The sequence below is a fragment of the Gossypium arboreum genome, chromosome 5 (assembly GCF_025698485.1).
Source record: "Gossypium arboreum isolate Shixiya-1 chromosome 5, ASM2569848v2, whole genome shotgun sequence".
Lineage (NCBI taxonomy): Eukaryota > Viridiplantae > Streptophyta > Magnoliopsida > Malvales > Malvaceae > Gossypium > Gossypium arboreum.
The window spans coordinates 17,902,900-17,974,988 of NC_069074.1; the positions used below are offsets into that span (position 1 = coordinate 17,902,900).

General features: G+C 32.8%; 6 protein-coding genes and 1 long non-coding RNA gene across 8 annotated transcripts in view; 3 read left to right on the forward strand and 4 right to left on the reverse strand.

Annotated features, from left to right (window-relative positions):
- The first annotated feature begins 249 nt into the window (after positions 1-249).
- Positions 250-5,093, forward strand: LOC108450102 (nucleobase-ascorbate transporter 3-like). The gene is made up of 14 exons (XM_017747565.2): positions 250-1,109; positions 1,561-1,658; positions 1,753-1,929; positions 2,280-2,380; positions 2,544-2,619; positions 2,708-2,767; positions 2,848-3,032; positions 3,110-3,206; positions 3,319-3,405; positions 3,551-3,609; positions 3,739-3,830; positions 3,926-4,003; positions 4,097-4,257; positions 4,593-5,093. Exons 1-14 carry the CDS (start codon positions 950-952, stop codon positions 4,806-4,808), a joined length of 1,647 nt encoding a protein of 548 aa, XP_017603054.1. The 5' UTR covers positions 250-949; the 3' UTR covers positions 4,809-5,093.
- Positions 5,094-5,952: 859 nt separating this feature from the next.
- On the reverse strand, positions 5,953-10,142 carry LOC108489977 (probable disease resistance protein At4g33300). The gene is made up of 5 exons (XM_017794753.2): positions 8,367-10,142; positions 7,853-8,256; positions 7,404-7,759; positions 7,091-7,296; positions 5,953-6,960 (listed from the first exon to the last, which is right to left on the reverse strand). The coding sequence occupies exons 1-5, from the start codon at positions 9,034-9,036 to the stop codon at positions 6,122-6,124; spliced, it is 2,475 nt and encodes an 824-aa protein (XP_017650242.1). The 5' UTR covers positions 9,037-10,142; the 3' UTR covers positions 5,953-6,121.
- Positions 10,143-13,277: 3,135 nt separating this feature from the next.
- On the reverse strand, positions 13,278-15,250 carry LOC108451954 (protein OSB1, mitochondrial). Its single transcript, XM_017749672.2, has 4 exons — positions 14,719-15,250; positions 14,502-14,640; positions 14,183-14,267; positions 13,278-13,910 (listed from the first exon to the last, which is right to left on the reverse strand). The coding sequence occupies exons 1-4, from the start codon at positions 15,048-15,050 to the stop codon at positions 13,630-13,632; spliced, it is 837 nt and encodes a 278-aa protein (XP_017605161.1). The 5' UTR covers positions 15,051-15,250; the 3' UTR covers positions 13,278-13,629.
- Positions 15,251-19,699: 4,449 nt separating this feature from the next.
- LOC108450735 (mitogen-activated protein kinase kinase kinase 5-like) lies at positions 19,700-24,938 on the forward strand. 2 transcript variants are annotated; one of them, XM_017748486.2, is made up of 11 exons: positions 19,726-20,503; positions 20,851-21,588; positions 21,676-21,763; positions 22,099-22,161; positions 22,248-22,411; positions 22,714-22,789; positions 23,360-23,419; positions 23,517-23,642; positions 23,907-24,116; positions 24,236-24,318; positions 24,450-24,938. In XM_017748486.2, exons 1-11 carry the CDS (start codon positions 20,097-20,099, stop codon positions 24,679-24,681), a joined length of 2,247 nt encoding a protein of 748 aa, XP_017603975.1. In that variant the 5' UTR covers positions 19,726-20,096; the 3' UTR covers positions 24,682-24,938. The 2 variants fall into 2 exon arrangements, with proteins under 2 accessions (XP_052884522.1, XP_017603975.1); XM_053028562.1 differs by lacking the exon at positions 24,236-24,318 and having other exon boundaries at positions 19,700-20,503.
- A 2,725-nt stretch (positions 24,939-27,663) lies between these two features.
- Positions 27,664-28,901, reverse strand: LOC108451815 (transcription factor MYB56-like). The gene has a single exon (XM_017749505.2). The coding sequence runs from the start codon at positions 28,590-28,592 to the stop codon at positions 27,858-27,860; it is 735 nt and encodes a 244-aa protein (XP_017604994.1). The 5' UTR covers positions 28,593-28,901; the 3' UTR covers positions 27,664-27,857.
- A 5,289-nt stretch (positions 28,902-34,190) lies between these two features.
- LOC108450786 (protein MIZU-KUSSEI 1-like) lies at positions 34,191-35,522 on the reverse strand. Its single transcript, XM_017748553.2, has one exon. The coding sequence runs from the start codon at positions 35,099-35,101 to the stop codon at positions 34,406-34,408; it is 696 nt and encodes a 231-aa protein (XP_017604042.1). The 5' UTR covers positions 35,102-35,522; the 3' UTR covers positions 34,191-34,405.
- Positions 35,523-58,975: 23,453 nt separating this feature from the next.
- The window catches only part of LOC128293117 (uncharacterized), a 14,403-nt gene continuing 1,289 nt past the window's right edge, over positions 58,976-72,089 (forward strand). The window contains exon 1 of the long non-coding RNA XR_008283188.1: positions 58,976-59,045. This is a non-coding gene — a long non-coding RNA (uncharacterized LOC128293117). The remainder of the gene's footprint in view (positions 59,046-72,089) is intronic.

Here is a 72,089-nt window from a genome sequence, read left to right on the forward strand (position 1 = left end):
TAAAATAGGATGCTCAGTACCTAAAAGAAAAAAAATCAAAATAATTGAACGCATGGCTGCTGCCACATCTTTATAGAAATAAATAAAGGATTTACTTTTGATGTTAAGTATGTAAATTTACATTTTATCAATTAATCTAATACGTTGATATGATTTTTTGCAAGAAAAATATTATTACATGTAAATCCAAAAAAAAGGTGATATTTCTATGAAATAATTTTGAAGTTTATACAGAACTAGTCATATTTAAGATTAGAAAAAGTTTATGAATACCCCATTTAATTTTTTTCATGAACACTATACCATAACATAACTATTTTAAAGGGAAAACAAACCCAAAGGTTAGAAGAATAGTGAAATTGGTTTTGGTGATGCAAATGCAATTATGGATAAAGTGTGGTATTAGTGGGGCTGAGATTAATGGATTAAAATAGCTTTTGATTTGACAACTTTGAACTTTACTTAGAATTTGGATTAAAACAGAGTAGATTTGGCTTTTTAACGAAGTAAGAAAGTCTCATCTTTTTAATCTGTGATGGAAGGGACCAACAAAGATGGAAGATTTGTCTCCCTTTCCTCTTCTCTGTGTTATATTTGTATTTCAAAGTTTTCGTTAATGAAAATGAGCTGAACATGAATGAAGTGCTTTCTTTTATTTTTTAATATTTTCCATTATTGGAACAAAACAAAGGTGCTTTCTTTAATAATTTCTGTTTATTATTATTTTATTGTGCGTCGGTGATTTATTCAGTAGAACGGGAAAGATGAACAGAAAAAAGAGTACTTGGAACGAACTTCAAAACTTTTATAACTACTATACTATTAGGAATCTGAAAAAGTCTACTATTAGATACTCAGCTTCAAGTGAAGAAGAACAAAAAGAAGATTACAAGGACTGCACCATAGGGTATTAACTGGAAAAAAAGAACCAAGTAAAAGTAAAGAAAAGATGGGTGAAACAGAGAACCACCACCACCACCCACCGCCACCGCAAGCGGCTGCACCGCCGGCTGCACCACCCAGTCTTGCCCTTTCAAGGGGACCTACTTGGACTCCTGCTGAGCAACTCCATCAGCTTCAATACTGCATCCACTCCAATCCTTCTTGGCGTCAGTTTCTCTTTCCTTTTTATTGGCTTTGTGATAAAAGTATTTACCGTTTAGTTTGATAAGGAAGCTGACCAAAAGTTGAAATTTTTATGCTAAAGTTGCTTGCTTTTCAGCTGTTGTAACTTTCATTTGCATGTTTGTACTTAGTGAAGTTAAAAGATCAAAGGGGATCTAAGTTTTTTCTTTTCTAGAAGTTCTTATAGTGATAGGTTTGAATATATTGTGGACATGGGTTCTTTTCGTTAGATTCTTTGAAGGACAACTATGTCTTATTATTTGTTCTGAACTTCTGATTCTCTTTTGTTTTCATTTTGTCATTTTACTTTGTACATTATCATACCCTTTTTCACCTTAACTAGGGTAATATCTTTTGATTTCATTTAACTGTTAACTTTTTTATTAGAACAGAATCCTTTGCATCTAATCTCACAGAATCCAACTTGTTTCACAGCTCAAGCTCTTTTACTAGCTTTCCAACACGACATTGTGAATCTTGGAACTACAGTCTTAATTGCAAGTAATATCGTGCCTCTGATGGGTGGTACTCATGTATGTTTAATGACCAGTTTGGATACAATATCTATTTAATGAATACGATGCTTTCTTAAATCTCAGATTCCTAATCCTCTGTCTCTATGAACAGGGTGATAAAGCCCGGGTTATTCAAGCGTTGCTGTTTATGTCTAGTATAAATACTCTGCTTCAAACACTTATTGGCTCAAGGCTTCCCACAGTGATGGGTGCATCTATTGCGTACACCTTACCATTGTTTTCAATCATCAATGATTATAATGATGAGGACTTCGCATCTCCACACGATGTATGTAAACTTTAGTAAGATATAAGCAAAAGTAATAGAGGGGAACTTATGAATTATAAAGTCTTTTGTGCTGCAAGTAAATTGGGTTATTCTTCATTCCGTAATTAGATGTACATCATCCTTGGTCTTAGTTTGTCTCTACTATTTTTGCTCTTTCTGATTTTATCTCAGTTACCTACCAAATCACAATGCTATTTTATAGGTTATAAGCTACATCATCCTCGATGCTCAAATGTAGTGTACATGCTCAATAGATTTGCTCATTGTTGTACACTTCCTATATTCCATTTCTCATTCATGGCTAATGACCATATTGCTTAATGATTATAATGGGGGGTGCTTGCTTGCAGCGGTTTGTTCATAGTATGAGAACCATTCAAGGATCAATGATAGTTTCTTCCTTTCTCAACATCATCCTTGGGTATGGCCGGGCATGGGGGGAGCTGACAAGGTAATCATGAATGTTGTTTTGACTAGCAACTTGTACAACATATTTATTTTTGGCTTGCAGATGGTTGCCTGCTTGTATGTATGGTTTGAGATGTTTGATTATTAAGCTATCAAGTTTTGACCACTACTTTTTCTAAGCGTTTTCTCCTCATCCTCCTCTCTAGATTCTTTAGTCCCATAGTTGTGGTGCCAGTGGTTTGTCTCGTTGGTCTTGGTCTTTTTGCAAGAGGCTTCCCATTGGTAATCCTCTATGAATGCTTTTGTGCTTGATTGGGACTGATAATATGCTGATTCAAACTGTTTTTAATGTAATTAACTTATGATACAGCTAGGTAACTGTGTGGAAATTGGCCTGCCTATGCTCATTCTGCTCATGATTTGCCAACAGGTAAATAAGCTTCTCTGAGTGTAAAGTCTCCTGCTGACATGCCTTTTTATTTATTTGACAAGGACTATTGTTTGCTGCAGTACCTGAAGCGCATCCATTCAAGAGCACATCTAATACTTGAGAGGTTTGCTTTGCTTTTATGCATTGGTATTGTCTGGGCGTTTGCTGCTATCCTCACTGTCTCAGGTGCTTACAACAATGTTAAGCCTGCCACTAAACAGAGTTGCCGCACTGATCGATCTTTCCTAATGTCTTCTGCTCCTTGGTATAGCCATGATCTGCTGCTCTGCTTGTTTTATTATTTCCCTTCATGACTCATTATTTTTATGTCATTGTTTCTAGGATCAAAATTCCATACCCATTTCAGTGGGGTACGCCAATATTCAGAGCTAGCCATGTGTTTGGGATGTTAGGTGCTGCACTAGTTTCATCTGCTGAGGTTTAGTCACGATCATAAATGACTTCAATTCTATGTGGATTTTCTATTTTGTAAGGTCAATGTAAGGCTGCTTGTTTTATCTGCTAACATTAAGTCTATACTTCCAAAGCAGTCAACTGGAACATTTTTTGCGGCAGCTCGGCTTTCTGGTGCCACAGCCCCTCCAGCACATGTACTCAGCCGAAGTATTGGCTTACAGGTCCTTCCCTATACTGCTGTGAATTGTTTATTTAGAAGTTATGCATCAATGAGTTCTCCAGAATTGATAAACTGTAGTCCTGAATCATGTTATAATATTTTGTCAGTGGTGAAGATAACTTGGTCATCTTGCTTCTAAATGCCAGGGTATTGGTATGCTGCTTGAAGGGCTTTTTGGTTCTCTTGTTGGTACTACTGCATCTGTGTATGGAAGCATTGCTTTTCTAAAGAGAAGTTCCATTCTATATATAGTAGTTATTAACTGTAAAATCCATAACTGATAGCACTATGCTTTAGAAACTTGTTTCAGTGTCTCACCTGAATGATGTTGCAGGGAAAATGTGGGCCTTCTTGGACTTACACATATAGGAAGCAGAAGGGTTGTGCAGATTTCAACTGCTTTTATGATATTTTTCTCCATATTTGGTTTGTTTTTGTACTTGTTAATTATTTCATTGAAAAATTTGCCTTTATATTCATCATGTTTATATACTCGATTGTGTTGCGGTGCATTCTTTCAGGGAAGTTTGGTGCTTTTTTTGCCTCTATTCCATTGCCAATATTTGCTGCCATTTACTGCATTTTGTTGGGCATTGTTGGTGAGTGAAAATGTAGTCGTAATAGTTTTGGTTTTTGACATCTGATTCTTGCTTTAATTGGGAATCCCCGTCCCTGTTTCCCTCGTGATGCAGCTGCTTCTGGGATCACATTCATACAATTTGCAAATAGTAACTCTATGAGAAACATCTATGTTTTGGGTGTCTCTCTATTCCTGGGGTTATCAATTCCTCAATACTTCGTAACAAGCAGAACTTTTGACGGTCATGGACCTGTTAGAACAAATGCTGTATGGGTATGTTTTTTACTGCAATCATTTTGTTCTCCATGTTTCTTGTCTCAGTCTAGTTAGTTAGAAACTACTGAATGGAGTAAGGCTCTGGAGTTGGATAACTAAAATTCTAACAGAAAACAGGTCTGCATGATATCATTTACCGACATTTCTTAGGCTGCGCAGATGATTTATCATGTGAAATCTCATAGTTTTTACCTGATTATATGTTCAAAATGTTAGTTTATTTTCCTTTTAGTTTACATGATATTCTGAGATGCATTTACATTTAGAAATATATCTTTCTTGTCTCTTTGCTTCATCTGTCTGATATGCATAGCCCATTGTAATGCATGCAGTTTAATGACATATTGAATACAATCTTCTCATCACACGCAACTGTCGCGATTATTGTTGGGACTTTGCTTGATAACACTCTCGAAGCAAATCATGTGGAAGATAGAGGAATCCCATGGTGGAAACCATTCCAGCACAGCAAAGGAGATGTTAGAACCGAGGAGTTCTACAGCTATCCCCTCAGAATAAATGAATATTTGCCCTCCAGGTTTCTCTAAACATAGTAGCATACATTGTTTGTATATTAGATACAAATTTGGGCATATTTCATGTTTATATGTACGAGTCATGTTAAATGACTCATGAAACCGTCACTTTTGGGTCAATGCGCAGAATTTTAATCTTCTACCGCTTTTTAGTTATTTTGTTCACTGTTTAGGCTCCAAATACTCAAGGTAGATAGAAACTGTGTTTCTGATTGATGATTTAACTTGGTGTAAAAAGAACAGGGTGCTGGTTGAAAGTGCATTTAGAGAAAGAAATTATGTTTGAGTCTTGAAAGAGCCCATGAGATCATATTCCAGTATCTTTATTTCCCTCTGGTGCCTTGTTTGGGTATTCATATCATATTTGTGATTTTTGTAATTTCAACCTAGTTTGAACAAAAATAAACAAGTTATTTAATCTTTAACAGGGTTTGGTTGAATTATCATCACTAATATAATCAAAAGAAGTTAGTCTGAGTTCAGGATGTTTGTTGTTTACTGATGTCCACCTGCCCGAAAACTGAAAAAGAATAATGCTTGTTTACGAGGGTGATTGATCACTTTCTTTTGACATTTTCAAAACTTGGAGTGGTGGCAAAACAAAACGCCAATTAATCATCCGTGGTGCTTCTAGAACCACCCGTCTTTATCAGGTAGGTTAGTCAAGGAAGACTTTGGATTAAATAATTCACAAGTTACGCCAAAATGGTTAAAAAAAAAAACAAAGGGGTTATTCTTTTTGTTTGCTTTTTAACTATTTTTCTCACTCATGGCTAGACAACGAATCTAATCTAAACTTTGATTGATTAAATCATGGATTTCGTAAGGATATGTCAAGTGTGAACGGATCGTGCAAAGCTTACTGACAATAGACCCAAACAGTCCTTATTTGTGGGATCCACGCGTTTCTATCTCTTTACTCGTTTCTTGTTCCCCTTAGAAAATTGGGGTCTTTGGCTCTCTCTCAAACCAATCAAGCTAAGCTATATCCATTAATACTTCTCAGCCGCCCGCCATCATCTCAGATAATAACATAGGGGCCTATTCATGGTGTTACTTTTCTTTTTTTTTATGTTTTCTTTGGGGGTGGGCCTCTTCTTGACTAGTTGACTTAACAACAACAACAGAAAAGGTTCTTTTGTAGCTAGATACAATGTTTTTCGTATTTTTCTAAAATATATTCACGGCTCAATTTTTTTTAATGATGAAACTATATCACATCAAGAAGACCAGAGAGAATCATAAAAAGATTGCATTATTAAAAACATACACATCGATATCTACATTAACAGAGATACATGATATGCGAATATGTTGTTTTACCATCAGCCATCAAGCCAGTCCAAGCTATAGCATTTCTCTGCGACTTGAACATAAAGGTTTGGGTTGGTCTTCTCCAGGTATCTCCATTGCCAAGAAACTTCATCATCGCAGATAACTCGGCGCAGTGACTTCATGTTGGATAAAGCGGTTTGTGGTGGTAGGCTCACAATCTGTGAGCATTCCCTCATGTCTATCTTTTCAAGGCTTGCTAATCGAAATATCTCCCCAGGTAGACACCTCAAGTTAAAGCATTGTGAAATGTCAAGGTATTTTAACCCAATAAGCTCGCCTATTCTGGGAGGTAGCATCTTCAGCTCTGGACAAGCATACAACCTAAGTATCTGTAGTTTCTTCAGCATACCCAAATCAGCAGGCAATTCACATAGTCGGTGGCAGTTGGTTATGCTCAGGCTCTGGAGTGAATTCACCTCACAAATGCTCGATGGCAACTTAATCAAATCATGACAATGATCAATAATGAGCTCCGACAAACGAGGGAAGATCAGGGGCAGGTCTATCACTGATGGATTAAAGCTGTTATTAACCTTGCAAAGAACCATAGATAGTTTCCGCAAGTTTTTCATGTGAACAGTTGGATTGGTCAATTGAGGAACCCACGTTTTTTCAAGCCATAGGCTTCGCAAATTTGCCAGATTGGTGAAGACTGAAAAATTCTCAAATATTGCCTCATTTGTACCATAATTTATGACAATAAGTGCCCTAAGCTTGGGCATGTCGTCTATGAAAGGAGGCAAGAAGTATTCATTGGAGGAAAAATTCAGGATGAGTACTTCAGCCTTTGGGAATTCCATGCGAAACCAGTCCATTTCCCTCATTTCTCCTGTTTCAAATTCAATGAGCAAAACACAGTAAGACAACAACATGATTTGCTGTAGAAATTGTGAGTAAAGCTCGGCTACTAAAACAATCTTATTTAATGAAAAGCAATTGAGAACCAGTGATTATGATACCTGTATGAACTGAAACTATCTGAGCATTGAATGGCCGGTCTGTGTTTCTTTCCCATTCTCTGGGGAGTTCAGTATCTCTTCTAGGCATAAGCAACCGCTTTCGCTCGTTCACATCCCCTTGATTGCTGAGATGAAGAGCAAGGTCTCTCAACACATCATGTTGAGTAACACAAATTTCATAATAACTACTGTACGCATCTCCAACCCTGCACAACACAATTCAGAAAAATAAAATAAAAAATCAGGTATCTCAACCAACTAAAACCAAACCCGACTGATTTGCTTCATAAACAAAGAATTTCGAGCGACATACCGTGGGTCTTTCACCAAAGTGAGTAGATTCTTATCAGAAAGCTCGACAAGAATGGCAAATGCTTCCTCCTCATCAATGTCATGTATCTCAACCCACATGTTAATGAGAACATCAAGGGGAATTTTTTTATCTTCTGGAAATGATCCCAAATCCAAGAAACATTCCTTAACCTTTTTGTTCAAGTATTCCACGCTTATTGCCATCCGCTCCAGCAACTTGTTTTCATGAGACTCGCAGATCGGTTCTCCTCGCAATAGCCTTTTCTTAGCACTGGCCCAATACATTTCAGGTTGGTCTCGCAACGAAGCTCCGATCACTTTAAGTGCTAAAGGAAGTCCTTTGCACTCATGAACAATCTATCAAATCCAGAATTTAACAACCATCAGCAAAGGGGAAACAAACAACAAAATAGAATAACATTAATTAATACTTGAAGTTAAATTAGTTACCTGCTTGACCAAAGTCTCATTGGCAGTAGGGGGAATCCATTTTTGCCCGAAAGCAGAGTGACAAAAAAGGGACAATGATTCATCTTCCCTCAACAACTCTACATTATAAACTTCGTTAACAACAGGTGTCGGGAACTTAAATCTTGAAACGACCAGAGTTTTATATGTTGGGATCCTGAAAATTAGTTGTTCAAGTGCGGAAAGGGACCAGACATCGTCCAAAACAACTAGAGTTCGCGGTCCGCTTCCCCACTCGCACTGTAGCTTCCCTTGTGGAACAAACAGGTTATTGGTATAACCCATGGCCTCGTTTCCTGTAAGAAATCCCCATATTCTTGCCCTTAACTGTTGCAGATCCGGTGATTGTGATACAGTTAAGAACAAAATTCTGTTGTTGAAGTAACCTTTGAAAAAATGTAAACAGAGTTAATTAATTTTATCATAATCGACAATTAGCAACAAAAAGAAAAGGAACTTTATTTGATTAATTACTTACATCAAGGAAAACACTTACTTCGAACTTGATTATCTCTACAAATTTCATTAGCCAACGTAGTTTTCCCTGATCCTCCAATACCACAAATTCCAACAACGTTCAAATCATCTCGTCCGATTATCATTTTCTTCACCTTACTCTTCCCTAAATCCAAGCCGACTCCATTAAAAATTCCCAAACCAGCCTCCTCTTCAACTTCCATTCTCTTAACTGCTTCTTCCACCCACCCCCCGGCACCGATCTTCATCGAATTGAGCCTCTGCTCCAATCGGCCTTCCAACCGATCGAACCTTTCCATCGTTTCGAAGCGCATGTGGTGAACGTCGGCCAACAAGTGAGCCTGCATCGGCCCGCTAACGAATCTCGAAACTTGTTTCTCTAACCTCTCCATCTTCCGGGCCAACTGGAGATTCTTGTAGACGTTCCAACGGCCGGAGGCCAGGACTTTGCGGGCCAATTCGAGCCCGCCGCGAAGAGTCTCGGAGAAACGGTCGAGTTGAGATTGACGAATGGCGGAGAGTTCCACGCCGGAGTACTTGATTTCATTGATGATGGGAAGGAGTTCTTCGATGCTAGTAATGAGATTGTCCGCACTGGATTTGCAGAGGCATGACTTGCGTGAGATGGAGAGTAACTGTTTTAGAAGCTCAGTTGCTATTTCTCCGGCGAAAAAGTCGTTAAACGCCATTCGCTGTTACTGAGTTTAATCTGCGAAAAGCATTTCGTAAAAGAGTGAGTGGAGTGACTTGGTTATATATCCTCGATGGCGGGCGCGCTCTTTTTTTTTTTTTTTTCTTTTTTTTGTGGTACATGCGGGCGCACTCTAAAACTGCAAAGGTATTTTTTTGGAGAAAAAAATCTGGAAAGGTTTTTTATCTTAAAATAAAGGAATATATTTTTGGGTAAATTTTCCCGTTAATCACCCTAAAACAGAATCGTCCGATGTTGATCACTTTAAAATTTATTTTATCAATTTAATTATGGTCATTAGAAAAATTTCAGAAAATGGTCGCTCAGCCGTTATGTCACTAACGGGAAGCTGACAGGGCATGCCATGTCAGCCAATTTTCCACCTATTATCCACGTAATTAAATGGTTAAAATTTCCCTAAATATAAAATAAAGTAAAACGACAATTGAGTTATAATAAAACTAAAAATTCAAAAAAAAAAAAAAAAAACTCTAGCTTGAACGGCAGCCATGGATCTCAGATTATTCTTTGGCACGACTTCATCGTTGGAAAGCTCGAATTTAAGCTCAAGTTCCATATCTTCATTTCGAAGCTCAAAAATGGTTGATCAGGGCCTCATGACATGGTGGCCTGTTTCTTAGCAACAAAACAGTTCCGTCCTCATTTCAGTAAAGACCCAGAAATGTTTTGTTGATGAAAATGAAAATGTGTGTTCGATTTCTTGATTTTCGGGTGGTCAAACTCTGTGTCCTGTGAAGTCGAGGAAAGGTGGTGGCAAAGGGGGTTGGGTTTTATCGGTGAGTTTGTCGAGGGAGGAAGGGTATGTTGGGGAATCAGGAGAAGATTGGGGGCAAAACGGGGATAACAATTTGGAAACGGTGGAAATGGTGGAAGAGGACAGAGGGAAGAAAGGATCAAGTGCTTTGAATACCACCAAACATCTCTGGGCTAGTGCTGTTGCCGCTACGGTTTCAAGATTTTACTTTTTCTTCTTCCTTTTTTTAAAAAAAAAATCTTTTTGATTGTTGGGAAAAAAAGGGTATGAAGACAATGATGAGTGATTTCTTTGTGTCTTGGTCTTAAATTTTGTTTCGGATGGAACATTAAATAACAAAACTTTGATGGTGAATATTCACTGTTTTAAGACTTTTTTAATTTTCCATGACGGGAAAAAAAGCCAAACCAGCCCAGTCGGCAGCCCATTGTCTGGCAACATCTCTGACAGTTGTTCTAAAGAACAAGATCGATTTCTCCTATAGCTAATGTGCGCATAATGAAAAACTCCCTCTCCTTCAATGCAAAAATATCCAAAGAAGCTAAAGAGACAGTGCAAGAATGTGCGTCGGAGTTCATCAGCTTCATCACCGGCGAGGCCTCCGATTAGTGTATGAGGGTGAAAGGGAAATGTTTGGGCATGTCGTTTTCCTCTAACCCAATTGTCGTTTTACATTGTTTATATCTGGGGAAATTTTAACCTTTTAATTACGTGGATAACAGGTGGAAATTTTGGCTGACTTGGCATGCCCTTCCTATTAGTGAGATAACGGCTCAATGACCATTTTAAAAAATATTTATAACAGTAAATTGACAAAAAAAAATTAGAATGATTAATAAGATAATTTATAATATATTTTCTTTTAGAAAAATCTTCCCTTATTAATTTTATTTTTATTAAAAATGCTTTTATTGTTTTTTGCAGAAAAGATGAATTCATTACATTTGAGTATATAGCTGTTTTGTTTTCAAATTTTCTATATTTTTTCATTAAACATGGTAATAATAAGAAATAAATTAACATATAGACCTTGAATTTGGTAAAAAAATCATTTGGTACATGAAATTGGTTTATATTAATCTCAAAATTTGACAATTTTTTTCAATTTAGTTCTTAAATTTTAATTCTATTAAGAATGAAATACGAGATACTCTAAAATTGTATCATGTTATCACTTAAAATTTTAAAATTTTTATATAAAATCAAAATTTGTAAAAAAAAATTAAAGAAATTATAAAGAAATTTTGAATCTTTTGGATATCTTAAATTTCAAGTGATTATGCATACAATCTCAAAATGTCACATCTTCATACCTTAACAAAATCTAAATTCAAGAGTAACATGAATAAGAAAAACCAGAGACCAAAGTGAAAAATATTGTCAAATTTAGGAACTAAAATGTTAGTTTAGCCCAAACAATAATCGACCGGAAAACTAGATCAAGATTGCGTTTTGGGTTTTTTTAAAATTAAAAAATAGTTAAAATTAATTTATAATAAAATTTCCATTCGTCATGCCACGTACTTGTTTTAGATAATTTCAAGTTTTTAGATCTTATTTTAAAACGGAAACCTGTCTTTTATTGCAAGCAAATGCTAGAGTGAGATGACACTTTTTTTTCTTATTAACTAAGTGATGATACCCTAAATTATCTTATAATTAAAAATTGATATAAATGTAAAAATTATACATTAATTTTAATTTAATATTTAATTTAATATATAAATATAAAATTATACATTAAATTTTGTTTTAATTGTATATATTTAAATAAATGAATATGTAATATATAAACATAAAATAAAATTACATCGATAAAATAATTATTGTTTATAAAATGAAATGAAATAGAAAATTTTAAAAATTATCCCTTTTAAAAATAATACCTAAGGATGACAATCTTACACATTTGGTTTTGACTCGTCAGTCCAAATTTGTATTACCAAAAAAAGAAGATTCATTTTTATAGTTGATAGTACTCAATGAGTAATGATGTTTGGGTACCTCTCCTAAGTTTTGAATTAGAGTTCAATCAAGGATGAAAATATTAATTTTATAACCGCATCTTTTATTTTTATCATACTAAAATGACTTATGAGGTCTACTAATTTCATTGTTAATGTAAATCATTATTATTATTATTATTTTAAGTTAAAAGCTCATAATTTCTGAATTTATTTCCCCTCAGTTGAAAAGTCATATTAATAGAAGAAAGTTTGTGTACTAAAGCATAAATAAATGGCTAACAATTAGTAAAAGGTGGGGACGTTAGTGTCAGTGTCGACCAATAAGAAGGGTCGTTGACGTTGACGTATGAAATCCCCGTCCTGCCCTCCCATCCATTATCATTTCTGAGCCAATTTCCTTAGATCCAAGTCAACATCCACCATACGTACACTTGATTGTTTTTAAATAATAACAATAATCATCAGCAATACAAACTAGGTGAATAGTTTAGTTGTTGGGTTTCAGTGGGCTTAATAAAATGATCTTCAAATCACAACATTCCTCAGCTGTGGAATGTAAAGACCTTAACCATGCAGGAATGCTTGCCTATTCTTCGACTGTGGTGAATACTGAATAATGGGTTCATTGGTTGGTAGGTAGGTGACAATGCTGATTTTTTTGTTCTTCTTTTTTGACCAAATTTATTTCGTTGAAATATTGCATCCCTGGCTAAGGAAATTAATCCTACATGAAATGATTGGGTTGAGACTTGACTTGTTATTTGGTTACGCATGTATGCATATTATATTCATTAGGTATAATTTTATGTATTATTAGTTTCATTTGAAATAAAATGTAGGTAAGTTTATTTTAATATTACTGAATAAAGTGACATCAATGCAATTTTAAAATTGATTTATAAAATCATTTGTTATAAATTATTACTTCATGTAACAGACTAATAGAGGGGTTTGTGTCTTTTATTTTGTTACAAAGAAATTATTAACACATTCAAAATTCACCTCTTTAAAAATTACTATTCTATTTAGATTATAAATTTTTTTCTTTCATCCGACATTATTTAGTATATCTATATATGCCTTAAAAGAGCATACCTAAGCATCTCAAAGACTCACTGACATATCCCAAATGAGCAAGTAGTCTGATTTGATCGGTTTTCAAATTTATACGCGACGTGGACTATACTACAAGTTTTGTATATTATACGCCAAGTCATCGCGTTCTTTTGTGCAACTACTGCTGGCGACCAGGTCCAAGCGAGGACCAAGATCAACCACCCTCTTTTTTATATAAATTTTGATTCGGCCATATTATATTTCTTTCTGCAGTTCAAATAAAATCAAACCATAGCGACCCATATATCCACACCCAATAAAGAACTGGGCCCAATCTCATGCAAACAAATCCATCAGCAAGAGCTACGCGTGCCACCGCCTGACCTGGAAAACATTTTGGGTTTTGTGAAAGAAACAAAATAAAGAAAAAAGCTTCAAATGTTAATGAATGGAGCAAGTTTCTTCACGTTTAAACATGTATATGTCTTACAAAAGTTTAGTTATGTTGTAAAATCAATTAGTACTTTCCACTCAAAACGTTCCAACTCAAGAAAACTAGTAAACAATACTTCTACGGTGTTGTACAATTCAATAATTACCACGATCCCTAGTTAGCCACATAACCATAGCACTACAATTACCGTAAATTTCCCAGTAGTAACATTGTTGTTTCCAGTTTGTTATTGTCCTTCATATTATGGCTCAAGTTAAAAATCTTTCTTTCCATTTGGATGATGCTAGTGAACCCCCAATACTAATACATGCCCTCCTCTTGGAATCCTGCACATTTGTCCTACTCATCATACACCCATTCAGATACACTATAACGGCGACTTTCTCGGTCACCTAAACCTTCTGCCAATTTTGAATCAAGCAGCTGGAGTTGCTTTTTAATCCAAGGAGGATCGTTGGGATTCAGCCAGAGAGCTTCACCAGTATCTTTGTGCTTGAAATCTGGCTGTCGAGGGTTTTTCTTACTTTTCCTATTGTCCCACCATTCAAACGGGTTGGTAAAAAATACTTGCCACAAGTAGAGTTGGCTATCATAACTCCCCATACTAGCTTCACCTACATCTTTTAATAGAGAAAGAAACACAATAAGCATGGAGCAGATGAAGGATGAAAAACTTCAAAGCCAATAACAGTCGAGAACTGATATTCTAGACTTTGAAATGTTCTTAAGATCAAGGACTAAGCCCTAAAATTGGCCCAACATAAGAGATTAGACATCTGTCCAGCTAAGTTGTAATAAAGGTCAACAAAAAGAAGCTCCAGCTATGAATGAGTTCACAAGAAGCCAGAAAATTACTACCACGAGTTAAAAAAGATAGACGGAAACATTGTACCTTGTTCTGATTCTAATTCCTTGCATTCTCGGGTGGTCGATCTTTCACCGTGGTGAGTAACAAAACTCAACTCTGTCACAGTTACCTGCAATAATATATGAAATGAATATGCATGTAAATGCATCCTTCTTATTTGCATAAACAAGAAGGGAAGTAAATCCATACATTAAACAAACATCATGTTAACTCCATTAATGCATCAATCAAATTCCATTAGAAGCTTAGGATACCAAAATTAACCAACGTAAGTTTGATTGATATCATGAATCATAAACAATTGTAGCAAAAAAAAAAAAAAGAGCTTATTTTTCTGAAGAACCTGGTAATAGATTATGAGTTGCTTATCTAGAGTAGCGACAGAGAAAGACCCCAAAACCCCTGAAACATAAATAAAATCCCCAGGCTTAACATGTTCCATACAAATTTTCCCCATCTTCATCCACATCTTCAGTCTAATCCTGTTTTAAAATCATAATTCCAGCATTAAATTTTCAACAAGGTTAAGCTTAGAAAATAACCCAGTAAAAGAAATTTACTTGAATCTGCAATCAGAATCATAGGGGTTTTTGACATTGAGGCGAGTCTGAACCCCAAAGTTATCGCTCCTGGTATTCATAACTTTGAGAGGCTCGTCCACTGTTCCTATTAAGCTGATGCGGTTCCGCGATGAAGGCTCCACTTCCACAGTCGTCGGCCGCTGGAATTTAAGCGCAAGCCGGTAAATCGCGCTACCTCCTTCGTCATCGTCGACGAAATGGTTTGAGAACCTGCGATTTGAAGCTGCGGATGAATGGAATAAGGTACGATCTGGAAGGGGAAGTTGGGAAATACGCCGGAGGATTAACGCTCCGATACGACGGACTATCATAAATCCAACACGTGGCAGTGATCGTTGAGGCCCAAGACTCTTTACTGCCGACGGGATAATTGAAAAGTGAATATTCGGGTGGTATTCAAAGCGGAAGAGTGGCGGGGTTTTTCTTCTGTGAGAGGGGCTCTATATTCAGACGGAAGAAGATTGTAAACATGTACATACTAGTCACGTGATAGAAACTACGGAGAAGGTGTTTTCCACCTAGAGAGTCACGTGATTGGATTTTGTAGCCTCTTGTTTTGCTTCAACTAGGCCGCTTTCCCTAAGGTGCAACTATCATCCAATGGCGTTAGCTAAATCTAATATTATTACTCGTAATATTATATTTTAGAATAAGCTTAATATTTCGATCATTTCTAATATAATTCTTTTTAATTATATTAAGATATCGTCATATAATATATAATTTCACTACAACACTTTTTTAAGTTATATAAAATTTTGAACATAATTTAAAATTTAGGATAAAAATACCTTTATTCTATTTATATTAATCAATGTTTTCCTAAAATTAAGAAAAATAACTCAATTATTTTAAAGTTGGAGTAAACTCAAAAATTGTCACTTTTGTTTGTCTCATATTACATTTTAATCACTTATGTTTAAAAATGTTACGTTTTGGTCACTTACATTATCATTTTGTTGCGAATTAATCACTCTACCGTTAAGCTCTGTTACCTTCCTAATGACAATCCTACGTGACAATCCAAATTGGTTTTAAATACCAACTTGAATGTCCTGCGTGGCAGTCTAAATTAAATTTATTTAATTAAAAATATATTTTCATCGCAGCAATTGGACATCTAAGTTGGCATTTAAAACCCATTTTGACTGTCATTAAGGAGTTAATGGAGCTTAATAGTAAAATGACCACTTCATAACAAAACAATAACGCATGTGACTAAAACGTAATATTTCAAACATACATAACTAAAATGTAATATAAGATAAAAAATAACTATTTTTGTAATTTATCCTTAGAGTTGTTGAAAACCTCAAAAGCGGTTGAGAGGTTTATATTATGAAGTTTAGTTTTATTTTTCTTTTCATATTAAAAGCATATAAATATATTATCATAATTGTTTTAATGGTTGGTATAATAAATATGAATTTATTAAAATATTATAAATTTATGAAAATTTAAGACTAAAAATGTTAAACTTGTAAAAACAAAAATGCTTTAGTAAACTTTACTTATAGATAATCTTATATTTTGTCAACTAAGTATTTGAATATTATATTTTAGCCAAATGAATCAAACAGGTAATGTTATATTTCACCTGTAATCTTACATTTTCATACTCCTACGAAATACAATTTAAGATTCAACAAACCGAACGCACCCTAAGAACGAGTTTAGCATTGTTTTTAAAAAACAGAGTGAAAAATTACTTTTGAAAAGTTTAGTTGGAAATTTATGCCTTGCTTTTAAAAAGTGATTTTAAAAAATAAAATATTCATTTTAATCATGATGTTGTAAAGTAAAAATATACATTAAAATAATGTTCATATTCTTTGATATTATGATATTTTAGTGAAAATATAAAAATAATTTATTATAACTCATTATTAATATTTTGATATATGAAAATGAATTTCAAATACTCTTTTAAGTAGTTAATATAAAATTTTGTATAATTTAATTTAAATATATAAACTATATTTTAAATATTAAAATATAATCATTACAATTTTAAATATATATTTTAAAAAATCAATAAGAAAATAATTTGTATATCCACCATATAAAATACATTGATTTATAAATAAAGGTTAAAAATGTTTTTCACTCAAATTTTTTACCGGAACTCCAAAGCAATGAAAAAAAAGGTTTTTGCCTTTCACACATTTGACTTGAGAAAATGTCTATTTAGTATTGTTTAACAACTTCAAAATTGCTTTTGGCCCAAAAGAAGTCACTTTATAAACTCCATTAAATTAATTCATTTATTATTAAATATATTAATTTAATTTTTATAATATTAAAAAATAAAATTAAGTTGGGACAAAGTTAATATTTATTGTTTTAAAAATACTATAAAAATATTTTTCATATTTACATATCAATTCCAAAATAAAAGATTTTATTTAAAGTTAAAGTTACAATATTTTGAGTTTGAGTCTAAGTATAATTTTTTTTTAAATTTTACATAATTCAAAATGATAAAAAATACCCTCATTATAAAGCTTTCTATTTTATAAAATGAAGGGTTTTAGTAATTGTTTAATTAAAAAAAAAAAGAAGAAGATAATAACACAACTGAGTTCGGGAAAAACTAATGAGTGAGATAGACTCCTTGTAAAATAATAATAATAATAATAATAATAATAATAATAATAATACCAACCGTTAAAAACAACATAATTTCTTTCCCGCCATATGCCTTTCCTTATTTATTGGTGACTCAAATGTTGTTATCATTCCTCCAGCTCCAACACCCCCATAGTCTAGCTTAGCTTGCAGTTCTTCGGTTGCATGTGGTCCAACTTTTCTCATCCACAAAAGGGACACGTGTTTTTGGTAGCATGTTAGAGTTTTATTCAAGCCTAAGGTCCTATTTTCCCTTTTATTTTATTTTATATATTAAAATTCATAACCACATTTTGTTCAAACCAATTATTTTTGTCTTAAGTGGTTAAATACTGAATGCATGTAAAAATAATAATAATGAGTCAAATATAAGTGTGATTTTACTAGCATTTTGTTTTTTTGTATGTGGGATAAATACAACTTTCTTGATTGGTTATATTTTAAAATATCAAATTTTATTACAGATTAAGTATTATCTTATGATCATATTAAGTAAGATTTATTGATTATTCCATTCATTTTGTCAGTCAGCTTCGTATCTAATATTATATATATTGTTCCACTTGATAAAAATAATGTCAAATTTAAGCGTTATTGCTAAGTAAACATTAAAAGATTAAAGAATATGATCTGAAACGTGTGATACATAATTTCTTGTTTCAAGTAACATTTGGTACATACTTACCCTTGTTTAATTCGCGTTGGTCAAGCCAACTTTCAAGACGCAACAGGTGTTCTTTGTCGTAACTTATTTTTTATTTTTAAGAAAAATGTCAGTCCAATATCCTAAGTCTTCTAAATGAAATGAAATTGTTTGACTCATCCGATTTCTGCAATAAAATCCACAGCTTAATTAGGATCAGCCAAGGCAGGAACATCCATTTGCAGATTAAAACTGTTGAGGCCCAAGGCTGAACATTCGACCAAGCTCGTAAAGCCCAATATGACTGAGCTTTACAGAGACCTGTAATCGACACTTGTTACAATGGGTTTGGTCAGCCAAATATAGAAACTAGTTGGTCAAGCCATTGCATTCGATCAAAAAGTAACCATATTAAGGAATATATATGGGATTATCTCTCTAAAATGTATTTAAGAAAATGTAAAAAAATTAATTAATTTTTTGTATTAAATTCGTACCCAATTAAGTCATTTCATTAACGGTTTCATCATTGATTATGTTCATAATTAAAATAAATTGATTGATCAATCTAATTTTAACATGTGACAACTTCTAGTTTAATATAATATTTTCCCATAAATATATTATAAAATTATAAAATTTATTAAATAATAAAAATTATAAAATTTGATATAAATTTATTAAAATTATAAAATGATAAAAATATAAAAATAATAATTTTAATAAATTATAAAAATTATAAAAGTAATAAATATATTTAAAATATTTAAAATTTTATAAAATCATAGTATAAAAAGTATTAAAATATTAAGATTGATATAAATTTATGTAAAATTATAAAAAATCTAAATTGAGCCAAACCAATCGGTTGAATTGATTATACCACATCTCTTTAAATTGTTAGTTGTCTTCTTTTTTAAAGTTTTTAATGAATTAAATGTGTTTTAATTCATATACATTAAAGGTTCAATGGTTTGCTATAAATGGTAGAGTTTTTTAAAAAAAAAAATAAAGAAAGGAAATTTACTAAAGAATTAAAGGGTTATCTAACTTATATGATCTTTGTTGTTTGAGAGAATTTGAGATTTTTATAGTTATATTATTTGAATTCAAAATTTGTATTTATCATGTATTTGATAATATGCTCTTTTGAGAATTTTCGAAAAACATCGGAATTTAGGATTTCCTTACAATAAATGTCACTTGGGTGGTGCAATGGTGCTCATCGGTGGTCCAAGGAGAGGAGAAGAAGATGTTGAGCATGGAGAAAACAATGAAAGTTGGAAGATGTTGATACATAGTTCAATTATTGTTAGAGAAGCCGAACTCCCAAAAATATAATTTTTGGTCAAAAATTGACTTTTTAATTTATTTTATTTCAGGAATTCAAAAAAAAAAAAGTAGAAAGAAGGAAAAATCTATTTATGTCGTCTCGACTTCCTTTGGCATTATGCCACGCTTTTGGTCAGTTTCAGACAGGGATAACTATAATAATAAAAAAAACAAAAAGAAAGAAAATCACGCATTGACTTACTTTTTTAATGAGAGAAAAATTAGAAAGCAAGAGACATGGATAATCATATGTCGTGTTATTTACTCCTGTATTAAAAAAAAAAAAAAACCAAAGGCCGGTTGATTTAAACCAAAACAAACTTATAAGATTTTAGGTTTATCGTTAAAGTCTCACATTTTTATTTCTTATTAAAGTCTTGAGTGGACTGTAAAATAAATTTTCTTGACGAATGTTTATTTTAATGTATAAAGTTTGAGTTTTAATTTTATGTTTGAAAAAAAAAAAAAAAGCATTCAACAAGCTTAATCCCATTTAAAAATGGATTTAATTCAACTTTAAATTTATTCAAAGTGAAATGTGAGTACCAGATAAATAAAAATAATAATATTTTAGGAAAATGATAGAAGACAAAGTAAACAGAGAAAGAACCGAGGTGTTTCCATTGTTCTATCGTAACAGCAAAAAAGAAAAGAAAAAAAAAACACACACACACTCTTATGTTTTGCCCGTTAATTTTCACATGACGACGACGAGCTCAACAAAGACACGTCTCTTGTTCTTGCTTTCTGATCAATGCCTATTTCTCGCAAAACTTCTCCTCATTTCTCTTCTTCTTTGCCGTCCTTTCATTCTGATCTTCACCGCAACGCTGGCAATGCCGGTAATTCTTGTAATAACCAAGCCCAACAGCAGCGCCGTCTCACGCGTCAAAGGAAGCTCAGGCACTTGACCGACGACGAGCTGGGCTTAAGGTTTGGTGATATCCACCGTTCCTTCTCCTCTCCCTGTTCCCCTGATACGCCGGCAAGGATGGACTCCAAGTCTCCTGAGAGGTTGGAGCATTGGTCTTCGTACGCCGAGCCCAAGCCTTTGCCTCTTCCTGAGGGGTTCTTTAACCGGAAATCCAAGACGCCCGTTTCCAGTCCTGGTCCGAGTAAGCTAGCATCACCTGATGAAAGGCTCGCCTCTGCTGTCGGAAGGTAACCCTTCAACATCTATTCACTTGTTTTTAAATTATTTTTCTTAGCTTATCGGCTCTTTAGTTTTTTCCGGTTAATAAGTCAGTACTTAAGTTTATGTGTTAAACTGAAATATAAAAAGACCCACGTTTGTCGGTTCAATTCTATACATAAACTCATCTACTGGCAAGCAAGATCTAGAATAAAATATATTATCACTTTTTCTTTTCTTTTTTTTTTTTGGTATTGCCAACATTGCGGTGGTTGCCTATATGTGTGTATATATTAATATTGGAGAAATGAACTCTTGGCACTAGAATTTCTATGTTGCCAGTGCTTCTGATAAATTTGGTTCACGAAATTCTCAGGAAGAATGCAGATCACGTTGCTAAAAGTGCAGCAAAATCATCGGTAAATGTTCTTAAGGAATTCTCTCAAGACGAATTTGTCGAAAGCTTTACAAATGGCACAAAGCCGACGGTGACTACAAGGAGCGGTGCTACAAGTTATTTCTCATCTCCTGCCAGTCCTCAAAGATCAAACACCCAAGATCACTTTAATTCTTATGATGTTGCAGATTCAACCAAGTCTTTGTTAAGTCGTCGCAGGGGTTTTCCTGGCGAGAAAATTTTCGGGGGTGTTAACTACGACTTGAGGTTGAAGGTTTCGGCCAGGAGTGCTCCGACGACGGCTTTCTCTAGTCCCTCCGTTAGTCCACAAAGATCAAGAGCCATAGATCTCCATGAATCAAGTGGGTTGATAGACTTAGATGTTCCATGTTCAGGTAGGCCTGCTGCTTATAATGCTTCACCAGTACAAAATGTACATAGTCCTGAGAATTCTCCACTCCATATCCCTGGTCCAAATAAAACTTCATCCTACCATGGAGAGTGGCTTGAAAATAATAGTAATCAAGTAAATGCCCATCCTTTGCCCCTTCCCCCTGGAGCTTTACCATCATCATCACAATCACCGGTGCCACTACCATCACCGGTCTCAAATCACGTCATTGAAAAACCAATGGCAACTTCGATCATAAGTCAATGGAAGAAAGGAAAACTTCTTGGACGTGGTACATATGGAACTGTTTATGAAGCAACAAACAGGTATGCAAGCCTTGTGAAGCAGATTTTGCAGCGTTTTTTGATTTCTTTGTAGCAGAGGTGACATTTCATTTCTTTCCCTTTTGACAGAGAGACTGGAGCTTTGTGTGCAATGAAGGAAGTTGAGATCATCCCTGATGACCCTAAATCTGTTGAATGTATAAAACAGTTAGAGCAGGTAATATTCTATGTCCTAATTTATGCCTCAATAACCATTACATATGCTTTAGCTTCTCCACTATCTGCTGCAAGATTGGGGCTTGAAATTTCTTAGAAGCCCACATGTTTGGTTAAAAGACCATACACGATGTTTTCACTTTGTTCTGCTAAGTATCTAATACTACTTATTAAAATGGTCTATGGAACTCCCCTGAAAATCATAGTTACATAAGCTTTTTTTTGCTTTACCTTTTAACTGTTCCACATGCACCCATTCCTTACATTTCAATCAGATTGCTTTAAACTTTTCCCTTTTTAAGCTATTTAAATCCCTCCTGGTCTTACATGTTGCAGGAAATTAGAGTTTTGAGACGCTTAAAGCACCAAAATATTGTTCAATACTATGGCAGCGAAATAGTACGTAGTCCTTCCACTTCTACACTATGCTGAAATAGTTACTTTTAAGCTGGGTTAATTTGAGGGGTTCATTGTTTCATATATAGGTTGATGATCACTTATACATATATTTGGAGTATGTCCATCCTGGCTCAATTAATAAATATGTCCGTGAGCACTGTGGAGCTATAACAGAATCAATAGTTCGCAATTTCACCCGTCATATTCTATCTGGCTTAGCATACCTTCATAGTTTCAAGACAATACACAGGTGACTTTCATGCTCTATTAGAATTATATAGCAGCTTAATTACTTGTTTATTTTGTATTTAATGCTTTCAAAATTGATATACCAAGGGCGAACAATCCTTTGAAAATATATAAATTGCAAAATCCTAATGCACCAATGGTTCTTTTCTAACTTTTGTTGTAAGGGAACTTTTGCTCCATGTTACAGCTGTCAAAATGGTTGAATTAGAAAATGTCTTCTAGATGTGATTCTGTTTTTTGTTATAGTGTTTGATGCATCTTGTCAACATCAGATTTCATTCACTTGAATGCTTGTTCGTATAGGGACATAAAAGGTGCAAATTTGCTGGTCGATGCCAACGGCATTGTTAAACTTGCTGATTTTGGCATGGCAAAACATGTAAGTTTTTTACTTCCTTATAAATTTCTCATGTGGCAATGCAAAATTTACTTATAGTACCTTGCTTCTTCAAGGTAATTTTTGTTTTTCTGAATAATCAATGGTAGTTTTTTAATTCCTTCTCTGTGGTATAAGTTTTCTGGCTTCTCAATTTGCATGTTTCTACGATAAGTATTCTGCAGAATGTAGGCACCCGTTAGAAAAATATGCTGGGGAGCTATGAAAAATATGCTGGGGAGCTAGTGCCTTACATAGTGAGAACTTTTTGCTTTTCCAATATCAACCTATTCTTTCAAAGGCCATGCTTTCAGTCCCTAGGCAGGTTCTCTGTTTATAGTTAGACTCCTGCTGGTTCTTTTTAGGGTCACAAATACCAATTGTCTCCTTCATGGTTGTTTACCTGGGACAATGAACTCTTTTAAGCTGCTCTAATACATAGATTTGACTTGTGATTATGATAATTGGTTGTGTTTGTCTAATGTATGTGTGAAATATCCTTTTAAATGTTGTCAGTCTAATAATTTCTTTCTTTCTTTCCTTTTTCTTTTTCTTTTTTCTTTTAAATTTCAGCTTACGGGATTATCCTACGAGCTTTCTTTGAAAGGAAGTCCATACTGGATGGCTCCTGAGGTGATTTACTATACAGTAATTTGTAAAGACTTTTAGGCTTTTCCATGGCTGTTTCTACGTTTTTTTTTTTTGTTTACTTCTGTTATTTCCACTGCAGGTCATAAAAGCTGTCATGAAGAAAGATTCCGATCCAAATCTTGCTCTGGCTGTTGACATATGGAGCTTGGGTTGTACCGTCATTGAGATGTTTAATGGTAGACCTCCTTGGGGTGAACTTGAAGGGGTAAGCCCATGGCCGTGTTTAAACTTCTCTTTTAACTTCATTTTTTAAAATCGCATCTCTATTTTCTGTCTTTTTTATTTGCTCTCTTTTTTTCCCTGAAATTATTTAATTTGCTCGCAGTTTATTTCTGACAGCTTTGCTGATATTAAATGGACTTCACATATGGTTCTGATTTAGATTGTTTTTCATACATAATGTAACTAAGGAAAATTTTCCACAAAGGGTTTTACATTAATGCTTTTACTGTCAATTTTTATCCATCAGCCTCAAGCTTTGTTCAAAGTTCTGAACAAAACCCCGCCTGTACCAGAAGCATTATCTCCAGAAGGAAAGGATTTTCTACGTTGTTGCTTTCAAAGAAATCCCGCCGGGCGGCCATCCGCAACTACGCTACTTGAGCATCCTTTTGTACGAAATTCGGCTGATCAAAATGGACAAGCCCTCATGCAGGCCTTTTCTAGAATGGATCTAACGGTAAGCATCTGCTAAAAGTTTCTTGTTTTGGAACCATTAGAGAGCTCTACAAGTAACATTGTCTTAAACTGAAATGCAAATATGATTAGTATGCTGATACTATATCTATGTTCGCATAGGATAAATCACATAGTATGAGAATAGAAATGATGTCGACTTCCCCGGGAACAAGGATGACAAACGGGAAATTGCCGTCTAATAGGTATACGATATACATATTTACACTAATATGGAATGAGTTTGATCCTGCTGCACCATACATTCCACTCTAGACACTGCATGATTGGCTTTACTCCTTAATGATTTATGCTTTCTTTCTTTTATTGTCCTCAGTGAAACCGGTCGATTAGGCCATCCCAAAACCAATAACTGTGCCGCAGCTTCGCACCATCCCCTCGATCCTGCTCTTGAGGTCTCGACTTACACGTCTGCAACACGAGTGATTCATGGTTCACATAGTTTCAGCCCTTCGTCACATGTTTCAAGCAATATGCCACTCGGTGCGGTGAACAACCACCCATTTGCTGTGGGGCGGATGCAAGGCAAGGAAGTCCCACACATCTGAAACTTGGGTTCGGATTCAGATCGATGAAATGTAGGAAATTGTTTTAGTGGCTGTTTGGGTGGTCAGGGTTTGATGACTGGCGTGATGTTCAATTTCACCATTTTCACGGCTCTGATAAACATAATGTAAATACAGGGCTTCTTAGTTGTTAATTCTGTTACTTGATTCTTTACATGTGTTTCAAAAACATATCTAAACAAATGAGACACTTGAAATTTGGCCAAGCAAGTAAAGCAATAAGAATCTGGGTTCCTCAACTTGCAATACATCTCCAAATGATTCCAGGGGGATAGTGTTTCAAGAAAAGTCTTATATACCACGCTTTTGAAATTTCAAAAACATCATCCCACAACATTTTACATCTGCCTGCTTTGGATTTAGCTCATCAACAGCAATGGGCCTCAATTTCAACAAATCGTGTCTTATGTAACCTAAGAAGTAAACCATTCACCTTTTTTCTTTTTTCTTTTTTTTCTTTTTTGTTATTTGTTATTTGTTGAAGGTGACTTTATATTTTCTTTGAAATTTCTATTCAATAACCATTATTAATCATCACGGAAAGCAAAAAGAATTCATATTTATAAAATTTAAAATAAGATGCAAATAAGAAAGGGTAAAATTAGATATTATAAGTCAATCATGTTTTAAATTTAAATCTACGTATTTTTTTATAGATTTTATATAAAAGATTAAAAGAAATCTCTAGTCCCTTTCACAAAATTAGAGCAAATAACGATCTTGATTTAATAAATTTAATCATAACGCTTTTTGTATTATGTTAAATGTGCACAGAATATATAAATATTGAGGGTCAAATTATTATACCGATTAAAATTATGTACAACTGACAGAAAACATTAATGTCGTGATTTATTTGTTCTCGGTTGCTCACTTTTGAAATAAACAGGATTAAATTGGTTCAAAATTTTTTGAGAGGGATCAATTTGCTCAATATTGTATTCCAAAAAGATGACGTAAGTTCAAATCTTAGACACGACATTATTGAAAGAGGCAATCATAAACCTCGAATATCAACTTTAAAAAGACATAGGAAAATACCAAAAAAAAAGTAATTAAGGAAGGCGCGGCAGAGTTAGAAAGAGCATATGTGTTCCTACATAAAGAAAAAAAAGGGGTTTTGAAAGGCTTCATATAATTTTGTTGAATTTCGGGACTTTTAATGTAATTTTGTTGAACCTTTGACATGATTTTGATAACTTTTCAGTAACCTTTAAAGTAATATTTAATAAACTTGGATATAATTTTAGTAATTCTTGGTATAAGTTCACCAAAAGCAAAAAAAGTAGCAACATATAAACAAAATAAACACTATTGAGTATTGACATATTATATCATTCACCTTTAAAACATAATTAGTGCTTTTAAACTTTTGTTTGACAGCAATAGGTAGGGGGGGACCTTTCGGCTTTCCTATGAGCCTAAACTGGTACCCCAAGAGACGGGGGCATAGAAACCCAAAATCAATGGGACACACATCTTCAGCAACAAAACTTTCACCCTACAAATGTAGTTGAAACCTTGTTTTGGACCTTCTAGTGGAGTGTCTCCCCGGACATCACTAACACACCCAGGTTCAGATGCTAACTATCAAGTTTAATTACCTGATAGCTTTTCAGACTTGTAATGGAAGTGTTAAGAATACCGAGGTTTTGACAACTTACCTGTAACTTGGGTTGTAAGAAATTTTCTTGTCCTCTCCTCCTATAGAAATTCAACTACCATGTAATATAGAAGAGCTTGATTGCCTTTGAAATTAAGGCTACTCTGTTCACACATCTTTAAAAATAGATTTATTGGATGTATAACTGGATTGCAGTAATATAATTGGACCGCTGAAAGGTTGAAAACGAACAGCATTGAAAGCTACGTCTCTTGAAACTCAGTTGTTGTTTATTTTTTTAGCCAAAGGCACATTTAAAATATGCATCTCTTAAATTAAAAAAAAAAGTACTAAAACCCAAAGTTGCTGCTGCAAAGTGGGACAGAGCTTTGATTGAATCAACTTCCAGGCAAAATAGAACCCTCTCTACAATCCGTTCCTTTTTTTTTTTTTTTCTATCACCGGGATAGGTCCACATTCATTGAACTTATGTGGGTAAAGACACTGCTGATTTTAGCATGCAGATAAGATGAAAAATGTGTGGTTAGCATGTTTTGGCACTTTTTCTTTTTAGTTGCTTCCAAAGTTAAAAATTTGATTTGAGCTCGATATATATAGGGTTCCAATGAGTGATGCAAAGGAGTTCACTGAACCTGAAATCCAATGCTTATCCAAATATGAATCATGTGGAGATGAGTGGAGACTGCTGTTTTCGTACAATTGATTTCTTGTTCATTTTGCATGTCTTTCAGGAAAAAAGTAAAGCTTTTGAGTGGTAAAAAAGAAAGAAAGAAAAAACAGTTTTGTTTTGGCCTACAGCTATTTCCAATTTGATGTAGCATTAATGAGCTTTTGTTGAGGTGCAAAACAACCAGCAGCAAGCTTGCTATTTTCAAATGTTGCTCCAATTTGTACTTTTCTTTGTCACAAAATACAAGTTGGAGAGATTTTGTACTTTTAAACAGAAAAAAAAAAACATCAATACTATGGTTTTGTCTTCCCAAGTGTTCACAAGCAAAACTACAAATCCCGTAAATATTATTATCCTAAGACTTAAAACAAAGCATAGCATTTATTTATTTAGTTAATGGATGCCACCTCGTGTCTTAGTTATTGCTCTGTCAAAACTGGGAATCCAAAGTTAGAGAATATTTCCTTCCCAAGAAGATGAAAGATGACTTTATTTGAATTCAGTTTTCTCTAAATCAATATAAAATGATTCTGAGAAATGAATGTCGTCATGTTCTCCTAGAACAGCCAAAATTCTCAACAGAATATACATCGAATTCCCCCAAATTTTCAAATGTAGGGAGTAAAAATATGAAGGCTGTGGGTAAATTAATTAGTGGTAAATGTCAATCTTAATTTAATGCCTGGAGCACAGGCCATATTCATTCATGAAACCTGACATTTGTTCAAAGTTCTTTTGCCCTTTAAAGAACCAAGGAAAAGAAACAAAGATCACCCATATTAACACCAAGACAAATGGAAAACCTCCCCCCAAACTAGACCATAAAAAACATAAAACACATTGGCTTAATCTTAATTATTGGTCTTAATGAAACGCTGATGTCTCAGCTGATAACGTGGAGCTCATATATTCTCTAACCTCTCTTGCTATCACATCTCTCATCACATCCCAAAACTCTGCCGGCACCCTTTCCTCTCTCCTCCTCTCCGCCACCACCACCGCACTTCTACTACTAACTCCACTACCAGGCGGCGCTAGAGTCAACGCCGTCAACGCTTCCTCTTCTATCATCACTTCCGTAGATCCCAATGCACAATGATCGCCACCATCCATTGGCTGATGAGTAACCCGTAAGATCTGTTGCTGATGTTCTTGTTGCTGTTGCTGTTGATGATGATGTTGCCCTTCCCTTGCCCTCCTCTTCAACGTCGAGTTCCAATGGTTTTTCACAGCATTATCAGTCCTTCCCGGAAGCAATCTAGCAATGGTGGCCCACCTGTTACCATACCGAGCATGAGCGGCCAAGATGGTATCATCCTCAGCTTGGGAAAACGGACGGTGCTCAACATTGGGGCTAAGCTGGTTACACCATCTAAGCCTGCAAGATTTCCCTGATCGACCCTTTATATATCGGCTTATCAAAGACCAGTTTCTAGGCCCATATCTCTCAACTAGTCGAGTCAAAATCCTATCTTCCTCAGCACTCCAAGGACCTTTGATCTTCTCAGCTTTGTTTGAACCCCTTGCAGATAAATACGAATCCGAAGAAGATGCATCAGATGATGATGTAGAAGATGAGCATCCATTCATTGCTTCCATCTTTAATCACTTACTCGACAGTAAAAAAGAAGAAAACCTTCTCTTTTCTTTTCCTTCTCTCTCTCTCTCTCTCTCTCTCTCTCTCTCTCTCTCTTTTGGGGTTTATATTTGTTTGTTACTTTAGGGGTGTGGTGAAGAATGAGGATGAGGCGAAAGGGTGAAGGAATGGGGTTGTTTATATATGGAGAAGGAAAGGTGCATGAACACAGTAGGCGCCTAGCATTTGGAGAAATGGGGTACTTCCAGGAAACTGGCTTTTGTAAAGTTGGTGGGGGGTCCAACTATAGACTATAGAGAGCAAGGTTTCGGTAGATGCGCACCCCTAGGTTTATTTCTTATTGCATTGGGTTTATTATATCATTTTTCGGTTCCTTGGTAGAGCATAATATCTTGTCATTCTGTTTTTGTCTTCACTTGCCAATTTACCATTTTGGATCCAACTTTACTTCTCTTCTTGTGTGATGATTTTCATATATCACCCTAATCCCAATTATGAGTTTTCTTTTAATGGAGCATTATGTGTTTAACTACGAATTACATCAGTGCTGTGTATAGAGAAGAAAAGGATCTAGAGATTTAATATAATTTTAATTGTAGTTAATGAAAATGATTATAGAGAATAACTAAAATAGAGTTATTCACCAATTTTACTTATATACTATTCTTTTACAACAATAACTGGTGTTTATTTGGTTATTGGATTGATATAGACTGAAGCTGTGCAAAATTCCTTTAAAGGGAATAGTCATGTATAAATCACCAATACCCAAAATGTTATTTTTAGGTCAGTTGGAAGCCAAATAATACAATCACTTCATCATTTGTACCATTATTTTACAAGAAAGCAGGAGACTTTATGCTCTAGGAGCGATTATAATGTTGTACGAATCACATGGATAAGGTCTTTCAAAAGGATATGTTGATGGCGAACATTAGACTTAATTCCCACAACCTTATATTGATATTTTTAATGTACCAAAATTTACATGAGACACACTAGTCACAAAAGAATTCAATAAAATTTAAATTTCATTTAATTCCCAATAAACCTATTCATCAAGCCTTAAACAGTATTCTTTTATTTTAATATTTAAAATTAAGTTTTCACAGTTAAAATAATTTATTAATTATATAAAATTACTTGATTACAAATTACTATTTTTGAGTTTCAGGAAAAATTTAATTATAAATAAACTAGTTTTGATAAGTCTAATACATACGATCATTTGGGGTAAATAATTTTTTCGATTAACTCATTATACCCTTTCACATATGATACGAATAAATATATTTATTAACTTTTTTTTTTTAAAGAATTTATGTGTAAAAATTGAATCCGGAAAAAAAAAAGAGAGAGAAAAGATTGGATACACAAAGATAGAGGGGGTAGAAATGGAATTAAAGGGGGACCAATGGATCTCGAGAAAGAAAAGAAAATTAATAAAATCATTCTCGTACTGGCACAAGCGCAATGCTTATCGGGAGCGTTTAAAACATGACAGGAAAGGCAGAGCTGTTTAACACGTAACAAATGTTTTAAAACGGAAAGTGGGACCCTTTCGACCTTTTTTGACTACTTTTGCTTGCACCAGATTTACAGCTGTAACTCCCCCATCCATAGCCCTTCATTTCATTTGAATCAACGGCTTAAATCATCCCTCCCAGCAAAATTTAAAAAAAAAAAAAACACAAAACAAGCACACTGTTAACCAGAAAAAAAAAACAAAGAAGAGAGAACCCCCTTAAAATAACCAGTTTCAAAATGATTTCAACGCCCTCCACGTAATATGGGCCCACACCCAGCCTGTAACACTCTCACGTGATTCCAGTTGAATCCCTTTGACTTTATGGTTTTTATCCAACCAAATTAAACTCCCTCTCTTTCTCCACTCCTCCCTAGGGAGCGTGTCACTCAATTTCCCAATTATTACCATCATTTCTCCCCCTTTTCTTTCTCTTGTTTTTAAGGAGCGGATGATTTTAATCATTCTGTTTTTCATGCAATTCTTTTCAATTATCCTTTTCTGGTAAAGGCTAATAAATCTTAGGGGAGAGTTCTGTGCAATGAAAATGGAATTGGATTCTTGGATATAATCATTATTTAGGGAAGTATTTTGTTTTTTTTGCTATAAGACATTTTAGATGGTTTAATTTTTCTATAGTTATGAGAGTATGACAATATGTTAATTAAAACTGATAGTTTAGATGTAGTTTGAATACAACTTTAATTAAAAAGATCAAACAAATATCATAATATGAAGAAAGTATGTTTCTATGGAGGGTAACTAAATTTTTGATTGCCTAATTAAAATGTCTTCTAACAAAAAAAAGAGTGTACAGTGTTCGTTAAGACTCCCAAAGAATTCCTAAAGTTTTATATTTTAATAAAGCAAGTGCCCATTTATTATTCATAACAATTTGATGCAGTTAATTTGTTGTTTTCCCACAAAAATAATAACAAATCATTTATTACAAAGTTTACCCTCTTTATCTTGGACATTTAATTTTCCTTAAAAAAGAGACCCGTAGAACATGGTACGTAGGAATAAAAATATAATTATACCAAATTTTATGACAATTAAAGTCAACAATGCCATTTCTAATTTTGAGTTGATATTGGTTTAAGCTTCAATGTCTTGGTTTTTTATTTTAAAAATAGAAAATAGTATTGTACTTAAGTTTAACTAAATAAAATTAATGTTAAATGAACAGCATTTACATAAATGATTTGATTTAAGGGTAACTTGGCATTGGATGCCAATCAAGGATGTTTAAAAAAGATAAATAAAAAATAGAAATAAGTTAACCTAGTTTGATATCATTTCATAGTTTTAATTACAAAACAATGTTTGAAATGAAACTTGTTGTTGAAAGACTAAACTATTCAACTAATGGATAACTACTTAAATTGCACTGAGCGAGTTCGATCATGCGTAAAGGATGATAATAGCGTAATCAAGGGTAAGCTTATTTAGGGAGAGTGATGCACTCGCTAGCGAAATGACAAGTGAATCATGGCCGCCCGCGTGGCACCATTCCTATATATTTTTGAAACTTAATGGTGGGCCCCTAATTGTAAGTTCAGCAAGAAGCAGTTGGACAGTTGATATTCCAGCTGGCTCCAAAGCCCTAACCTCACCGACTGTTCTAGAAACCAATCACACCATTTGAATCTATTTGGGCTCGACTAAAAAAGGAAAATTGCATTTCATTTCAATATCCGTACGATGTTTCATTCTTAACAAGTTGGTTAATCATTCAGGTAAGTCGTATGCAAAATACGCAAATTTATTGATTATTCTTATGAATTCAGTGTAAAGAAACGCGTGGGAAATTAAATAGAGAAGAAAAGGAACCACTTTGTTTGCCCAAATATATTAAGCAGCGGTTCAATTTAATGGTTTACGTAAATAAAAATGGGTGAAATAGAAATAGGAAGAGCACTAATAATTGTGTAGTGACGGTTGTATTTGTGGGACCTAAATTGGAAGTATATAAGATATGTTGTTTAATTAAGTGATGAAACAGATTCTGAGCCACTTGATTCCATAGCAAAGCGGGTCCATGTATGTTTCCTTCCAACCCATTTGCCGGTCGGTTTAGGAGTTCGGTTGGTTTAGCTCAATTCCGCGTGGTTTGTCCTTTTAGTACTACTGGTCAACCCATTGGTTACATCTTACGTGGTTGTTGATCTTCTTTTTCCTTTTTTATATATTTGTATTGTTTCTCAGTAGATTTATTATTCTATGGCCACTCTATTTACATGTGATGCAAACCAGAAGCTCTACTTTATAATTATTATCATGTTTTGCACTTTCCCCATGTGCGTAAGTAAAGACGAAGGTCGAATGATTTTACTTTCTACCTTGAGGTTTTTTCTTTTTTTATGGCCAAATCAGAAAAACACTGTTTTAATTTATTATATAATATAATGTGGTGTTGAGTTAAAAATATTTGGAATGCATATTGGACCGAAATTGGGTGATAAATTAGTTGGTGGACATATGGTGTGGTTTCTCCTTTCATTACTCCAATAAGGATTCAGTTCTTTTATTGGAATGGGCTTAAAATTCCCCTCTGTGATCCATGTATGGGCCTGGTTATATTATACAGATATCTAATCTTTCATTTTAACTGTTCCCACTTCAAACCAACCAAAGAATCTTCTCAGTTTCCCTTTTTCGTCCTCTTCATTATTTCGACAAATCCATTGCACCTACTCAACTTCACTTCATTTCGTCTTGAAACATCCTTGAACCAGTTCAATTGAGGAAAAAGCAATATCCAATGTATGGGCCACATACATATCCTGTACAACTATTTTTATAATAATTTTAAACACCATACAAATATATTTCAATCGAATGAAAACACTACCCTTAACCATTTCCCTCCAGCTTTGTTTCAACTTAATTTCAAAGCATTGTAAATTGTAATAGAAACTAGTAATGAGAAGTAAAAGGAAATTCCCAATAATCATGCAGAAGCAGGGATTTTGTTGTCTAGTTTTTTGTTTTATCAGGTTTCTTCTTTCGTTTCCTGTCTTTATATTTCCAGTTGTTTCTTTCTACTTTCCTGACCCACCTTTCGTAGCTGTCAGCTGCTTATAATTTTTTTAAAAGGAAAGGTTAAATTCAATGGACTGAATCTACCCTATATAATCAACTGGCATTTAATTATAATCTCATCTTTCAAATGTCCCCATTTAATAGATAAATGATTTTCTATGAAACATTCATTTATATTATTAATGTAACATGAAATTAGATTTGCATATTTTATATAACTTTTATCTTATCATCATACATATAAAGTACTTGATATATATATATATATTTTCGAAATAAAGTACCTGGTATTAAACAAATATAAACCGAAACGGATAATATGCACCTCATACTCACTATAGGAGGATGTGCAGAGACTTTACTGTAAACTTCAATTTAGCAAACGTGTTTCTTTTTTCTTTTTTGTCACCAACTCAAGGGATGTTTATCTGATTTTATTCTTTTGGGGAAGTGACACTATCTAGTTAGCTAGTCCCCTTTGGGTTGCTTCTGTATTTGCAAACTGAGCTCAATTCAGCCAGTTTACTTTTCCTCGATTGAGAGAGCATATCGTCTGCAAAACACGTCAACTTATATGTATGGCCAATGGAAGGCTAGCTGGGACTTATTGGTGCCAAGTACTTATGCCTATGAAAGTGAATGCTCAGAATCTCAGCCACCACAAAAAAATTTCGGTGTCTATGTCAAATACTTGTTCCCCGATACATTGATATTTGAGTACACTTAAATGCTAACCATTAGTATTTTCCACAACATTCATCAAGGAACTTACCCTCATAACTTTTTCATTTCTTTGGTTATGTTTCAGTGGATGATAATCTTTAAATTCACTCTTAATACGTGTATTTAATGCATAAAGACAAGAACCATTTCTGTTTCTTGCAAAGTTTTCTGCAGGATTTACTGCTATTGAATTAGACCAGGGGAAAGAGAGAGAGGAAAAAAGGAAAATTAGCGTCGTTAATGAATTATATTATATGTTCATTGTCCCGTTTGAGACAAAGGGAACTTGGTGTGTCGGTATTCAATCTTATTCTCAAGGCAGAAACAGGAGATTATATTGGCATTCAATTACATGAAAGTGACAGAGTAGCTAACTTAGGTTTTGGCATCTATCGCTATAACAATGAGCTAGCTTGAACCACCATAAGGACATTAAACATAGTCTAGCCATGGTGATCTGTTTGTTTCCATCATTGATTTTTTTTTTTTTTATGGTGCTCATGTGTAAAAATAACACAAATTCTAACGAGCTCTTACAAAGAAAATACTCAGTTCTGGGCCAGGTGCACCATCTGGATTAATCATGTATAATGCTTCCGAGTCCTTTGATCCGACCACCTTCTCAAATCTTGCTCTCATGTACGTCAGTTCCCCATCAGACGTCACTGTTTCTTTGTCGTTTGGGCTTGGAAGGACCCCCGCACCCATTGACACACCTCGCAAGAGCTGCATAACATGGAGTTCATCGTCAGACAACTGTTTCCTCCTGATAGAGTAACCCACTTTTCTTCCATTGCAATAGACCGCCCACACAAACTCTTCCAGTAGTTTCTTCTTGTGAGTCTTGGTTTCGCTTTCGAGAGCTATTCTGACTATATCAGATGCCATTTCCTTTTGAAGCAAGCTGGTGAGCATCGGTAGCTCGATGACGAACATCGGCACGCAATGGGGATCATCTTGTATGGCTAAGCAAACTCTGCCTTTACGATACCCAAAAATGGTACCTGTGGTAGCACTATCCTTGAGCAAAGGCTTTTTAGGCCTACCCAATAGTGCAACCATCTTGCAGCCGGAGGTTAGCATGGGGAAAAGCTTGAACATACGCAAGAGACCACCACTACTGGACTTGCGGTGCTTCTCTCCAGGAGTAGGCCGGAGCAAAGACATTATTGCCGGATTGTCCATTTGCAAATAGGGACTAGAGTGAACCGTTGGCATTATTGGACTCAGTTTGAAGTACCCAAATCAAGAGGCTAGATAGAAGCTATTCTAGGTTGAATTACAAGGATTAAACTACATAGAGGGAGAAAAGAGGGGTGTGGTATAGGAAATAAAAGGAGTGAGTTAGGAAGGTGGTTAGTCACTTGGATTTGATTGTCCTTGGAATCTTTTGAGGTGGGGAAGGGAACAGAAGAGAAGAGAAGAGAGCCTACAAGTTGGTTGAGATAAAAAGGGGAAAAAATGTGATTAAAGCTTGATGTGACCAAGTTTAGTGATGAAAAAGAGATGGAGTTGAACTTGAAGGCGATAAGAAAAGGAGGTCTGACCACAAGTTTGGGGGGGGGGGGGGGGGAGAAATGGGGTATTGAAGGAAAAAAAAGGAGTGTGGTATTGTTGGGTTTAGCATGTGCCTCTCTGATCATTACATAGGGCATCAACATCACTTGATTTATGCTTTTTCCAAACCCCATCACAAACTCTCACTAATTATTGAGGCGCATTAGGAATTAGCTCCTTTTTCTTTTTTCCAACTGTGTATACATGGAAATGGAAATAACTTTTCTTTTGCTTTTGCTTGTGACAGAAACCATAGTCTCATTCGATAGAGGCATTTCAGGCAGCAGCACCACCGAAACATTGATCATGTCCTTTTGAAATTGCTTTCTTAATGTGATAATGCTCATGTTTGGGTATTAAAAGTACACCCCGTTTTGGCTTACAGCTAAAGCATTTTCTCATCGTTTGAATTTTAAGCAAATCAATCTGGTAGTTAGAGAGTAAATTTCCCCCTTAAGTACCACATCAAGATTTCTATTCCTTGTAACATGCGCTCTTAATGGTTTCCTTACAAAGTAAAACCACTTATGTTTAGCAGCCATGTGAAGACAAGACAGGTCGTTGTCTGAGAGGGGTTATGCTAGATATGTGTCATCTTGTCTTAGCTATCTTTTGCTGTAACGTTACACAGTAATCTGTTTTTTCAAATACACAACAAGAACTATGTCCCCTTAGGACAAATAAACTCCTATTGCAATTTAATTACCATCTTACAATATATTATAACTTCCCATTGACAAATTTTGACCAAAATTATTGAAGTTGTTTATTGCATATCTTTGAAGATTTTAGCAATTTATTATTGAAGATAAAACGTAAAATAATCAAGTCGAGCAATACACTTTCAATATGATTAGAAGTTGTCTTATTAAAGATAAATTTATTTTTAAGAAATAGAGATTCACAATGATTATACTTTAGTTATTATTTAACAAAGGGCTTGTTTTAGTTTTACACATGAGTATTTATTTTATTCATTGAAAACTTATATTTAGCGATATTTATAAGTGATCTGTTCTTTTTATTTAGTTTATGACTAAACTTTTAGGGAAAATTTTAACGAGAGAGTGATTTAGATTATAAAAGTAAAATTGCAACTTGAAGAAAGGACTAATAATTTATTTTTAAAATATTCAATAAATTTACCGACATTTTAATTATAATAAAATGAAAATTTAAAAAACAATCTTAACTAATTAACCAACACTTGTCTCAATAATTGTGTGAGAGATAAAATCTGGTTCCGGTGACTGACCTCCTCTCCCAGATTGATGAGACTTGGTCCAATGGCTTACAACACTAGCATGAGACTGTGTTTGAAGATCAAATCATTAAAAAAGATAAGCAGAAATGACAGATATGGAAATGTATACGGCCTTGGAAAATCTTGACAGATGATTTGAAAAAGATGAATGTTAGTTGTTACTTTTATAATCTTACCTGTTTTCTTCTTCATTTTGTAGATTGAGTCAATGGGATTTTGCTATGATTATATCCAAATCAGGGGAGTTTCATTTCAAATTATACTAATCAAAATGGTTTGTCCCTGGGCCTGCCTTCTAATTATTGCGCCAATCATGGGACCCTCTTCCCTTCTCTCTTTGCTTGTGGCTGCTCTTCCTTGATTTACAATTACTTACTTTCTTGTTAAGAAATGAAATCTGTCACTGAAGTTGATCCAACACTTTCCAAAACCACAACAGTAACACTAAGTTTATCCCTTTCAAAAAAAAAAATAATAATAATAACTTGGCCACTTTACGTGATTATTATGGATGATTGTTAAATCATATATATTCAGGTCCAGGGAAAGGCCTAATTATCAATCTAAAGCCTAAAATGTTGGCACCAGACAAAAGTTTGTGAAAATGGGCAGCTCCATCACTTGTTTGATACGAAGTCATGATAGTTGAAACCAGCATTGGCAAATCACGTTGAGAGTTTTTAATTATAACCATTAATGGATATATTCTTTGAAAAGTTGTCCTTTTTTCAGGCTTCAGGGGTTCTTATGAAACTAGCCTACTTTGTCAGAACCAGATTGCCTGAACCTGGTGCTGTTTTTCCATACCCACTTTCTTTTTTGCTTGGGCATTTACTGTTGAAGGACAAGATTTGGTTCCCTGCTCTATCAAACTATATCCACTGACCCTTGTCCAAATTAATTAGTTAAATGCATAACACAATCATTAGAAATGTCCTCTTTTTATATAAAAAGGGATTATAATATTTGATATCATACTGAAATCATATAGCTCAAATCCAAAATAAATTAAAACATTCATGTGATTTTAATAACTTTTAATATCATTTTGATATGATTATGTTATGCATTATTAGTAAGAGTGATTCTTTTTTTTTTTAATTGAGGTAGAGGATAGGTTGGAATTGAATGGAAGCTCACATTCCTTGTAACTTATACTTTGTTTAAATCAAGAGGTTGTTTCTTTATTTGTAAAGATTTCATACATTTTGTAAGTTTTGATATATCATTGGTATCTAAGTTTAATACTTTTTAATGTGATACTTAAATAATTTTTTGTTCAATGTGATACCTGTATTTGAAAAAGATATATATTTTGGTACTCAAAGATAATAGTGTTAACTTTTTAGTTGTTTAATTCAGGTTTTAGGATTGATTTGATGAAAATTAATTGTTAATACTATTATATTTGAACTTTTTATAAATTTGTTAATAAAATAAATTTAGTGTTAATTCTGAATTTATTCAATTTTGTGTTTAATTTGTAAAATGTAGTTTGATGGGCGTAATTTAATTCGAGTGTTAAGATTAATTTGACGAAAATTAATTGTTAATATGATTAGCTAATTATAAATTCCATCAAACAACTCTAAAACCTGAATTAAATACTAAGAAGATAACACTCCTAGCTTTAGGTATCAAGATGTAACTTTTGTTAAATATAAGGGTAAATTATGTAACGCCCCCTAACCCTATACCGTCATCGGAACAGGGTTACGAGACATTACCAGTCAGTACAGTCCAATTTCGATCATTAATTAAAATAAATATTTAAGCACATCCTAGTTTTAAGATGTCGTCCCTTTAATGGGCCCTCGCGGTCCAATATGAACAGTAAATTCAATTCGGGACTAATTTAGAATCACTACGAATTTTTAGTAAATTTCAAAATTCATACTACATACCGTTGTCAACCATAATTTACTCATTTCATGAGTACATCTACAACCTAAATGACTCTCATAAAACATCCTAGGTACATGCCATTACCAATAATTAACACACTTTACCTTAATGAATTCGGGATCAAACTAGGATGCTGATTCAACGTTCTATCTTTACTAAACTCACATGCGAAACAAACCGTCACAATGAGTATGGTATACTCAATGGTATTTCCATAATCCGAACACTTAATAATATAACAATTAAACTTAAAATCACAATAACAATTATAAGTATTCATTTATTTGTTTTATAGATAAAATTTCAATTACTTACCATATAAATTCTATACAAGTCATATAACAAACACAATAACATATTTGTTCAATTCTTTTCATTTACTTACCGTACAAATTCTATACAATATATTCACAATTCACTTGTTTTCACACTTTACTTCTTAACAATATACCATTTTAATTCATTCTAACATCAATCATCATCCATTTGAACTTCACTCATTTCATGAACCTTTTGGTTCATGTTTTCAATCTCATATCTCAATTTCAATTCTCAATTCAATTTCTCATTTCATTCCAATAGCTCAATCAATCAAATTCACTCGACTTATCTTTTCACTTATTTACCCCTATTAACAAGACTCGGACCTTGGCGGATACACGGATCCAACCAAACACACCAATATGGCACCCAAAGGCCTCATCGGATAGTTCAAGTAATATTTGACACCCAAGTCTCATCGGCCTAGCAAGTAAAGTTGGTACCCAAAGACCTCATCGAATCTATCCAAGAAATATAGTGACACCCAAGTCTCATCGACTCGAGGTCGAAGAATCCTGAACACTTTCAATCCTATGGCATGCCAACTATATCCGACTCAGCCCGATATCATTAATAGGGTATTCAATTCACTTTCAATTTTTTCAATCAATACACATTTTAATTAATCACATAAATTCATAATTCAATACAATTCAATTCACTTTTCAATAACAAATATCCAAATATCACAAATCTCATATTTAAAATTTTCAAACAATTTATATTTCAATTCAATTCAAATAATCAATATATATTCAATATTCAATATATATATCTATATATATATACGCCAATTCAATCAATATAAATTCAATAAATTCATCACATACTATATCAATCCATTTCATTTGCAAAACACAATAATTCTTACTTCAAAACACTTAATATACATATTAAGAAATAAATTCAACAATTAAGTATTAGGTTCGGATTATAGAAATACAAACCGTAATTTTCGAGTTAACTCCGTTGACTTTGTCTTGTCCTTTCTTAGCCGAGATTTCTGGTACCACATTGACTACGAAATTAATACAATTCATAATCATTAATACATTACTAATTCATATCTTGAGTTATAGAATTCTAAATTAAGATCCGCTAATTTTTCCTGAAACTAGACTCACAAATCTTCTTACAATAAAATTTTCAGAATTTTTGGTTTAGCCATTAAGTACAGTTTATTCTTTAAATTCACCCCTATTCTGCTGTCTGATAGTTTCGTCCCTTCTTCACTAAAAATTAATTATCTCACAGTACAGAACTCGGATAACATTCTCGTTGGTTTCTAATGAAAATAGACTCATTAGGGATTCTAAACATATAACTTTAAGCCTCTAATTATTTTTATTCAATTTTTGGTGATTTTCCAAAGTCAGAACAGGGGAACCCGAATTCATTCTGACCTTGTCTCACAAAATTCATTATATCTCATAATTTACAATTCAATTGCTTATATCGTTTCTTCTATAAGAAACTAGACTCAATAATATTTAATTTCATATTTTATTCATCCTCTAATTCAATTTCTACAATTTTTGGTGATTTTTCAAACTTAGACTACTGCTGCTGTCCAAAATAGTCTTAGTACAAAATGTTGATTTACTTTAATTTCAATTTAATTCTAACTAAATTCACTTACTTTTCTATCTTAATTCATACTTTATTTCTATTCAAATTTCATCCATACTCTCATTTAAATATTAAATTTCCAGCATACTTTCCTAATTTCAAAATTTCATCAATTTAGTCCCTACAACATAAAACTTATAACTTACTTTACAATTTGATCCTATTATCAATTCTAGCTTGAAATTTACTCAATTAAACCCTTAATTCACTATTTTATTCAACATGAACTATACTTGAAAATCTATAAACTCTCAAAATATCAACTTAATTTCATCAAAGTCTTGTTCCAAAGCTTCTAAAACATCAAAATTTAAGAAGAAATGACTTAATTGACTTACCAAATTAAACTTTGAGCCTTGAAACCCAAATTTTTCTTTTTCTTTTTCTTTCTTTCTTTCTCCCCTGTTTCTTTTCTGTTTTATTTGCTTTCATTCTGTTTCTTATGTTTCTTTACTTATTTATATAATATAATATATAATTAATATACTATAATATAATAATAATTTAATATATATTTTAACGCATAAAAATTTCAGATTTTTATGTTTATGCCGCCTCACTTAGGACAAATGGCATAATTGCCATTTTGGTCCTCTTCATTTTCTTTTAATCTACAATTCAACTTTCATCCTTTATTCAATTTAGTCATTTTTCCTAATTACTCTTAATTAAACTAAATTTACTTAATTAAACTCTAATCAACCACTCAATTGACTTCGTAAATATTTTTAATAAATATTTACGAATCCATTTTTCAGAAACGGAGACCCGAAAATACACTTTTTTGGTAACGGTAAAATTCGGGTCGTTACAAATTACACCATGGTCATTCTAAAATAGGGTTTGTGTAATGTACCAAATTTTTCAAAGGTGTCGGAAACATGATTCGAGATCACTAAATTGACGAGTAAGTTTAGAAATTTTAACAAATAATAATTATAGGCCAAGCGAACTTAAAAGAATTATTTTTAATTAGTGAATTTTGCGATTTTAAAAGAATTAATCAGGTAAATTTGGTTGAAAACGAGGTATCAAGACCTCGGATTTATAAACCGAGCCATAAATATTTATAAAAATATTTATGGAGTGTTATTAAGTTAGTATTAAAGTTTCGTTAGAAAATTTTAACGTTTGGTTAGTCAATTAATTAAAAAGGACTAAATTGAAAATAGTGCGAAATTTATTAAATTGTGATTAAATAGTTTAAGTGATTAAAAAAGAGGGATTTAAAAGGCAATTGGACCCAAATTGTATGGGCCGGACGGTTGGGCAAGAAAATTTTGCAAATTAAACATATAAAACAAGACAAATTTGAAAAATCTAGAGATATCATCATTTTTCTTCAGCAAAAACGCCATGGGAGGTCTGAAAGCTGCTGGTTTTTCATACTTTGACATATGTGAGTTCAATTCTTACCATTTTCTTTGAGATTTTTATGTTTTTGTGACTTTTACAATTAGGTCCAAGTGTTTAATTCACTAGTTTTTTATTTTATGAACAAAATTAAAAGATATCAATGATAAGTTCTGGCTGTTTATGATGAAATAAAATGAATTTGAAGCTTTGATTTTGTTGTTTGATGATTTTATCAAGTAATTTCAATAGAAATTAATTTTAGGACCTAATTGTGAAAAAGTTGTGAATTAAGGTTTAGTGCTAAAATGATGATTTTCAAAGGTTGTGTAATAGTTTATAATGATGGAATAAAATGTTAATTGAGAAAAATTAGCTTAATAGATGGGCTAATTGAGCAAGGACTGAATTATATGACCTTTGAAATTTAGAGGAAAAATGGTAATAAACATCTTGAACTAAAACAATATTGGACAGCAGAAGTAGACTAACTTTGAAAAATCACCATAAATTGTAGAAATCGAATTAGAAGATGAATAAAATATAAAATTAAAGATTATTGATTCTAGTTTTTCATAGAAGAAACGGTGTAAGCAATGAATTTGTAAATTATGAGATATAATGAATTTTGTGAGACAAGATTAGAATGAATTCGGGTTCCCCTGTTTTGACTTTGGAAAATCACCAAAAATTGGAGAAAATTAATTAGAGTCTCAAATTTATATGCTTAGAATCCTTAATGAGTCTATTTTCAATAGAAATCAATGGGAACATTATCCAAGTTTTGTACTATAATATAATTAATTTTTAGTGAAGAGAGGTCAGAACTGTTGGATAGTGAAACAGGGGAAACTTAAATGAATAAACTGTACTAATTGGCTAAACCAAAAATTCTTAAAATTTTATGGTGGAATGATATGTGAGTCTAGTTTTAGGAAAAATTTACGGATCTTAATTTTGAGCTCTGTAGCTCGAATTATAAATAATTGAGTGACTATGACTCGTGTGAACAGATTGATGTGAGCATTAATAAGTAAATTGTGAAATCGTACTTACAAGAATGTTATATACATTAAGGATGTGGAATGGAGAGGAGGAGGAGGAAAATATATATTAATATTCAGTTAGCATGGCTAATTTGCATGTTTTAAGCTCATGGACTAAATTGAATAAAAGTAAAACTTTAGGGGCAATTTTGTAAAAATATCAAAATGACTAAATTGAAGGGAATAAATTGTTTTATTATCTAAATTAATAAATTGAATGAAATTATCAATTTAATATTGGGTGAAATTTGGGAAAATGGTAAATTACCAATATGCCCCTAAATCTTGGTATTTACGCAATTTAGTCGGAAGTAAGTTCGGATACTGAATGAGCATGTAAATATGAAAATTTAAGTATTGTATCGTATTTTATATGATATTTTGAATTGAATATATGAAAAGGATGTTACATGAAACATGAAAATGAATACTAAATAATATAAATTAATTGAAATTATTCGAAAATTTGGTAATGCCTCGTATCCTATCCCGGTCTCAGGTACGGGTATGGGGTATTACAGTTTGTCTTATTTTAATTACTCTAAAATTTTTTTCTCAATTTATTCAATCTAAATAAATAAAAAAATTTGGTAATAGGTAACTTTCGTTAATTTTCCTGTTTTCTTCTAACGAATTGCTGACTGTACAATTCACCTCACCTCATTTTTTTCCTCATATTTCCCTTTTGTTCTCCATTTCCTTTTTCTTTCTCTTTCTTCTCCCTCTTTTTTCTGGTGAACATCATAGTCGTTGTTTCCTTGTTTAGACTATAATACCCCATACCCGTACCTGAGACCGGGATAGGATACGAGGCATTACCGAGATTTTCAAAATAATTTCAATTAATTTATATTATTTAGTATTCATTTTCATGTTTCATATAACATCCTTTTCATATATTCAATTCAAAATATCATATAAAATACGATACAATACTTAAATTGTCATATTTACATGCTCATTCAGGATATACGAACCTACCTGACTAAATTGCAGAAATACCAAGATTTAGGGGCATATTGATAATTTACCATTTTCCCAAATTTCACCCAATCTTAAATTGATAATTTCATTCAATTTATTAATTTAGATAATAAAACAATTCATTCCCTTCAATTTAGTCATTTTTAACATTTTTACAAATTTTACCCCCTAAAATTTTACTTTTATTCAATTTAGTCCATGAGCTTAAAACATGCAAATTAGCCATGCTAACTGAATATTCATATATATTTTCCTCCTCCTCCTCCTCTCCATTCCACATCCTTAATGTATATAACACACTTGTAAGTAACATTATCTATAATTTTTATTATTTACTTTTATAGATATTCAAGCTGTCCATCTATGTCATAGTCACTAAATCTATAAAACTCAAAATTAAGATCCGCTAATTTTCCCAGAAACTAGACTCATATATCTTTTTACCATAAAATTTTCAGAATTTTTTATTCAGCCAATAAGTACAGTTTATTCTTTAAAGTTATCCCTGTTCTGCTGTCTGATAGTTTCGACCCTTCTTCACTAAAAATTAATTATCTCACAGTACAAAACTCGGATAATATTCCCGTTGATTTATCCTGAACATAGACTCATTATGGATTCTAAACATATAACTTTAAGTCTCTAATTATTTTTATCCAATTTTTGGTGATTTTTCAAAGTCAGAACAGGGGAACCCAAATTCATTCTGAACTTGTCTCACAAAATTCATTATATCTCATAATTTACAATTCAATTGCTTATACAGTTTCTTTTATAAGAAACTAGACTAAATAAGGTTTAATTCCATATTTTATTCATCCTCTAATTCAATTTCTACAATTTTTGGTGATTTTTCAAACTTAGACTACTGCTGCTATTCATAACAATCTTAGTGCAAAATGTTGATTTTCTACTTTTAATTTCAATTTAATCCTAACTAAATTCACTTTCTTTTTTTTTTTATCTTAATTCATACTTTATTTCTACTCAATTTTAACCAAACTTAGACATAATTATCTATTTTTCATCATAAAACCATAATTTCAAAATTCTTTCAATTTAGTCCTTAAAGCATAAAACTTATGAATCACTTTACAATTCAATCCTTATTTCATTTCTACCTTGAATTTCTATCAATTTAGCCCTTAATTCATCATTTTACTCAACATGAACATTATCTAGAAATCTAATAACTTTCAAAATATCAACTTAATTTCATCAAAATCTTGTTCCAAAGCTTCTAAAACATCAAAATTAAGTAAAAAGGACTAAATTGACTTACCTATTAAACTTCCAAGCTTCAAACCTTAATTTTCTCTTTTCTTCTTTCTTTTCTCTTTTTCTTTCTTCCTTCCCCTGTTTTGTTCCACATTCTGTTTCTTTTCATTCTAATTCTTTCTTTTATTTCCTTTTTATTTACTTTACTTTTAATAATAATATATATTATACTTATATAATAAGCAAACATATATGTGTATTACAAGTGTACGTATACTATTGGTACACATATAAATTATTTTTACCATACACTTGTCTTATATTTAATTTATTTATCAAATAATATCAATTAAATAATAATAAATACATTAATTATTTACTTAAATAATAAGTGAATACATACATGTATTACAAATGTATGTATTATATTAATTACACATGTATTTTATTTTTGCCATACACTTGGCACTCCTTTTTGGCTTATTTGCCTTTTTAGTCCCTTTACTTTTTTTATTCTATAATTAAACTTTCACTCTTCATTCAATTTAATCATTTTATCTAATTATCTTTAATTAAGCTAAATTCACTTAATTAAACTCTAATTAATCACTCATTTTACTTAAAATATTTTTAAATAAATATTTACTTAATCCACTTTTCATAAACAGAGATCCGAAATTATACTTTTTCAGTATCGGTAAAATTCGGGTCATTACATAGACGAAGATTAATGATGCAAGACTGTAACGACCCAATTTCAGTGAAATCGGAACAGTGGTTTCGTGACCACAAATCAGAGCTAAAAAGAAATTTTTATTTTAATATTATGGCATGGTCTATATTATGAAAGAAAGGTGGCATGAAAATTTTGATAAGAAAATTTTATTGGTTTTGTAGTTAATTGATTAAAATGATCAAATAATAATAATAATAATAATAATAATAATAATAATAATAATAATAATGCGCATTTTCGGGACTACGTTCTAGTAAATCGGATTCATAAATATTTTTAATAAATATTTACGAAACTAATTGTGTAGTTAATTAGGTTTTGATTTGTAACACCCCCTAACCCTTTCCGGCATCGGAATAGGATTGCGGAGCATTACTGGTCACTACGGTTTATAACACTAATCATATAAAATTAATCATTATGTAGTTCAATAATTTATCTTATTGACCTTATAGTGGACATTCAGGCCCACTGTAATACCCCCTACCCGTATTCATTACCGGAATAGGGTACGAGGTATTACCGGAGTTTACGATTTTTTTTTATATTCAATATAGCCCCTTTATAAATATCTAACCTTCTCTGCAATATTAAATCGAGACCAATCCACTTCAACCAAACCAATTCAACATATTTTCAAGATAAATTCATGCATATTTATAAGATAACGTCATCACATACCGAAAACCAGGTTTGTTAACCATACTAATGGCTAACTTTATATTCATTTCACGTTAAGATTTACTTTATTAGCTTATACATGCCATTGATTTCCAAAATAAAGTTTCTTTATATACCGAAATCCTGAGGTTGATAGTGTGATGTGTCTCCGACCAAATCCGACCTCCGAGCTCTTAACACTACAAAATAAGGAAAAAGGAAACGGGGTAAGCACTTCGTGCTTAGTAAGCTCATGTAACAAGAATTATACTTACCTAATATTTTCAATACAACACAACAAACATTCATATATCCATTCAATGCATTATTACCCTAATATGCACAAACTCAACATTCAAGTTAGTACAATAATTTCCATGTACCAATAATATATACCATGATTGATGAGCTCATCAATATCATAATTTCCATTTCTTTGTTATTTTTCCATATTTATCCCGTTGAATTTATCGGAATTTCGATGGATTTTCAGAGGTACACTTTTAGTGTACAATTCTGGGTCCGTCAATTCATATTCATGTGCGATATTTCCATTTTAGAGAGCACACTCAAGAAACCTCAACCTTGCAAATGGATTACCGGTCGAGCTAAATCACGCAATATAAACTCATAGAGTATTGTTGGGATTACCAGTCCAGGCTAAATCCCCTACAACGACAATTACTCTAATGAGCTTGGATTTGAATTACCAGTCCAGGCTAAATTCAGACCCTAATTATGATTACCCGTCCGGGCTAAATCCATTTTACACATATTCTTCGGGAGGGCTATATCAAGATAGGATCACCCGTCCGGCTAGATCCTTTTCTTGTCAATTCCTTTTCGAGATCCATCGAATTTTCCTTTCATTCAACCGGGATTTCTTCCCATTTTATCAAATATATCAATGTTTCATTAATTTTCATACAATGAACATTCAAATCATATTCACATCAATAACATACAATCTCAAGCATTTAAGAATATAATTCAAGTTACACGAACTTACCTTGATACTTGTTCATGTACGAAAATCTACTAATCCTGAACTTTTTCCTTTCCTCGATCTAGCTTCGTATTTGAATCTTTTGGATCTAATTAAATAAATTTAATTATCAATTTAATACATTTCATGTTCATATGCAACAATTTCTATAATTTCATTATTATTATTTATAGTTTATTCAAAGTTATCTATTTGAGTCATAGTCACTAAATTATTTATAACTCGAGCTACAGAACTCCAAACTAAGATCCGTTATTTTACCTGAAACTAGACTCATATATCTTCTTACCATAAAATTTTCAAAATTTTTGGTTTATCCAATAAGTACAGTTTATTCTTTAAAATCACCCATGTTCTGCTGTCTGACAGTTCTGACCCTTTTTTACTAAAAATTAATTATCTCTTCATACACAATTTGGATGATATTCTCGTTTGTTTCTCTTGAAAATATACTCATTCAAGATTCTAGAAATATAAATTTAATCCCCTAATTATTTTTATTCAATTTTTTATTATTTTTCAAAGTCAAAACAGGGGAACCCGAATTCATTCTTACCTTGTCTCACAAAATTCATTGTATCTAAAAATTTACAAATCCATTGCTTACACTATTTCTTATATGAGAAACTAGACTCAATAAGCTTTAATTCCATATTTTGTTCATCTTATAATTCGATTTCTACAATTTATGGTGATTTTTCAAAGTTAGTCTACTGCTGCTGTCCAAACTGTTTTGTGCAAGCTGTTTATTACCATTTTTCCCCTAAGCTTTTAATAAATGATAATTTCGTCCCTACTCAATTAGCCTCTCAATTGAGCTGATTTTTCTCAATTAACATTTTATTCTATCACCTTAAACTATTTTACAACCTTTAGGAATCAGAATTTCAGCAATAGACTTTAATTCCAAGCATTTTCACAATTAGGTCCTAAAAATCAATTTCTATTGAAATTACCTAATAAAATCATCTCATAAACAAATTAAAGCTTTAATTTCATTCTATTTCATCATAAAATTACAGCACTCAACCATGGTGACTTTCAATTTCATCCATGAAATCAAAAACTAATGAATTTAATAGTAGGACCTAGTTGTAAAAGTCATAGAAGCACAAAAATTACAAGATAAAGGCAAGGATTAACTCACTTGGTGCAAAAATTATGGAATATCAGCTTAGAGAACCCTCCTATGGCATTTTTATCTACTGGAATTTAAGAGAAATGAAGATAAATCTAGATATTTCCTATTTAGTCCTAGCTTTATTTAGTTAATTATGCAATATTCCAATTTTTCCTTTAATTTATCAATATTCCTGCTGATTTCATGCCCTTTCCGTCCAGCTATAATAAATTTTGAGTCTAATTGCCTTTTAAATCCTTTCTCATTAGACTCATAAGCTATTTAATTATTCTAGCAACTTTTACACCTATTACAATTTAGTCCTTTTCATTTAATTGACTACCCAAACATTAAAATTTCCTATCGAAATTTTAATACCACATTACTAACATTTCATAAATATTTATAAAATTAATTTCGACTCGTTTTTACGAGATAGAGGTCCGGATACCTTGTTTTTATCCAATTTCTTCAATAATTTCTTTTTCTAACTAACCACTAAATCGGTAAAATTTTTCTATCAATATTTTCATACGATTTTTCTATCATATCAATTTAATGCAAAAATATTGAAATAAATTTCTCTTTAAATCAGATTTGTGGTTACGAAACCACTGTTCCGATAACTTTGAATTTAGGCCATTACAACTCTCCCCCCCTTTAAGGATTTTCGTCCTCGAAAATCTTACCAGTAAAGAGATTTGGGTATTGTTTCCTCATTGCCTCCTCCGGTTCCCATGTCGCTTCCTCAATCCCGTGCTTTTGCCACAATACTTTCACCAAATTTATATTTTTATTTCTAAGCTCTTTTGTCTTCCGTGTCAATATCTTGACCGGTTCTTCACTGTAAGTCATATCCGGTTGAATCTCCACTTCTATCGGAGAAATAACATGTGAATAATCAGATCGATATCATCGTAACATAGATACATGAAAAACATTATGGATTCTATCAAGTTCCGGTGGTAATGCCAATCGATAAGCGACCGGTCTAATTCTTTCTATGATTTCATATGGCCTGATAAATCTTGGACTCAATTTACCCTTTCGACTGAATCGGAGGACTTTCTTCCAAGGAGACATTTTCAGGAATACTTTGTCACCGACTTGAAATTCAATCTCTTTCGTTTAAGGTTGGCATATGATTTTTGACGATCGGACGCTGCTTTTAGACTATCCCGAATAACCTTTACTTTTTATTCTGTTTCCCGAATCAAATCAACCCCATGTATCTTCTTTTCACTGAGCTCTGTCCAATATAACGGTGTTCTACATTTTCTACCATACAAAGCTTCATACGGAGCCATTTTAATACTAGACTGATAACTATTATTGTAAGCAAATTCAATCAAAGGTAGATACCTCTCCCAATTACCTTCAAACTCTAATATACAACATCGAAGCATATCTTCCAATACTTGAATTACACGCTTAGATTGACCATTTCTTTGGGGATGAAATGCAGTGCTGAAATACAACTAAGTACCTAAGTCTTCTTGTAATTTGTCCCAGAAACGAAACGTAAATCGGGGATCTCTATCTGATATAATGGAGACAGGCATTCCATGTAGCCTGACAATCTTAGATATGTACAGTTCAGCTAGTTTATCTAAAGAATAATCCATACGTACGTGAACAAAGTGAGCTGACTTTGTTAATCGGTTAACAATCACCCAAATAGCATCTTTTTTCCTCAGAGACAAAGGTAACACCGATACAAAATCCATAGTGATTCTTTCCCATTTTCATTCTGGTATAGTAATTGGCTGAAGTAACCCCGAAGGTACCTGATATTCAGCTTTAACTTGCAGATATATTAAACACCTTGATACAAACTCAGAGATATCACGTTTCATTCCCGGCCACCAGTACATCTTTTTCAGATAATTATACATTTTATTACTCCCCGGATGTACAGACATAGTACCGCTGTGAGCCTCGCGTAGAATCTTTTGTATGAGCTCTGAATTCTGAAGTACACATACCCTACCTCTGAATAATAAACAACTATCAAAACCAATCTGAAATTCAGAATCATTACCTGACTCACACTGTGCCCGTTTAACTTGTAACTTCTCATCATTCTTCTGAACTTCATATATTTGCCGTAAAAATGTCGGTTTAGCTCTTAATTCTGCTAGGATTGAACCATCATCAGTCAATGATAACCGAGTATTCATAGCTAGTAAAGCAAACAGAAATTTCCGGCTCAAAGCATCAGCTACAACATTAGCCTTACCCGGATGGTAATCAATAATCAAATCATAGTCCTTTATCAGTTCAAGCCACCTGCGCTGTCTCAAATTCAAATCTTTCTGTGTCATCAAATATTTCAAGCTTTTATGATCAGTATAAATATGACATTTCTCACTGTACAAGTAGTGCCGCCATATCTTCAGCGCAAATACAATAACAGCTAATTCAAGATCATGTACTGGGTAATTTCTTTCATGTGGTTTAAGTTGTCTTAAAGCATAGGCTATTACTTTACCTTCTTGCATTAAGACACAACCTAAACCATTTAATGAGGCATCACTATAAATAACAAATTCCTTACCCGGTTTAGGCTGCACTAATACAGGTGCTTTTGTTAGTAAATCTTTCAATCGGTTGAAACTCTGCTGACATTCATCAGTCCACTCGAACTTTACATCTTTCTGCAATAATCGAGTCATCGGAGAAGCTATCATAGAGAATCCCTGTACAAATCTCTGATAATAACCAGCTAAACCCAAGAAATTTCTAACTTCAGATACATTCTTTGGTGGATTCCAATTGACAATAGCTGAGATTTTACTTGGATCTACCCTAATGCCTTCGGCAGATACAATGTGTCCAAGAAAACCCACTTCTCGGAGCCAAAATTCACATTTACTGAATTTAGCATATAATTGCCTCTCTCGCAGAATTTGCAACACAATTCTCAAATGTTCTCCATGTTCTTCTTCATCCCGAGAATAAACCAAAATATCATCAATGAATACTACTACAAATCTATCTAAGTACAGTCTGAATATCCGATTCATCAAATCCATGAATACTGCAGGTGCATTAGTTAGCCCAAACGGCATAACCAGAAACTCATAATGTCCGTACACGGTTCAAAGGCTGTTTTTGGCACATCTGACTCCTTTACCAGAATCGATAATAACCGATCAAGATCAATCTTTGAAAACACAGTAGCACCTTTCAGCCGATCAAATAAATCATTAATCCGGGGTAACGGGTACTTATTCTTTATGGTTACTTTATTAAGCTGCCGGTAGTCAATACACAATCTCAAAGACCCGTCTTTCTTTTTCACAAACAAAACCGAAGCACCCCAAGGTGAATGACTCGGTCGAATAAAACCCCTATCAATAAGCTCTTGCAACTGTGTCTTTAACTCTTTTAATTCTGTAGGAGCCATCCGGTACGGAGCTATGAAAATCGGAGTAGTTCCCGGAATCAAATCTATAGAAAATTCCACTTCTCTTTCTGGTGGCAATCTTGGTAATTCCTCTGGAAACACATCGAAAAATTCACATACCACTGGAACTGCCTGTATTTTTTACTCAGATAGTTTGGTGTCGAGTACATAAGTCAAGTAAGCATCATACCCCTTTTTGACATACCTCTGTGCTACCATTACTGAAATCACATCAGATAACCCTTCTGTCTGATCAGATTTAACCCGGAGCAACTCACCATTCTGACATTTTAGCACAATATATTTTTGTCTACAATTTATTACTGCATCATGCTGGGTTAACTAATCCATGCCCAATATCACGTCAAATTCATCAAATGGCAGTAACATTAAAACAGCCAGAAAATAATAACCTCTTACCATCAGTGGACAATTTTTACAAATTTTATCCACCAACACAGACTGGCCCAAGGGGTTCGAGACTTTAACCACAAATTCAGTAGGTTCAACAGATAAATTTTTAACAATTGTAAGTTTAACACATATATATGAATGCGTAGAACTAGGATCAATCAATACAGTAATATCAGTATCAAGTAAAGAAACTGTACCAGTAATAACATCGGGTGCTGAGGCATCTTCTCTGGCACGAATGGCATATGTCCTAGCAGGTGCTCGTGCCTCGCACTGCTCGCAATATCTTCGTAGCTCCTCGGCTACCACCGACATTACCAGATGGTCGAGGTGATATACCTCTCGAAACTGGATTACTCGGCTTCGATATCTGTTCAGCTTCTTTTTCACCCCTTTCTGGACAATTTCTGAGGAAATGGTTAAAAGAACCACATCGGTAACAAGCCCTGCTCTTTAATCGACATTCACCAAAATGAGCTTTATTACAGTACTAGCATCTCGGCTTAGAAGTGCCAACACTGCCAACACTGGTCACTAATGGAGTGGAAGGTCTTGGATTAGTGCGTTGAGAACCTCGCTCTCTACCCAAATACCCAGTGGCTGAGGTAGAACAATCCTGGTACTTCTTCAATTTCTTTGAAGCAGAAAACTGGGATTTTCCCATCTGTCTTTTACTAAAAATTTGAGCTTCGCTCTCAGCCTGTTTCTTTTCTTTGTTCAATTCTTCTGCTTTATAAGCTCTCTCTGCCAATGTAGCAAACTCTTGAATTTCAAGAATTCCGATCAGTAGCTTAATGTCTTCATTCAACCATTCTTTGAATCGTTTGTACATTTCAGCTTCTGACTGTACCCATTCTCGAGCATATTTACTCAATCGAACAAATTCTCTTTCATACTTAGATACTGATCTGTTACCCTGTTTCAGCTTAAGAAATTCTTTTCTCTTTTGATCGAGAAACCTCTGACTAATATATTTCTTTCTGAACTTAGTCTGAAAGAATTCCCATGTAATTTCTTCTTTCGGAACAACTGAAGCTTTAGTATTCCACCAATGGTAAGCTATGTCTTTTAGCAGTGAGACGGTACATTTCAGACATTCTTCTGTTGTATAAGATAATTCCTCCAAAACCCGAGTAGTATTTTCTAACCAGAATTCAGCCCGTTCGAAATCATCATCAACTGCTGCTCGAAATTCTTCGGCCCCATATTTTCGAATTTTATCTACTGGAGCTTTCCCTTTTCTGACAGATTCAGTACTTGTACCCTGTGGGATTTCGAGAACCGGTGGAGGAGCAGGAGGGGGAGCTTAAACTTGCTGCACTACAGGGTTAGTTCTTAAGTATTGACTAAACCATTCATTCATCATTTGAAAGAAGATTGTTTTTGCCTCCTCCCATTGACCCTCTGTCTCGGGCCTTCTACTGCTAGTTTCTTCTCTTTGTACTGAAGTCGGAACATGACTCTCAGCTTCCTCAGATTGAGCTCTGTCGGATGACATTACTATAAGAAAAACCCATTTTAAATGGTCAGGAGATATCACACTATAAATAATAATTTAAATGGCATGTATAACTAATCCCGTATTTACTACATCGGTCCTAGAACCGGCTAAACTGTAGCTCTGATACCAATAAATGTAATACCCTACCCGTATTCATTACCGGAATAGGGTACGAGGTATTACTGGAGTTTACGATTTTTTTTATATTCAATATAGCCCCTTTTTAAATATCTAACCTTCCCTACAATATTAAATCGAGACCAATCCACTTCAACCAAATCAATTCAACATATTTTCAAGATAAATTCATGCATATTTATAAGATAACGTTATCACATACCCAAAACCAGGTTTGTTAACCATACTAATGGCTAACTTTATATTCATTTCACGTTAAGATTTACTTTATTAGCTTATACATGCCATTGATTTCCAAAATAAAGTTTCTTTATATACCGAAATCCTGAGGTTGATAGTGTGATGTGTCTCCGACCAAATCCGACTTTCGAGCTCTTAACACTACAAAATAGGGAAAAAGGAAACGGGGTAAGCACTTCGTGCTTAGTAAGCTCATGTAACAAGAATTATACTTACCTAATATTTTCAATACAATACAATAAACATTCATATATCCATTCAATGTATTATTACCCTAATATGCACAAACTCAACATTCGAGTTAGTACAATAATTTCCATGTACCAATAATATATACCATGATTGATGAGCTCATCAATATCATAATTTCCATTTCCTTGTTATTTTACCATATTTATCCCGGGTCCGTCAATTCATATTCATGTGCGCACATTTCCATTTCAGAGAGCACACTCCCGCGAACCTCAACCTCAAGAATGGATTACCATCCAGCTAAATCCTCGCAATATAAACTCATAGAGTATTGTTGGGATTACCAGTCCAGGCTAAATTCAGACCCTAATTATGATTACCCGTCCGGGCTAAATCCATTTTACACATATTCTTCGGGAGGGCTATATCAAGATAGGATCACCCGTCCGGGCTAGATCCTTTTTACCGTCAATTCCTTTTCAGAGATCCATTGAATTTTCCATTCATTCAACCGGGATTTCTTCCCATTTTATCAAATATATCAATGTTTCATTAATTTTCATACAATGAACATTCAAATCATATTCACATCAATAACATACAATCTCAAGCATTTAAGAATATAATTCAAGTTACACGAACTTACCTTGATACTTGTTCGTGTACAAAAATCTACTAGTCCTGAACTTTTTCCTTTCCTCGATCTAGCTTCGTATTTGAATCTTCTGGATCTAAATAAATAAATTTAATTATCAATTTAATACATTTCATGTTCATAGGCAACAATTTCTATAATTTCATTATTATTATTTATAGTTTATTCAAAGTTGTCTATTTGAGTCATAGTCACTAAATCATTTATAACTCGAGCTACGGAACTCCAAACTAAGATCCGTTATTTTACCTGAAACTAGACTCATATATCTTCTTACCATAAAATTTTCAGAATTTTTGGTTTATCCAATAAGTACAGTTTATTCTTTAAAGTCACCCCCGTTCTGCTGTTTGACAGTTCTGACCCTTTTTCACTAAAAATTAATTATCTCTTCATACAGAATTTGGATGATGTTCCCATTTGTTTCTCTTACAAATAGACTCATTCAGGATTCTAAAAATATAAATTTAAGCCCCTAATTATTTTTATTAAAATTTTTATTATTTTTCAAAGTCAGAATAGGGGAACCCGAATTCATTCTGACCTTGTCTCACAAAATTCATTATATCTCAAAATTTACAAATCCATTGCTTACATTATTTCTTCTATTAGAAACTAGACTCAATAAGCTTTAATTCCATATTTTGTTCATCTTCTAATTCGATTTCTACACAATTTATGGTGATTTTTCAAAGTTAGTCTACTGCTGTTGTCCAAACTGTTTTTGTGCAAGCTATTTATTACCATTTTTCCCCTAAGCTTTTAATAAATGATAATTTCGTCCCTACTCAATTAGCCTCTCAATTGAGCTGATTTTTCTCAATTAACATTTTATTCTATCACCTTAAATTAGTTTACAACCTTTAGGAATCAGAATTTCAGCAATAGACTTTAATTCCAAGCATTTTCACAATTAGGTCCTAAAAATCAATTTCTATTGAAATTACCTAATAAAATCATCTCATAAACAAATTAAAGCTTTAATTTCATTCTATTTCATCATAAACTTACAGCACTCAACCATGGTGACTTTCAATTTCATCCATGAAATCAAAAACTAATGAATTTAATAGTAGGATCTAGTTGTAAAAGTCTTAGAAGCACAAAAATTACAAGATAAAGGCAAGGTTTAACTCACTTGGTGCAAAAATTATGGAATATCAGCTTAGATAACCCTCCTATGGCGTTTTTAGCTGCTGGAATTGAAGAGAAATGAAGAGAAATCTAGATATTTCCTATTTAGTCCTAGCTTTATTTAGTTAATTTTGCAATATTCCAATTTTGCCTTTAATTTATCAATATTCCTGCTGGTTTCATGCCCTTGCCGTCCAGCTATAATAAATTTTGGGTCTAATTTCCTTTTAAATCCTTTCTCATTAGACTCTTAAGCTATTTAATCATTCTAGCAACTTTTACACCTATTACAATTTAGTCATTTTCATTTAATTGACTACCCAAACATTAAAATTTCCTATCGAAATTTTAATACCACATTACTAACGTTTCATAAATATTTATGAAATTATTTTCGACTCGGTTTTATGAGATAGAGGTCCTGATACCTTGTTTTTACCCAATTTCTTCAATAATTTCTTTTTCTAACTAACCATTAAATCGGTAAAATTTTTCTATCAATATTTTCAAACTATTTTCCTATCATATCAATTTTCATGCAAAAATATTTAAATAAATTTCTCTTTAAATCGGATTTTTGGTTACGAAACCACTGTTCTGATAACTTTGAATTTAGGTCATTACACCCACTGAAGATATTAGAAATAAATCGGGACCCAAACAGAAGCTCATAAAATTTTTCTGTAAAATTTCCAAAATTTTCTTTAATGAACAGTACCACACGCCCGTGTGGTTTAGGGACACACCCGTGTTGTCACCCCGTGTGACTCACACGGCTAGGACACGATCGTGTCCTCTACCCATGTATTTCTTTGACTTGTTGCTCATGAACAAACTAGATTTACACGGCCAAGACACACCCCGTGTGGATTTATTTTCAATTCGAACCTAGTGCAGTTTTCACACGGCCATGCACATGCCCGTGTGCTGTGGTCGTGTATCTCACACGGCTGAGACACATGCCCGTGTCTCTGCCCGTGTGGCCATACTTAAACATTTTGTTTACATTATTTTAGATGCAGGGGACACACGGCCTACTCATATGCCCATGTATAAGTTGTGTGTCTCATACGGTCTGATCAGACACCCGTGTGCCAGGCCGTGTGGACTCAAAATGAGCCTTATAGTCCAAGTTTACCAACCCTGCAAACTTTAATAACAAGCAACTTAAAATCCAATCTTTTAACCAATCCAAAATATGATTAAATACATCTGTATCACATTAAAATCATCAATGTTACAATCTAACTCGAGTGTATTAGTAAGTGTTTAACATAAAACCTCCAGATAGTATACCTTGGTACCATTTAAATCAATTCAAAATAAACTATATAAATGATCGTATTATAAACGTAAACTTTGCATTCATGGGTTAACCATTATCATTCTTACGCAAAATAACTTCAAAAGACAACCTAGGTACATGCCATTTCTCAAAATAAGATTCATCACCAAGTATTTGAGTTCAGGCTTGTCTTGGATGTTGTATTTTTAGTCGCTTTCGTACCTAACCTACGCACGGAAACAAACCGTACGCTGAGTATTCACTCAGTGGTATTTCTATAAACCAATACCTAAACAATTATTAACACAAAATGCATTTAAACTACTAACCTCAAATCTAATAGCACTAATTATATTCAAAGTTCTTTCTCAATGAAACATTCAGTTCAATTATATACCAATCACTAACAGTAAATTTCAAGTACAGTAGCACAATCGTTCAGATGCCCAGTACGATAATTTACCCCTATTAACATAATTCAGACTTTGGCGGATACACGGATCCAACCAACACACCAGTACGGCACATTGTGCCTCATCGGCTTTGCCGAAATAAACAGTAGCAGTACGGTACATAGTACCTCATCAGATTAAACCGAATTAACAGAAACAGTACGACACACAAAGTGCTTTATCGACACAAAGTCGAAGTACCAGTACGACACTATTAGTGCCTCATCGACTCAAGGTCGAAGTATCCCTGTACACTTCCAACCCTATGGCATGCCAATTATATCCAACCTAGCCCGACACTATTAATAGGGTATTCATTTCACTTAAATTTTCAGATAACAATCAATATACATTTCAGTTTAGATATTTACAACTCAAATCAATTCAATACAATAATAACAATTGTAACAACCAAATTTTTCAGTGGTGTCGGAAACAGTGATAATAATTATAGGCCAAGCGCGAACTTAAAAGAATTATTTTTAATTAGTGAATTTTGCGATTTTAAAAGAATTAATCAAGTAAATTTGGTTGAAAACGAGGTATCAAGACCTCGGATTTATAAACCAAGCCATAAATATTTTTATAAATATTTATGCAGTGTTATTAAGTTAGTATTAAAGTTTCGTTAGAAAATTTTAACGTTTGGCTAGTCAATTAATTAAAAAGGACTAAATTGAAAATAGTGTGAAATTTATTAAATTGTGATTAAATAGTTTAAATGATTAAAAAGGAGGGATTTAAAAGGAAATTGGACCCAAATTGTATGGGCTGGACGGTTGGGCAAGAAAATCAGCAAAAAAGACAAGGGCAAAATGGGAAATTTTGCAAATAAACATATAAAACAAGACAAATTTGAAAAATCTAGAGATATCATCATTTTTCTTCAGCAAAAACGCCATGGGAGGTCTGAAAGCTGCTGGTTTTTCATACTTTGACATATGTGAGTTCAATTCTTACCCTTTTCTTTGAGATTTTTATGTTTTTGTGACTTTTACAATTAGGTCCAAGTGTTTAATTCATTTGTTTTTGATTTTATGAACAAAATTAAAAGCTATCATTGATAAGTGTTAGCTTTTTATGATGAAATAAAATGAATTTGAAGCTTTGATTTTGTTGTTTATGATTTTATCAAGTAATTTCAATAGAGATTGATTTTAGGACCTAATTGTGAAAAAGTTGTGAATTAAGGTTTAGTGTTAAAATTCTGATTTTCAAAGATTGTGTAATAGTTTAGAATGATGGAATAAAATGTTAATTGAGAAAAATTAGCTTAATAGATGGGCTAATTGAGCAAGGACTGAATTGTATGACCTTTGAAATTTAGAGGAAAAATGGTAATAAACATCTTGAACTAAAACAATATTGGATAGCAGAGGTAGACTAACTTTGAAAAATCACCATAAATTTTAGAAATCGAATTAGAAGATGAATAAATATGAAATTAAAGCTTATTGAGTCTAGTTTTTCATAGAAGAAACGGTATAAGCAATGGATTTGTAAATTATGAGATATAATGAATTTTGTGAGACAAGATTAGAATGAATTCGGGTTCCCCTATTTTGACTTTGGAAAATCACCAAAAATTAGAGAAAATTAATTAGAGTCTCAAATTTATATGCTTAGAATCCTTAATGAGTCTATTTTCAATAGAAATCAATGGGAACATTATCCGAGTTTTGTACTGTGATATAATTAATTTTTAGTGAAGAGAGGTCAGAACTATTGGATAGTGAAACAGGGGAAAATTAAATGAATAAACTGTACTAATTGGCTAAACCAAAAATTCTTAAAATTTTATGGTGGAATGATATGTGAGTCTAGTTTTAGGGAAAATTTATGGATCTTAATTTTGAGCTCTGTAGCTCGAATTATAAATAATTGAGTGACTATAACTCGTGTGAATAGATTGATGTGAGCATTAATAAGTAAATTGTGAAATCGTACTTACAAGAATGTTATATACATTAAGGATGTGGAATGGAGAGGAGGAGGAGGAAAAATATATATGAATTTCAGTTAGCATGGCTAATTTGCATGTTTTAAGCTCATGGACTAAATTGAATAAAAGTAAAACTTTAGGGGGCAATTTTGTAAAAATATAAAAAATGACTAAATTGAAGGGAATAAATTGTTTTATTATCTAAATTAATAAATTGAATAAAATTATCAATTTGAGATTGGGTGAAATTTGGGAAAATGGTAAATTACCAATATGCCCCTAAATCTTGGTATTTCTGCAATTTAGTCAGGTAGGTTCGGATACCCTGAATGAGCATGTAAATATGAAAATTTAAGTATTGTATCGTATTTTATATGATATTTTGAATTGAATATATGAAAAGGATGTTACATGAAACATGAAAATGAATACTAAATAATATAAATTAATTGAAATTATTCTGAAAATTTCGATAATGCCTCGTATCCTATTCCGGTCTCAGGTACGGGCATGGGGTATTACAACAATACTTACCTCTATACCACTTACCATGTATATATAATAAATGCAAAAATAATTATTAAGTTTGGTTTAGAGAAATACAAACCGTAAATTTTTCGGATTACTCCTCATCGACTTTCTCTTTTCCTTTCTTTGTAGATGTCTTCGGTACTATGATAGCTAAGGAAATTAAACAATTTATACTATTAATACAAAAATAATTCACAATAAATAATTGAATTTCTATTTAATTCATTTCTTAAATTTTTAATTTAATGCTAATTAACACATTTACTTTTATCACTCAATTCATACTTCATTTGTATTCAATTTCCTATCATGTTCTCTTTAAACATTAAATACTCATGGTAAAATCCTAATCTCAAGTTTCTTTCAATTTAGTCCCTCAAACATAAAACTTATAACTTCTTTTACAATTTAATCCCTTAATCAATTCTAAATTAAAATTTACTCAATTAAATCCCTAATTCAACAATTTGTTCAACAAAACCCATGTCTAAAAATCATCTAACTTTCAAAATTTCCACTTACATCAAGCAATATTTGTCTCTAGGACTCCAAAAAAATCAAAATTATAAAGAAAGGGACTTAATTAACTTACCAAATTAGACTTCAAGCTTCAAAACCCTAATTTTCTTGTTTTCTTTTCTCCTTTCTTTTTCTCCCAATTCCTTCTCTGTGTCGTTTCTATTCTTTTATTTTTCTTTGTTTATTTCTTTTATATTTTATTAAATTATTAAATTATTAAATTATTAAATTATTATATTATATACTTAAGTATTAAGTATAAATATATGTATATTATTCATACACATGGAATAATATTTTCTATACATTTGGCACTATTCCCTTTTATAGGTTATTTGTTAATTTAGTCCTTCAATTTTCTTTAGTCTATAGTTAAACTTTTACACTATATTTAATCTAGTCCTTACACTAAACTAACATTAATTCAAGCTAATTCATCTAGCCAAAATCTAATTAATCACTCAACTAACATTCATAAATATTTCTAATAAATATTTACGAACCCAGTTTTCTAAAATAGTAAGCTAGAAACTTGATTTTCGATACCCATAAATTTCGGGTCATTGCATGACTAGGTGAATTTGACTTAATTAGGAGTAATTATGAAAAAGGGCTAAATTGCATAAAGGGTAAAAGTTTAATTATAAATTAAAGAAAATTAAAAAGGACCAAATAGACAATTATGCTATTTTTAAATGTTGAGGCGATTTTAAAAAATCAAGATATTTTAATTAAAAATATATATTATATATTATATTAACTTAATAAATAAGTAATATATTAATTTATATTATTATATTATTATATTATTACATTATATATATATATATATATATATATATATGTAAAACAAATGAAAAGAAACAAAACGAATAGGAGAGAAAGAAAGAAGGAAAAGAAAAAGGCGAAATTAGGGTTTAAGGGTTTAAATTTAATTTGGTAAGTCAATTTAATTAACTTTCTTGTAATTTTTGAGTTTTTATGATCTTAGAACAAAATACTACTTAGTATATGTTGAAATTTTGAAAGTTAGTAGATTTTTGGACATGGTTTATGTTGAATTAATTGATGAATTAGGGGTTGAAGTGATGGAATTTCAAGTTAGAATTGGGTAAAGACTAAATTGAAGAATAAGTTAAAAGTTTTGTGTAATAGAGACTAAATTGTAAACTTGTGAAATTCAAAGAAAAATTATGAATTTTGTGAAACATAAGTGCTGTAAATGATAAATGGAAATTTCGGTTAGGCTTGAAACAATGATTAGATTGCATGAATTTTATTTTTCGAGCCTAGGGACGAAATTGGAATTAATGAAAAATTTAGGGGTAAAATAGTAATTTTACCTAGAGTGTAAATTGAGTCCAAATGAATATGAAATGTATTAAATTGATGATTAAACTTATTTATTTAAATCTGGAAAACTAAAATACGAAGCTAGATCGAGGAAAGGAAAAAGTCCCGGATTAGTAGACTTTTGTAAACAAACAAGTATCGAGGTAAGTTCGTGTAACTTAATATTGATTCTTGAAATGTTGGATTGTATGATTATGTGATATGAATGTTAATTGAATATTTAAAATATATAAAATGATATCGTATGTTTGACATGAATTGAGAAAAGAAATAAGTCCCGGTTGAATAAAGGAAATTCAATGGATTATTGTAAATGTGATTCTGCATATGTTGCAGACAGGATTTAGCTCGGACGAGTAATCCTGATATGTAACAGCCCGGTTTAAACTCTAATCAGAACAGTGGTTTCGGGACCACAAATTCGAGTTATAAAAATATTTTAATATTATTTTTTATGTTTATAATATGTGAATTGATTTGTGTGAAAATTTCGTGTGAAAATTTTATTGTTTGTGTGCTCGATTTAATTAAAAGGACTTAATCATGTAAATTGTAAAAGTGGCTAGCTAATTGTGTAAGTGTCGAATTGTTATTGTTTTCATAATATGGGGTCCTTAAAAGAAAATTAGGCCATTAAAAGGTGGCATGGACGGTTTTGGGTTTATAATATATGGTTTATTTATTAAATTATAAAGGTTAGTATTGTAAATTATGAAATAATATGTAATATAATAAAACATAAATTAAAAGACATGCATTTTGTTCATCTTGTTGGCCAAAACTTGAGAAAGAAAAAGGGGTTTTAAGCTTTCAAACATTCGGTCTTGTCCAAGCTTGATTCAAGGTTAGTTTTTGTTCGGTTTTTGATCATTTTTACGTTTTTTATATCATTTCTTTGAGTACTAGCTAGCCTATGCTTGAATTTTTGAATTTGATGATGTATTCATGAATTGCCATTGTTGATAGCTTGATGATTTTTGTGTTTGATGATGAAAAATAAATATATGTTGTTAAATTGTCAAGTTTAAGTAAGTGATTTTTAATAAAAATGTCTATTTAGGACTAAATTATGAATTTTGTAAATTGAGGGGTCAAAATATGAAATAAATGAAACATATGGGCTTGTATGGACTAGGGGTAAATTCGGCCTAACATGAGTGTAGTCAAATTTTGAATATTTTGTGTTTTGTGAAATAGGGACTAAATTGTAAAAAATGTGAAATTTAGGGAAAATAGTGTAATTTGCCCATTTATGTGTTTTTGGATGAATTGATTGAATATTTGATTAAATAAGTTTAATTTGTATACATATAGATGAAGGTTATAAGTTATTTATGAAATGAAACTTGTATACATATATGGGATTAAGGATTTATGAACTTGGCTTAGATTATATAAGGTATATGATCAATGCTTGTTGGATTATGGCAAATGATATATAAGTTGATTAAGTAATGTTTATGTTTTATGTTCTTGTAATTGATTTGGTTATTTGTGAGTTAAATGGTAGATTGTTCAATGTATGAGTATAATCGGCTAAACTTATTTAAAATAGAATGTATATGTTTATGATATGTTCACTTATGAATTAGATATTTAAGTTCGGTTATATATAGCAAAGGATGAACAACAATTTTAAAAGTCACATTGAAGTTGTTTTGAATGATCGAATGTTGGCTACTTGTTTGTTAATGAGTATGCAATTTTAGGCATAGTAATAAGCATGTGAAATGGGTGTTCTTTTTGGTTGTTGTTTGTACTCAAAATGGTTCGATTTATTATGGTCTTATGCGCATAAATGATAATAATAGAATAGGTACAATTGGTCATTTGGTAAATATGCTTAGATATAGTTTATTACTATTAGTAAATATGCACATGTAGTATGAACAACTATGGTATGTTTGGTTATGATGTAATATTACTACGATGCTTATGTTTTATTTGGTTCAATATGCGCATGGTCTAGTCACTAGAAAACGAGTATGATTAGTCTTAAATGATATTTATTTAAGTGAAGTATATATAAATGTGTGATTATTGCCGTGTGGATATTTTTACTTAAAATAATGTGTAAAGCATGTTGTTCATATTGACTTGTAACACCCCTCGCCCGCATCCGACGCCGGGACGGGGTTCGAGGTGCTACCTGACTTTTACTAACACTTCCATACTAAACAGGGCCATGAAATCTCAAATAATTAAAAACTTTTCTTTTCACATGCAATCTGTCCCTTATGCGAGCTTACGAGGCCCAATACATGCATTCAAGTGTTCGGGACCCAATCGAGAACTCATGAAAAACTTAGAAAATCTCTTGCGTTAAGGCTTCACACGCCCATGTGCTCAGGCCGTGTGGCCGAAATAGTCTAATTATCAAGCCTTTTGTCACTCTCACACCACATGCATAGATACATACTTATCCAATAACATACAACGTGGCAAAATGAGCTCTTAAACATCTACAAACATGATATGCTCAAGTTATTTTCTTATGTAATAAATATTATAGAATTTGCCCATATCATTACCACATACTAGACATAACTATCATTACATCACAAACCATTCATGAAGCATTATTAACTATTTACCAATCACTTAATCCTGCATTAGTTACTAGCTCATCAATGAATCTCAATTCAATCTCTAGGCATACATGTTGTAAGCCACATCACAAGAAATAATAACATAAATGCATAAGTATAATCATATGGGCCCATAACGTCATTAGCCGACATAGGCCAATTTACATGACTAATACTACCTTAATAACAAGCCAATGCCTTTGGCTAAATCATAATATTACATACTCACATTAAAACCCTATACATGCCATAGACTCAATCACTTGAGTTTACTTATCCGATAACGTTAACTCGATAGGGTGATAATATCTCTGACGGCCTCCAACCCGAGCTAACTTGGAACTCTAGAAAACATGGGAAAGAAGGGGGTAAGCTTTCGCTTAGTAAGTTCATATGAAAACAATAAGCAACTCATTAACTTGTTTTATCAATGTTTACAACATATTTTCAAGTTCACTACAAGCTGTCTTTCTGAGCAACGGTCACTAAATTATTTATATCTGGAGCTACGAAACTCCGAATTAAGTTCCGTTAATTTTCCCTGAAAATAGACTTATTTTATTTTTTTCCATAAAATTTCCAGAATTTTTGGTTAAGCCAAATAGTACAGTTTATTAGTTAAAGTCTCCCCTGTTTCAGGGTATGACCACTCTGACCCCTGTACACTACAAACCGAATTTCTCCCTGTAAAAAATTCCAACGACCATGCCGTTTATTCCCCATAAAAATAGACTCAATAAGGAATCCATTCATGTAAGGTATAACTCTTAATAATTTTTTTACAATTTTTGGTGAATTTCTAAAGTTAGAACAGGGGATCTCAAATTCATTCAGACCCTGTTTCACAAGAATTCAAATATCAAACAATATGGAATTCTTTTTCTTCCTCTGTTTCTTTCATGTGAAAATAGACTCATTAAGCTTTAATCCCATATTTTATTCTGCCTCTAACTCATTTTCCACTATTTTTAGTGTATTTTCAAAGTTATACTACTGCAGTAACTCAAATCTGTCAAGGCTAAATTACTCATTCATGATCATTGTTCATAATATTAATACAACACCATTTTATCCATCATGGTAAGAATACATATTATGCATCATAGATCATCACATATCAAGGCATTCTCATAGGATTAGTATACATACTTGCACAACTCGTAACATAACTCGAGTGCATACTCACCAATGACTTACCTCATTGAGACCATCATTAACTCTTTCCTTGGATTGCCCGTTGAACACTTGGAATACTAATTAGATACTCGAAAAGCCTTTGCACATAAGTGCTTCAATTGTAGCTAAAGCTACCTCATATCTCATGACATTTCAATGCTCACTCTCGAGCTAGTCATCTAGACTCATAATTCCTAGTGACATGTCACTCGTATCCTATTCTATTCCTAAGGTTCAAACGGGATTTTTCCTCGCCTATTAAGGCTTTGTCTTATCATATTTCTATTAATTACATACACATTAATATCTGTACAATTCATGTAATGATAACATTTAAATACATGTATAGCATGGTATTGTTTACATACGAACTTACCTCGATACCACTAATGTGAAAAGGACATACTCGTCCATAAATCGATTTCTTTCCGTTCTAGGTCCAAGTCTCAATTTTCATCATCTATAACATCACATTTAGCCTACCAATCAGTCACAATATTCATATGGGTCTAAAAATCATATTTTTACAAATTTTCATTTTGACCCCTAAACTTTTGCATATTTGCATTTTTACAATTTAGTCCTTTTGACTAAATTAAGTGCTCAAACGTCAAAATTTTCAATAAAATTTTTACTAAATATTTTCATAAATTTATAGACTATAAAATATAATAAAATAAAATTTTTTTCGTCGGGTTTGTGGTCCCAAACCATCGTTCGACTAGACCCAAAATCGGCTATTACATTTCTTCCCTTTAGGATTTTCGTCCCCCAAAATCTTACCAAAAAAGTTGTTCTCTACTTTCACGAGTCACTTATATCTTTTCTCACAACTTACAAAACAATTCCACACAAGCTCATACTCAAGATTTCCTATAGCTTTTCCATAGTTGAGGTATAAACCCTGAGCTCAATTTGAAACACCGAGACCCACATTCTTGGAACTATAAACTTAGAAACATACAACTCAGTCATATCTCATTGAATAATATATCTGTACATACTAAAATAATCATGCACTTCCATTATCAATCTTTCACAATTCAACTTGCATCTCCTTTTTCCGAAATGAGAGACATCCCGATACGAAATTCATAACAGTCCTTTATCATTTTCTTCCCACTGCCATAATCGACAATAATAATTTCAATACATTTGATATTCGGCTTTACCCTATAGACAATTCGACATCCTTTGAACGAATAAACAAGATATCTGTGAACTCAGACTAATTCTCTCAGATACCCGTAGTTTCTCAAGATCAAATCTTACTCAATTAATAGTAATAGAAACCGTAAATCAAATCCTCCCCGCAATTCCAAATTAAAAGTCGAATCATGTCAGTACTTGTTTAATTTACCACTTATAGCCACATTTCTATACTCGATCATCAACTGCTTAGAAACTTTACTAACATGAATCAAATGATTCCAACTTCATAGACGTGGTCTTTTATTAATCAGATAACTATACTTATAACATCTCTAACAAGAGAAATCCAACTAATATGTTTCCATAACATACTTTCAAGAATAAAACCCATCATTTCGATCGTATTTACTACTTACCAAAGAACACGTAACGGTATTCTCGAACCGTAGAATAAACTTAAATGCACATAACTCAGATTTACTTTTGCGTAATAACCATTCTTTACCCCGAAATTTTAAAGAAATCTCGACACCGAAATCCCCACACTTCTATGATCGAGCCGTAAGCTTAATCATAACAGATTCTAATATCGCAAGTCAAAGATTACTCAGAAAGATAAACCAAGCTTGATAATTCTCAAACAAGAACGATAGAAAAGCCAATATAAGAAATTCCAAGATATAAAGGTTATACCGAAATCTAAGAATATAATCCGAATAAAATAATAAAGATGATCCAAAAATCCTCGAGAAAACCGTATGAAACTATCGTCAGATGCTTTAGAATTTCTCATAATAGAGATAATATAATTCTCGCATATATAAACCATAATCAATAGAACATCGAATAATCTTACATAGATTTTTATCACAACTTCATTCCAATATATCGAATAGAAATCAAGAGATGGGGAAATGTAGATCATAACTAACTAGACCAATAGAACTTTTCATCTAATATCACGCCTCCAAAGATCCTCACACAAGAGAATTCCCACCGAAAGGGATAACTATACGTATTCCCCAGAATAGAGGAAAACATAGAATACTCAGAAGAGAAAGATAGCCATCACTTTTGTTTAATTGAATTCGTCATACTCAGACATCTGTGCAAGTCCGACATTATTCCTCTAACTAATTCTGTCTTCGCTAATCTCATACTATTCCATTTTTGTACTCTTCAGTTTCACTTTTGCAAGCTTATGCAACATATCTCTCGAGAATCTCATCGTATAAATCTATTCTGGTAAGGGGCGAAGATTGTAAAGCCTCTAAACTTTTGACTCTCAAGCAAATACATATTCAACAACAAAGATAGCTTTACGCATATTGATTCAAACATTTCAAATTTCCAACTTGTTATAAACACATTTTCACATATCTCAGTAATACATGTAACTTTATTTCATGCGAATATTAGCTAAACATAAGTGAATTTATCATAACTCAAACTTTCATTTCTTTTTCTCGAATTACCCTTAATGTTTTATCAAATTCCATATTTAGTCTTAATCACTTGCCAATATTTATCAAATTGGAGAACGCCTTATGGTTTTGAGTACATCGCTACTTGATGCCATAGTTCAACTATGGTCTTGTACTAGCTCTCATCCATCTCAGACGATGCCGTGTCCTGCATGTGTCTTACATCGACACATGTAACCGTGCTTGACGCATGTCCCATACATGTCTTACACTAGCACATCTCGTAGCCGACGATGTCCCGCATATGTCCGACATCGGCTATCATCTCGAGGCCGATGCATGTCCTGCATATGTCTTACATCGCTCTCATATCGTGGTGATGCATGTCCTGACATGTCTTACACTAGCCCTCGCCTCAATGCCGATGCCATGTCTCATACATGGTCTTACACTGCACACAAATCTCATGTATTGCCATGGTCCAACCATAGTCTTTTCCACAATTCATTAGTGAACGATCGTACTCATTCCCTGCTCCACCCAATTTGATCTTTCATTACAACTTTCATGCTATTGTGACATTTATGATTCTCAGAATCGAGATTATAAAGCATAACATTATTGCATATTGACTTCATCAATCTAGACATAAATGTCAACCTCATGTATATATCGATTATTAATCATGCAATAAAAGCATTCATACATACATTCTGTCATTTCAAGCAAATTTCTTTCTTTTCCTAAACACTTGGCCAAATCAAGTTGGACATTTAACATCGTATGAATACTAACATGCATAAAAGCGCTTTTCACAACTTAACTGTGTTTTACTCCACTATTTCACATTCTTTATCTCAAGAGTATCACATAATGAAAACTAGTTCATATAAAAAAAAAATCATGGATTTCTTTTCATACCTTTCCAAATTTTCAGCATAACATAAGCATGATTCAATAATCTCAATTTTACTCTTATCTCTATCAAGATTTGCTCGGTTGGAACTCATTCCTGTCTTAATCAACAGTTTTGTTAGGGCCGAGAGATATCACACTATCACGAGCAATACTATGGCATGTATAACTAGACTCTCTTACGCTAGGTTAGTCCGAGAACCGACTAAACCATGCTCTGATACCACTAAATGTAACACCTCTCGCCCGCATCCGACGCCGGGACGGGGTTCGAGGTGCTACCTGACTTTTACTAACACTTTCATACTAAACAGGGCCATGAAATCTCAAATAATTAAAAACTTTTCTTTTCACATGCAATCTGTCCCTTATGCGAGCTTACGAGGCCCAATACATGCATTCAAGGCGTTCGGGACCCAATCGAGAACTCATGAAAACTTAGAAAAATCTCTTGCGTAAGGCTTCACACGCCCATGTGCTCAGCCGTGTGGCGAAATAGTCTAATTATCAAGCCTTTTGTCACTCTCACACCACATGCATAGATACATACTTATCCAATAACATACAACGTGGCAAAATGAGCTCTTAAACATCTACAAACATGATATGCTCAAGTTATTTTCTTATGTAATAAATATTATAGAATTTGCCCATATCATTACCACATACTAGACATAACTATCATTACATCACAAACCATTCATGAAGCATTATTAACTATTTACCAATCACTTAATCCTGCATTAGTTACTAGCTCATCAATGAATCTCAATTCAATCTCTAGGCATACATGTTGTAAGCCACATCACAAGAAATAATAACATAAATGCATAAGTATAATCATATGGGCCCATAACGTCATTAGCCGACATAGGCCAATTTACATGACTAATACTACCTTAATAACAAGCCAATGCCTTTGGCTAAATCATAATATTACATACTCACATTAAAACCCTATACATGCCATAGACTCGAATCACTTGAGTTTACTTATCCGATAACGTTAACTCGATAGGGTGATAATATCTCCGACGGCCTCCAACCCGAGCTAACTTGGAACTCTAGAAAACATGGGAAAGAAGGGGTAAGCTTTAAGCTAGTAAGTTCATATGAAAACAATAAGCAACTCATTAACTTGTTTTATCAATGTTTACAACATATTTTCAAGTTCACTACAAGCTGTCTTTCTGAGCAACGGTCACTAAATTATTTATATCTGGAGCTACGAAACTCCGAATTAAGTTCTGTTAATTTTCCTGAAAATAGACTTATTTTATTTTTTCCATAAAATTTCCAGAATTTTTGGTTGCCAAATAGTACAGTTTATTAGTTAAAGTCTCCCTGTTTCAGGGTATGACCACTCTGACCCCTGTACACTACAAACCGAATTTCTCCTGTAAAAATTCCAACGACCATGCCGTTTATTCCCCATAAAATAGACTCAATAAGGAATCCATTCATGTAAGGTATAACTCTTAATAATTTTTTACAATTTTGGTGAATTTCTAAAGTTAGAACAGGGATCTCAAATTCATTCAGACCCTGTTTCACAAGAATTCAAATATCAAACAATATGGAATTCTTTTTCTTCCTCTGTTTCTTTCATGTGAAAATAGACTCATTAAGCTTTAATCCCATATTTTATTCTGCCTCTAACTCATTTTCCACTATTTTAGTGTATTTTCAAAGTTACACTACTGCAGTAACTCAAATCTGTCAAGGCTAAATTACTCATTCATGATCATTGTTCATAATATTAATACAACACCATTTTATCCATCATGGTAAGAATACATATTATGCATCATAGATCATCACATATCAAGGCATTCTCATAGGATTAGTATACATACTTGCACAACTCGTAACATAACTCGAGTGCATACTCACCAATGACTTACCTCATTGAGACCATCATTAACTCTTTCCTTGGATTGCCCGTTGAACACTTGGAATACTAATTAGATACTGAAAAGCCTTTGCACATAAGTGCTTCAATTGTAGCTAAAGCTACCTCATATCTCATGACATTTCAATGCTCACTCTCGAGCTAGTCATCTAGACTCATAATTCCTAGTGACATGTCACTCGTATCCTATTCTATTCCTAAGGTTCAAACGGGATTTTTCCTCGCCTATTAAGGCTTTGTCTTATCATATTTCTATTAATTACATACACATTAATATCTGTACAATTCATGTAATGATAACATTTAAATACATGTATAGCATGGTATTGTTTACATACTAACTTACCTCGATACCACAAATGTGAAAAGGACATACTCGTCCATAAATCGATTTCTTTCCGCTCTAGGTCCAAGTCTCAATTTTCATCATCTATAACATCACATTTAGCCTACCAATCAGTCACAATATTCATAT

Excerpts from the sequence above, each read along its gene's own strand:
- LOC108450735 (XM_017748486.2), top strand. The coding sequence starts at position 20,097 with ATGCCTATTTCTCGCAAAACTTCTCCTCATTTCTCTTCTTCTTTGCCG. Across the intron at positions 21,764-22,098 it reads GTATAAAACAGTTAGAGCAG|GAAATTAGAGTTTTGAGACG; the intron begins GTAATATTCTAT and ends TACATGTTGCAG. Across the intron at positions 23,643-23,906 it reads CTTGGGGTGAACTTGAAGGG|CCTCAAGCTTTGTTCAAAGT; the intron begins GTAAGCCCATGG and ends TTTATCCATCAG.
- LOC108450102 (XM_017747565.2), top strand. The coding sequence starts at position 950 with ATGGGTGAAACAGAGAACCACCACCACCACCCACCGCCACCGCAAGCG. Across the intron at positions 3,610-3,738 it reads GTTGGTACTACTGCATCTGT|GGAAAATGTGGGCCTTCTTG; the intron begins GTATGGAAGCAT and ends ATGATGTTGCAG. Across the intron at positions 3,831-3,925 it reads GATATTTTTCTCCATATTTG|GGAAGTTTGGTGCTTTTTTT; the intron begins GTTTGTTTTTGT and ends GCATTCTTTCAG.
- LOC108489977 (XM_017794753.2), bottom strand. The coding sequence starts at position 9,036 with ATGGCGTTTAACGACTTTTTCGCCGGAGAAATAGCAACTGAGCTTCTA. Across the intron at positions 7,760-7,852 it reads ATGAGACTTTGGTCAAGCAG|ATTGTTCATGAGTGCAAAGG; the intron begins GTAACTAATTTA and ends TGGATTTGATAG. Across the intron at positions 7,297-7,403 it reads ACTTTGGTGAAAGACCCACG|GGTTGGAGATGCGTACAGTA; the intron begins GTATGTCGCTCG and ends TGTGTTGTGCAG.
- LOC108451954 (XM_017749672.2), bottom strand. The coding sequence starts at position 15,050 with ATGATAGTCCGTCGTATCGGAGCGTTAATCCTCCGGCGTATTTCCCAA. Across the intron at positions 14,641-14,718 it reads GATTCTGATTGCAGATTCAA|GATTAGACTGAAGATGTGGA; the intron begins GTAAATTTCTTT and ends ATTTTAAAACAG. Across the intron at positions 14,268-14,501 it reads AACTCATAATCTATTACCAG|GTAACTGTGACAGAGTTGAG; the intron begins GTTCTTCAGAAA and ends ATATTATTGCAG.
- LOC108451815 (XM_017749505.2), bottom strand. The coding sequence starts at position 28,592 with ATGGAAGCAATGAATGGATGCTCATCTTCTACATCATCATCTGATGCA.
- LOC108450786 (XM_017748553.2), bottom strand. The coding sequence starts at position 35,101 with ATGCCAACGGTTCACTCTAGTCCCTATTTGCAAATGGACAATCCGGCA.